Here is a 71,812-nt window from a genome sequence, read left to right as displayed (position 1 = left end):
CCCAACCAACTGAAGTGAGAATACCAGTGTCAATCTGCCTACTGACTTCCATTTGCTCATCTATCATTTAATCAGTTTCCAGACCCTGCAGACTTTGCTTTTGGAGGACATCTTTCCCTGTCCTCTTTTTCCATTCCCTCAGGAGTTCCCTAGTTCCGGTCCTTACTGCTCATGTCTGAATGAGCACAATGAACTCCTCATTTCCTGGGTCTTTTGCTATTCTAGTTCTACTCAAATAACACCCCCAGGTACATTTCTCTAAAATGTAGCTCTGCTCCAATCTAAAGAAAAATAAAATATTTTATTCACTCTCCCTTGAACACATCTTCCAGTGTCTTGGCTTTTGCATCATTCCTTCTCTCTCAAATGGCCTCTTCCAAGTCTCCTGCCTCTCCAAAGCCTACTTAGATCCCAGTGCTATCTTTCCTGATGAGTTCAGGCTAAGTGTTTTCTCCCCAAGAATACATTCTGCCTACATCCCTCAGAAGAGAAGTATCTGTGCATGTACGCTCTAGCTGTTTACAGCATAAAATCCAGAAGTGGGAAACCTAGACATTTCCTAATTGTATAATCTTAAATAAAGCTCTCAGTGGGTATAATGATTACAAACAATTGTTATTTGTTACACACCTACTGTATGTCAAGCACTTTATTATAACAGCCATCATGTATTGAGTACTTATTAGGCACTGGGTCCTAAATAGCATTACATAAATCAGTCTACATAAAAAGCTCTATAAGGTAGGTAGTATTATTAGCCCCATTTTTCAGATGAGGAAACTAACAGAGAAAATGTATAACTTGACAAAGAAAGTTGCTTCTACTAATGTGGGAGAGCAAGTATTTAAACCCATATAGTCCAGCTCCTGAATCTGTATTCTTAACCACAACTCTGCCTTACATTCTAACATGCCATTTATTGTGACAGTTACCCTACAAGACATATATTATTTTGCCCACTTTGAAAATGAGAGAAATTAAATTAAAAAAACTTAGGAAATACTTTTAAGATGTGGTGAGTAATAATGCGAGACTTTATACCCAAGTCTGTGAGACTCCATTAGATGTTATTTTTTATTATGCTTGTGTTCTTGAGATTAACATGACTACTTCAAAGGTTATTGTGGGAATTAAATAGGATCATGCAGGTGCTTTATAAATACTAATAAACTACATTAAATGTAGGATTGAGTTCCCTGTGAGCACATTCTTATGCTGCTACCATACATATTAGTTTTAGACAAATAGTCTCTGAATTTTAATCCATACTTCTGTTGGTCTTTTTATTGGTTTGGAGATGCAGTAATTTATGTATAAATTAAATATATGCATTACTGCACTAATAAATCTTGATTCTGTCTTTTATTAACTAATTGGTCTTATGCTGGTTTCTTATCTGTGCTTTAACTTCCTGATCCTTTAAACAGGGACACTAGGATATATATTGGGTGTTGTGAGAGTTAAAATAATTGATATATGTGAAGTATTTAAAAACAGTACCTAGCACACAGTAAAATGTATAAAATGCCAGGTATAATTACTATGATTGTATCTATTATAAAGCACACAAAAATGAAATTTAAAGAAAATGGAAAAGATTAAATATATTTTATTTCATAAACTTTTGTGCCTTACCTAAAAATATTACTAATATTAATTTTAGCAAATGTGATTAAATATGCTCTGTTGCTTTTGAAAGTCTGGACACAACATTTTTTGGTACAGTGATTTCATGGCCTGGTTCAAAATCTATTTCCTTTCTTGATTTTACTATTTGCCTAGTTGAAAAAACATGCTTCACAAAGAAACATAGGTCCTTATGGAAAAAGCATATTCGTATACAAGTAACCATATTAGCTCAAATTATGACATCCTGGTCCCCACTTTTGGTCCCATTCACTAATAATTCTAAGTTTAATGTTGATATTTGATCAATAAACTTCCATCTTATATAATGTCAGTCTCTTTTTTTGAAAATGGAAAGTACTTAATATTTACATTTTTTACAAATGGTCTTAAAAACTACTGAAAGTCTTCATTTGGAAAATTTTTGTACAGACAAGAAAATTCAGCTTGAAATCCTTATTAATATTAAAACATGAGAGTTTTAGAGATAAAAAACATCCATCTTTGTCTCAGGAACAAAAATCACATAATGATGGAAATATTTTTAAACAAATATTTCCAAAATTCTTTCTGCAAAGCATGAATTTCTTTCAAAAAGCTGTTATTTTCTCATTTATTATAAAAAACATTACTTTAACCTCAAAGAGATTGATTAAGTGGGTATATTTTGTCATAAAATCACTGTTGGGTTATCTATCACCAATAGCCATAGTTTTTAATTCCGTGCTATGTCTGGAAAATAGACCAAACAAGGCTTGCTGTTCTTCCATTTTTTTGTTGTTGTTGTTATCCTAGACTTGAATTATTAGAATCATTGTTTTTAGGTAGGCTCTAGACCCAGTACGGGGCTGAACTCACAACCCTGAGATTAAGAGTCACATGCTCTGCAGACTGAGCCAGGCCCTTTGTTAGTGTAATTTGGACCCGCAGTTTCTTTGCAGGAAATGTTTTAAGTCACTTATATGTTTTAAGAGGGTTAGTATATGAAAATCAGTAATAGTATATAAATACATTCCATCAAGAATAGGTGAATTGCAATATGGCATTACACATTCATGCAAATGACTGAAAGAGGTGGCCACCACCAACTTCTGAGTTATAGAGTCCCCATCCTTGCAGTGTCTTTGCAGACCATGTGACACAGAATCACCTAACTTACTGATTCAGTGGTAGAGCCAGTATCAGTCCATATGTTAAATACTAATAAAGCTTAATATATTTCTATTTTCTTAAGATAAAATCTAAACAGAAATTTAAGCTCTAGGATGGCTCAGTGATTGAGCATCTACCTGCCTTTGGCTCAGGTCATGATCCTGGAGTCCTGGGATCAAGTCGCACATCAGGCTTCCCCCAGGGAGTGTGCTTCTCCCTCTGCCTATGTCTCTGCCTCTATCTCTCTCTCATGAATAAATAAATAAAACCTTTAAAAAAATAAATTCTAATATTTTCTTCAGGGGTATTCTTGCACATTCCTAGAATGTATCCACCCTTGTTTGGGGAGGACAGCACTGAGCTGTATCGTGCCAACAGTGTCACCACGTGGTCACCAAAGAATACCATGATGCCTGCTTTTTCTGAGACTCTTCCTCCTGTTAAAATGGGAACTGAGTACCAACAGCCCTCCTCATTCTTCTGACCTTTGTTTTCCTTATTATCAAACTCAAACCAATTAGGACAAACATACCATTTTAAACTACATCTCTCTTGCTAACTTATATTCCCCATGAATGTTCCTCTTCCTACTCCTATTCTCCTATAGCTGAAAATTCATCATTGTGTATAAACATAAGGATGGTATTAGTTATATGTCAGCATTCAAGAAAATATAAACTATCCATTTTTATCTAAAATTAAACAGCAAGTACCAGTATTCTCAGTTTTAAAAGCCTTCACAGATTTTTAGACATCTGCTTCAGGATCCCTATTTTCCCCTTAAACTTCTACACATATCCTCATCTTCACCTAGTCTCATCTCTTCACCTTAAGCATTATAGCCTTCAAAAAGACATATGTCCATCTTTTTCTTACTCAATTTTAATATTGTTGTTTCAGGAGTCTCTAGTTCCTGGTAAGACGGAGCAAGCACAATCCATTGCATCTCTTTAACTGAACACAGCTACAAAACAGGAACAGAATACCTGAAAAAGCCACCCAGAAGCTCTGAGAAGTGAATAGTAGCAGGATGATTGGGAAACAAGTTCAGAATTTAAACTACTACCTGTCAGTGGTGATTTTTTCACTTTTTTCTTTCCTTATTATCTCCCACCTGAGTACAATGTAGCCTGAAACCAGGAAGTGAGTATCAATACAGAGAGCTCCAGAAGCAGCCCTTAATTTGGCCTCAAGAAATGAAAAGAGGGCACCCAGGTGGCTCACAGGTTAAGTGTCTGCCTTCAATTCAGGTCATGATCCTAGGATCCTGGGATTGAGTCCCGCATTGGGCCCCCTGCTCAATGGGGAGTCAGCTTCTCCCTCTCCCTCTGCCTGCCACTCCCCCTGCTTGTGCTCTCTCTCTCTGTCAAATAAATTAATAAAATCTTTTTAAAAAATGAAAAGAAAATATGTATATTTCCTTCATCTTTTTTCCCTTCTGTTTCATACCCTTGTCCCCAAGCAACACCATGGTAGTAGCGCCAGAGGTCCCCCATGGGAGCCCACTGAATGGGAAGGGTATGGAGGGGGTCTTCCCCTCCATGGAACTGCTATTCCAAGAGGGTGGAATAATCCACCTTGATTCTTTCTCTTTGTCCTCCTAGAAGTTGGTCCCAGACATGGACATAGTTACAGAAATGTGTGGCAGGGAGGATTAACTAAAGCCCCAGCTTTCTTTTTTTAAAGCCCCAGTTTTCTAGTTAAAGGCGCAAAAGGAGACACCCAGGGAACAAATGTCAGTAACCTACAAGGTGGAAGGAGATCAAGAAAATGACCTCATGAAGTTACTTATAAACCAGGTGTTCCCCCAACCGGTATGAATGTGATCCTAATCAGCATATCAAAGAATTCCAAAACTGAGCACCCAAGCCACTGCCCACATCTCCATAGCCTGATTCCTGCATGCCACCCACATGTGACAAATCTAACAGCAAAGGCTTTAAAAACTGAACTGACATGGGAATGATAGCCACAAAAGAAAGGCTAGAACTTGTAGCCTGAACCAAACCAGGACAATTGCCTGATAAAGCAGAAACTCCCAATCCACATAGCAAAGACGATCAACAGACAACCTCTTCAAAGTGACACAGTGTTATGGGCTGAATTATGTTCCCCGCCCCCCACCAATTCATACTCTGAAGCCTTAACCCCTAGTACCTCAGAATGTGACTGCATTTGGAGACAGGGTCTTTCAAAAAGTGATTACATTAAAATGAGACCATTTGAGTGGGCTCTAATCCGGAAGACACAGTGAGAATGCAACCACAAGCAAGCCAGGGAGAGAGGCATTGGAACACACCATGCTGGCGCCATGATCTTGGACTCCCAGCCTCCAAACCATGAGGGGGTAAATGCCTGCCATCTAACTGTCTGTGGTAACTATTATGGAAGCCCTGGTAGACTAATACAGACAAATAGCATAACTTTCTGACAAAGACTTTAAAGCTGCTATTTTTAAAATGCCATGAACAATAGCCAGCATTCTTGAGACAACTGGAAAAAATAGAAAATCTCAGCAAAGAGATAAAAAATCAAAAGAATCAAATGGAAATTTTAGAAACAAAAGATACAATAACCAAACACTCTATCAATAAGCTCACTGGAGGGGCTCTGACATACAGAGATAATCATCAGTGAACCCAACGATACATCAATAGAAGTCATCCAATCTGAACAACAAAGAGAAGGAGGATTGAACAAGACTTAACACAGTCTCAGGAACCCATGGGGCCAGAAGAAACAGGTCACTGGAGTCCCAAAAAGACAGGATAAAGAGGATGGTTCTGAAAAAATATTTGAGGAAACAATGACTAAAAATCTCCTAAGTCTGGCTAGAGAATTAAACCTACAGATAGAAGAAAACTAAACAAAACCTATATAGGATAAGCCCTGAAAAATCCAGGCACATCCTAATCAAACTTTGAGAAACTCACAAAGAAAAAAAAATATTTAGAGCAGCCAGAGAGAAATGATGCCTTACCTATGGGGGAACACTTCAAATGACACATTTCAGAAACCAAAGAACTGGAGCTCTCACAAATGACACCCAAAGCGCGACTCATAAAAAAAATTATAAACTGAACTTCATTAAAATTAAAAACTTCTGCTCCGCAAAAGACACTATTAAGTGATTGAAGAGACAAGCTACAGACTAGAAGAAACTAATTAGATATCTGACAAGGGACGTGCATATGTATTATATAGATAGAACTCTCTCAACACAACAGAAAGAAAACAAAAACCCAATTTTAAAAACCGGCAAAAGAACAGAGGATATCGGTATGGCAGATATGCATATAAAAAGATGTTCGACATAATTAGCCATTAGAGAAATGCAAATTAAAAGCATAAGATGCCACTACGTATCGATTAGAATGGCTAAAAAAGGAAGAAGAAAAAGATACTGGTAATACTAAATGCTAGGGAGGATTTAGCCCACCTGAAATTCTTTGTCTATTGCTGGTGGAAACGTCACTTTGGAAAAGAGTTTGGCAGTTTCTCACAAACATACGTGTGTCATGAGAGTCAACAGCAATTCCACTCTTGGGCTTTTCCCCTTAAAAAGTAAAAACTTGTATTCATGCAAAAACCCTGGACCTGAATATTTACAGCAGCTTTATTTCCAATTGTCAAAACCTGGAAACAACCCAAATGTCCTTCAAGGGTCGGGCAAATAAATAGGCTGTTGTATTCTTATATAATGGAATATGACATAAGATTAAAAAGGAATAAACTATTGATATATATTTTTTAAAGATTTTATTTATTTATTCATGAGAGACACACACAGAGAGAGAGAGAGAGAGAGAGAGAGGCAGAGACACAGACAGAGGGAGAAGCAGGCTCCATGCAGGGAGCCCGATGTGGGACTCGATCCCAGGACCTGGGATCACACCCTGAGCCAAAGGCAGATGCTCAATCGCTGAGCCACCCAGGCGTCTCCATTGATATATTTAATAACGTGGATAGATCTCAACAGAATCATAGAAAAAAAAAATCTCAAAAAAATTCCATTTACATAATATTCTTGAAGTGACAAAATGATAGTAATGGAGTGAACGGTGGTTTGCCAGGGTTAGGGGTGGGGGATGCTATTTGAAAGGAGGGCACAAGGTAGTTTGGTGGACACCGTAACTGGTAACCTGACTGTAGAAGCGGCTCCATGAATCATACATGTATTCAAATTGGAAAGACTAGGGGCACCTGGGTGGCTCAGTTGGTCAAGCGTCTGCCTTCAGCTGAGGTCATGATCTCAGGGCCCTGAGATCGGGCCCCACATGGATCCCTGCTTGGCGATCCTGGGCTTCCTACTCAGGGGAAAAGTCTGCCTCTCTGGCTCCCTCTGCCTGTCCCCCTCCACTCGTGCTTTCTCCCTCTCTTACTGGCTCTCTCTCAAATAAATGGATAAAATCTTTTTTAAAAAATGGGAAAACTATGTACCCCCAAACAGTCAATCTTCCTCTGTGATAATTTAAGAAATAAAATTAATAAACAAAAGAATATATTTTTCTGTTGGTTTAGTTATTCATTGGGTAACATTATTACTTTTCCAAAAATGCCCAATGTCAGATATTACTTATATTATTGGGGGAACAAGCCTTTGGCAACTAGCCTAGAAATCTAAATACAACACATCGTAATAATTTTCAGCAAAAAAAAAAATCATATTTTGAGTTTATTTGACAAAGAAGGATGACTTCGATTCAAAAGGCAAAGAAGCAAGATGGGGCCTTGGAAGACTAACATTGGGGAGTGGGGGTCAGAAAGAGAGCTGTGTGCAGAAAACCGGTCCAGGGAGCGCATGTGGGTGTGGGTCTTCTGGGAGAGAGGAAAGGAGGAATGTCCCAAGAAGGAAAACATCAGGCCTGCAGGAGTCTGAGCTTTTAATCAGCAGCTTATTTACCTTAAAGAGGCTGAAGAAACTATTTCAAAAAGAAAGAGATCAATCTTTTCAGCTACCAAATGTTAGTTCGGCGACTCTAGGCCACCCGTCCTCCTCTGTTGGGGCTGTTATAAGAGAACACCACACACTGGGGCCTGTGAACTGCAGAAATGTTATTTCTCACAGTTCTGGAGGCCGGGAGATCCAAGATCAAGGCTCCAGCCATCCGGTGTCCGGGGAGGACCACTTTCTGATTCACAGACAGCATTTTCTCACTGGAATCTCACATGGCAGGCAGGGCAAGGGGACTCTCTGCGGTCTCTTTTATAAGGGCACCAATCCATTCCTGATGGCTCCATCACCTAATCACCTCCCCAAGGTCCCACCTCCTCAGACCATCACACCGAGGGTTAGGATATGAACATATGAATTTAGGAGGGAGGTCATAAGTACTCAGTCCCTCATACCACCCCTCAGCAGTTAAGGGGATACCAGAGCAAGATGCAGTAAATTCTAGAAACAGTATATATATATATATTTTTTTTTTCCATTTTGCCACAAATACACACATAGAATGTGTGCCCGGCAGATGAGGACGACAAGGAGGTGGCACCCAAGGGGCTGGTCTCACTGAGGCTCGGGTATGAGCAGAATGTGTCAAGTACAGGGAAGGCCTACCTGTTGTGATCCCAGCAGGACGTGCCTTCTGCAGAGACTGTTCAGATGCTTTTCATCCACAACTTCCGAGCCATGCTTGGGAAAAGCCAGCTGATCTTTCCAGCCAGGAAGTTTCTCCGGGCTTGGGAGCAGGGTTGGAGGTGGGAGGCCGTTTATCTAGCTCCATGGTCTGGCAGGTCCTGGAGCTCCTGAGTGCAGATTCTGCCCAAAGACCGCACTTTGTGCCAGGAGTTGTCTGTGTCCACGAGAGAGCAGCCTGGAGCCAGAGCTGGAGGTCAGAGCCAAAGCCCTGAGGAGACGAAGCTGATCCTGCAGGCTTCCTGCTTCCAAAGCACGCCGTGCAAGTGGGTCATCGAGAGGACCCTGGAGCAACGGGAGGCTTCCTGCCCCCTCCCTTGGCCTTAGAATGCACATTTGGCCCAGCATTGCCAGGGCAGGGGTGGCTCAAGGGTGCAGCCAGAGGGAGGGAGGCACTCCCTGGTCCCCTATTATAGGGCCTCCATGCAAGCTGCCAAGATCCTGGCTGGCCTGTGTGGAGAGGTACTGGTCTTGTGGGGCCCAGCACAATCCTCGTGGGCAAATGCCCCTGCTTATTAAACCTGCCACCTACCTATCTCGAGGGGCCCGCCTCTTTCTTCCTCTGCCCTCCCTGTGCAGAGGCTAGTTTCCAATTTTATCTGGAGATCTCCCGAGGTTTGAAACCAACACACATTGCCCACTGTCTGTCGCCTTAAAAGAAGTGTTTAGCCTGCTGCAGTGCCCTGTCACTTTGCCCAGGAGCAGGTGGGGACTGAGAGGCCCAACAGGGCGCGGCGCCGGTGAACAGCATCCTCTAGCAGCAGCAGCATGTGCTGAAGGCCGACGGGCCAGAGGTAGCTCCAGCCCAGATTGAGGAGCTGCTGAGCCTGGCTGGGCCCCCCACAGCTGCCCAGACAGGGGCTGCATCCGGACTGTGACACAGTGAAGACACCCAGGGGCCAGGGGGAGCTTCTGCAGACCCTGTGGACACACCTGATTCTGCAAGTGGCCTGGACACGCTTCCATTCAAATAATGGAGTTTAAATCTCTTTGTCTGGAATGTTGGGAACTTAGTGACTTCATTTTCAACAAATAGATATGGTGTAGGTGATGGTATGTGACTTCAGATGTGAGGTCATAAAAAATATGCACACCCTGTGCCTCTCTTCCTCTCTCTCTCTCTCTCTCTCTCTCTCTCTCTCTTGTCTCTCTTCCCCCCTCACTTTGTTGTGAGGGAAGACAGCTACCATGCCATGAGGGGTTTTAAGAACCCTCTGGAGAGGCTTACACAGAGAGGCACTAACACTTCCCATCAACAGCCAGCAGCAGTGTGAGTGGACCACATGGGAACACCAGCCTCCAAGTGGATTCTCCAGCTACAGCCAAGCCTTTAGATGACCACAGGTTCAGCTACCATCTAATTATCTAATTACACCCTCATGAGAAACCCAAAGCTAAAACAGCCCAGCCAAGATGCTCCTGAGCCTCAGAAGTGGTGAGGAATGAAAAATGAGTACTGCTGCTCGAAGCCTCTAAGTGACACAGCATTAGTAACTCATGTGAAGCCTATATGTATCGGCCTTCATATGTGTTACCTTATTTTATTCTCTTAAAGTATGACATCTCATATTACAGATCGGCAACCTGCTGCCTGGAATTATGCAAGAATTTATCACAGGGTCATGGAGCTAATGTATAGCCAAGCTGGAATTTTACACTCACGGCAGGTCATATGACTAAGTACCAAGCATCGGAAACACAGAAACAGAAACAAGTGGGGTGTAGATCAAAGGGAGAGGGTATCTAACAGGAGAAGGATCATCAACCTCAGCTGGAAGAAATGAAAGAGCTAAATTAGCCTACCTGGTAGGTAAGGAGTCAAATCTTAGGCAAATAGAAAAGCAAAACAAGATGAGAAAAAAAGCAGAACTATGCAATGGTTTGTATTCTTTTAAAGGCATTTGGGTGGGTAGCAGCGAACACAGCAGGAGTGTGCTGACGTGGAGAAAGAGTTTCTGGCAAAGCTACTCTGCTCATTTTCTGTTACTCTTCACCCTGGGGAGAGGACCTCTGCCTTATGGTAATGGTATTTAAGTGAGAAAAGTGCATGCAAATGAAGTAACTTGTGATATTATTGATACTGGTGTTCACATTCATCTAGTTAGCTCCACCTTATCAGGAGATCTGAGTACAAATCTGGGAGGAGTTTTATCCCAGAAAAGAATGAAATCATAAAAGGAACATGGAGAATATGGCAAGAGCTTGGGCTTGGCGTCCCAGAAAGATCTTCCATAGACCACTGAGCTGTTTCTTTCCCCCATAGCCCTGATAGGAATCAGGGTTAAGTAATAACTCTTGCAATTGTTCATGCCTAATCCATTCTGGCTTTAATGCTGAGGGAAATCCTGTAAGTCAAGGCCCCCAGCCTGGCTAGCCAGTCACTGCCAGGGCCCTGTGTAAGGGATCAGGACTCTGTGGGTACCCTGCTGCTTAGACTGCTCTGCCCACTTTGGCGATTTCTGCAGGGAATTAGGCTGCCCAGAAGGAGTATAGTAGTTTCCTAGGGCTGCCTTGCTGAGTAGCACAAACAGGGTGGTTTAAAAGAAAAATTTATTTTCTCATAGTTTTGGAGCCTCAGAATCCCAAATCAGGGTGTCATCAGGGTCATGCTGTCTCTCTGAAGGCTCACGTGGAGGATCCTTCCTTGATTCTCTCTCTAGCTTTTGGTGGTTTGCTGTCAATCTTGGCTTGCAGTTACAACACTGCAACCTCTACTGTCACATGGCCATTTTTTTCTGCGTATGTCTATGTGTCATCTTCTAGGGATACCAGTGGTGTTAGCTTTGATAACATCCTAGTGACCTCATCCTAACTTGATTATATCTGCAAAGATCCTTCTGCATGTAAGGTGTCATTTTGAGGGATTGGGCATTAGGATTTCAGTATAAGAATTTGGTGGGGGGAAGCCTTCAACCCATGACAGAAAGGGAGCAGCACTCAGAGTCAACAAAAATAGATCAAAGGAGAAATGACCCCAAATGAAATCCAGGTTCATTCACACTTTCTACATACCCACCTGTACTCCTGTGACTGTCCTTCCTTTGTCTCTTCACGTCACTTACAGTCCCCACAATATCACAGTTAATCTAAGAGATAAGGTAGCAGACCTAGGAGAAGATTTGGCTCGGCAGGACCCTGCTGCTGGCTGAGTGTGTGACTTTCCCAAGTTGTCCACCGAGCACCTGATCAGTGACCTTCAAGTGAGTGTCCCTTAAACATACAGCAGCTCATGGGTCACTTGAGTTTTGGTGAGGCATTCACACTGGGCAGGAGTTTCATCCACACGGGAGACATCTACTCCCTAGACAGGTGCTGGGCCCAAGGTAAATCTCTGAGCTCCCATCATGACATCTGCAACTCCACCTTACAAAACAGTACAGGCAAAAGGAAGACTCCCACCATAAATACTTAGGGGGCAATCTGGAATGGCATACATCCCTCCTGGTCACATTCCATCGTCCAGAATTCAGCTGTATGGTCACACTCAGAAGCCAGGAAGGGTGAGAAGTGACGTTTCTAGCTGCGTGGCCATGTTTTCAAATAAAAATCAGGAGTTTATTATTAAAGGTAAAAGAGTAAAATGAGTATTAGTGGAAAACTGTCACATACATATTTATTTATATTGTGAACATTTTCCGTGCCACAATCTTTAAAAATTTTATTTTAATATTTGCATAGTTTTCGGCTATTATATAGTTGTACAATAATGTAACATCATTATTTCCCTCTTATTGGACATTTAACTTTTTCACAGTATAAATAATGTTGCAAAGAAGAAACTCACTAATCTTTGTGCAATTCTTTGATCCTGTCCTTATGGTAATCTTCTAAAAGAGTTCCTTGAGGCCAAGTATTTGTTACAGGGACCAAATTAGCCTAAAAAACTGCTGATCCAAGTCATCTTTGAGAAAAGTGAATTTTCCATGTTCTTAGCACACTCTGTCCCTCCCCACGCCACCTTGCTTTGGCCAGCTCTCCTCCCAGACCCAGAGCTGGTTATCAGCAGCAAGGCACATGGGGCATAATTTGTTTATGGTCAGATGTGCCATTGCTGGGTATTTTTGGGGAGTTTGATTTGAAGGGCTTACCTTGAAATTGTATGCCATGTGTCTCTAGGCCATTGGTATGTAATATTTTTAGTCATCAACTGGATTTGCATACTTCTTTACAATTTGCAAATACTTAATCACACATGATCTCATTGACTGGAGCCAACAGTGATTTTTCTGAGACACAAATCTGACACTTCTACTTCCATGGCTTAAACCCTTTGAAGCATCCATGGCACTCTCAGATTCAAGCCCAAATTCCTTTACATGATTTATAAATCTGTATGGCTGCCATGTCAATTAGCTTTTACTGACAAAGGAGAAGAAAAAAATACTCAAAATTCAGTTGATTAAAATAATAGCCATCTATTTAGCTCATGAACTTATGAGTCAGCAATTTGGGCTGGGCTCTGCTGGGCAGTTCTTCTAATGAGCCTTGCTGGGCTCACTCATGCATCTGTGGTCAACTGCAGGTCAGCCAGGCAGCTCTGCATCTGAAGATAGTTGACTAAGAAGACACTGGGAATAATGCCTCTCATTATCCAGCAGGTTATCATGAACTTATAAAACTGTCAGTGTCAGGCTCCAAGAGTAGCAAGAAGCTTTCATGTGCAAGCATTTTTCAAGCCTCTTCTTGCATTTTATTTGCTAATTTCTCGTTGGCTGAAGCAAGTCCCATAGGCGATTCAGATTCAATAGTTGAGATGGAAAAATAGATGTCCCCTGTTGATGAAAGGAAAAGAACATTGTGGCCATTTTGAACATCTACCACAACTTCCTTTTCTAGACTCATCTCTTTGTGTCCCTGTTTTCACCTCCACAGACTCTGTTCTAGCCAAAGAGAACTGCTTACAGCTCCCCATCCTGCCTTATACTTTTAGGCTTCCAGCCTATGGTTCAGGCTAATGCCTTGACTGCTATGCTTCTCCATTGTTCACCTTGCTCAGTCCAACTGGATCCCATCCTAGATGTTCTTTCCTTCAGGACACCTTCTCTCAACTCCAGACAGGGGTAGGTATTCTTTTTTGGCATTCTCTGTGCTTCCTCTTCCAACACTTACCATGTTCTGTTACAAATGTCTGTCTTCTTGTCCATTTCTCCCATAAGACCACAAGGTACTTGAGAGCAACATTTGTTTACTGTTGTGTGCTTGGTATGTTGTGTCAGATAGTGGGAGAACAATAGCCATTCATTGGCCTGCAGATTAACTGCACATGAATGAGTGAAAGAAAACAGGTGAAGGAAAGCCTTTTGCACACCTGTAAGCACCCGACATATCATGCGAGTGGAATCTTTGAGTTGGAGGGGACCTTAGTTACTTCTCATCTATGTATAAACTCTTGGAACAACATGGTTAAAAATTGCTCCTCAGCCCATCAGACACAGCCATAGAGATGAAAAAGTCTCTTCTTCAGCAGAGCTCATTCTATTGCTGAACCGTTTTCAGGCTTGAGACTTTCTCTTTCCAGTTGAATCCAAAACTGTTTTCTACCTGTTGTGCAAGACCTTCCGTCTGAAGCCTCAAAGGCAAAGATTACCATGTTTGCCACACATCAGGCCTCCTCACCTGAGATGTAGCAACCATTGCTCTTAGCATGTTCTTACAGCCCTCACCAACCTGCTGGCCCTCCTCTGGACATGCCCAATGTGTCTCTGCTTCTCTCAGAAAATGACATCTAGCTCTGGACAAGATCTTCCCCTGGGATGGAGAGATGCAATCTCTCTGTAAACGAGTCATCAAGACCGTGGTGGCAGCAGCGAAGTTTAGGAGTGCTGGCAATTGCAGCTCCCATAGAAACAGAACTCAGGCGCAAATCAAAATATTAGGATGACTTTTCTAAAAAGCAAGTTTCATCTGGGACTGGCATGAGGATGACTTGCATCCTTTTTTTTTTTTTTTTTTAACCTCTTCTTACCATTTGTATCCAGGTCAAGGACCCCAAAAGCTCAAATTTGCCAGATTTTGAACACATTTCAAAACTGCATTCCAGGATTTCTACTCCTGGTAGAAAGTGGCAAGAGATACTGAGGTGGGTTTCATTATGAACAGATTGTAAGCTTTGGAGTAAAGCAAACAGGGATCAGACAACTTGGCCCAAAATGCAGTAGGTGTGTTCATTAAGGAGGTTTAGACCTCCCCAGGCTATGCTTTGTCTCATCACATCCAGGTTACTGTTAGGATCACATGCATATTTAGAGTTTGTCGTGTGTCAAGCAGAGTGCATACATGCATTTTATACATTTTAATATGTACCTACCTCTGTGAAGATGGTTCTAGCATTATGCTCGTTTTATAGAAGACAAAATGGAGACCGAGAGCATTTGTAGAAAGGATACAGAAAGTCATTTGCTAGACACCACTGAGCTACTAAGGGGAAGCGCTGAGCCATAAACCCAAGCTTCTCTAGCTCCAGATCTAGCATCCAGTGAACACTCTAGCAGTCTTGGCACCTGCATTCCCACCTTGAAAGTCAGAGCAGTGGGTGATTCCTGTCACTAATGGTGCCAGGTAGGAACAGCCCCAGCTCCGTGGTGGTTGTGGGCAGCCCTCCACAGTAAAGGCTTGGCAAAGACTCCACTCAGTACAATACTCCATCAGTCTCTTTGGGGTTTGGCAGCAGTGACCAGTTTTGTTGCTATATTGGCACACTTTCCCAGAAATAGATTAGAAAGCAGGAAAAATTTTTAAAGACGGGGGTGGGCGGGGGAGAAAACCCACTCTGATGTGTTATTTCGCTAACGGCCTTAACTTTGTAATAAATAAAGACCGCAAATGGGAAGCAAATGCATAAACTGAAAATAAGCTGAGTGAATCATGGCATGCAGTATGTACAGTATATAAATATTCATGTTAAATTACCTTTTACTCCTACTCACGGTTCTCCTGTGTGCACTTCGGGCTGAGTGGTTTCCGTGGGCCTTAGTTACCGACACAAATGCGTGTGACTTTTGTGAGAGCTCGAGGAGTACCCAAGGACTATTAGCGCAGGCCTGAATAATGTCGGATCCCAGTATAAACCCAGAAGCTCAAGCACCCTCTCTGCTTTTGGCAAGAGAACAGTTATCCATCGCCTGGTCTTTCCTAGTCAATGGAAACTGAGCTGAGGGAGAAAATCCTTAATCTTAGCAACAGCAGGATCTGGTATTTTAGCTGCAGAGCTTAAAGGAAAAAAAAAAAAAAAAAAAGCCTTGTTGGAAAGTTCAAATCTAGGTAACCAGTTTATGAAAGAGTCTTTTGTGCGAACTGGAGACGGACTGCATGGGCAGAAAAGGGAGTGCAGGCCACGCAGGGAGGTGCCCGAGCTTTCAGAGCTTTCTGAGCTGCAGGGTTGGTTTCCTTCCTGCGGGGAGAAGCATGGCTTGGGGCAGGGAGGGGCTGGTACAGACCTTCACAGCACTCCACGGAAAGGCCAACAGGGGGCGTGAGCACACCCCGAAGCTCAGCTGGCTCAGAGGCCAACATTCTTTCCCCTCTTCTGCTCTGGCCTCCCAGTGACCTGGGGGTTAAACTTCAGTCAAGTCCAATGGACACGATAACACTTATCTTGCTCCTCTGTGCAGTGAGCTGCTTCCCACCAAAGGCAAGATCCTAAGTGTGAGCTATTGGAATTTCCTTACAAGGACACAGAGAGAGGTGCTGCAATCTCACTCCCCAAGCTAACCCAGCTGGTCCCTGCCTAGGAAAGGGAAGTGTGTGGAATGTGCGGTTGTGTGTGTTCATATTATACTAGGTAAGTGTCTTTACAGAAAAAGGTCCCTACACAAATTGTGTTACACGTAATAGCAGGATGACTTTAAAGTGTTAAACCTGGGGCACCTGAGTGGCTCAATCAGTTAAACAACTGACTCTCAATTTCGGCTCAGGTCAGGATCTCAGGGTCATGGGATCGAGCCCTCTGTTGGGCTCCACACTCAGTGCAGAGTCTGCTTGTCCCTCTCCCTCTACTCCTCCCCCCACACCCCTGTTCATGCACATGCACTCTCTCTCTCTCAAATAAATTAAATAAAAAAATAAATAAAATCTTGAAAAAAAAAAAAGTTTAAACCTAGCTTTCTCCTATGCCTCATGGGCACAGATTCATTACATCAGCATTTCCTTCCCATAAGGGTATATAGCCCATGAAGTTGAAACTTTCCAAGTATAGCTTTAGGTGTTTGTTCTGGTTAATTCAACAAGCACTTCTGGAACACCTAGGATGAGGCAGAGAGTCTACCCAGAGCTAGTAACACCAACACAGCTAGTGCAGAGAAAAACGGAGACCCCTGAGTCAGACCAGGATCAGATTCTGGCTCTGCTACTTGGACCTTTGAGATCTTCGGTAAAAACGCTGACATATTTAATGGCTCAATTTCTTCATCCATAAAGTGTTGGTAACAGTGCCCCGGAGGGCGGATGTGATGATTCAATGAGAGAGCATGTCTGGAACTAAAAGCATGTTTGCTGGTCTTACATCTCAGGTGCTACCTGCATGGAGGGCATAGCCCAACAGGGAGCCTGTGGGCAGAACAGAGAATCTCGGTGTGTGAGGCCTTGAATGGTATGTGAACATGATTCTAGGGAAAGGTAAACACAGAAACTAGAGACACAAGTTGATGGTGTGGGGTGTGAGAAGGGCAGCCTTCCAGATGGAGGATCAGCAGGAGCTAGTGGAAGGAGGTTGAAACCTGCAAAGCTGTGTCAATCCATGGCACTTGAATGTAGCAAGAGTGGGAAATATTTCCATTTTCAGTTGGTGTTAGAGAATCTTTGTGAAGTATCTCTGGATCCTTATTATTGGGGCACTTATTGGTGTTTAAAATAAAATATTTTAAAAATTTAAAAAATTAAAAGTTGAATAAATACTATAATTAATTAATATATATTAATATAACAATATAATTAATATAACTTTTTTATATAAAATAGATTTCGAGAGAGAGAGCCATGTATTGAGTGCCCACAGCTCTTTTGCACTCGTGATTTCCTTTCATGTACTCCAAATAACTTCACAGGAAAAATATTGTTATCCCACCTTAACAAATGGGGAAACTGAGGCTCAGAGAGGTGACACGGCTGATCCAAGTTCACACCATCGGTAAGAGGGGTTAGCACCCCACCTTGACTAATGAACTTCGGTTATAGGCAGTCGGAGAGCAGGCTCCCTTCCCCATGCAAAAGACTCATGTGTTTACTGTATGTTTGTTCATCTGTGAAATACTCCTGTGAGGCAAGACACAGAATTCAGAGCAATCTAGGCACCAGACTGGTTCATCATGCTGATACTGAAAGTTAAGGAAGAAGGCCCATGCAGCAGGTCTGTTAATACTGAGATTGGGGATGGAACCTATCTCTAGGAGTCAGACTCCTTGATGATGAGAACTCATGTCATCATCATACATCCTGCACATACTGAACTTTGGGAAGCTGAATCCCCCCTTTCCTGCATCTCCATAACCCAAACAGCCCTTATTCTTTTGAGAACCATTACTTTAGTGATCAGTAGCTTAAGTCACATTTTCTTTATAATAGCACATTCCCATGCAACCTGAAATGGCAAAGAGGAGATGACAGGAGTGCAGGAAGTGGGATGGGTTCGAAGAAGTATTTGAGCATTCCTCAGGACAAGAGAAACAACACTCAATTTTCTTTTTATACCAACGGAAGCACAAACTCATCATTACCAGGGCATGGGCAAGGACCATATGTATAACCTCTGGTATTCCAATTAGGCCCTGTTTCATGTGCTTAGCCCTAAAGCATTGCCAATTCTTTTACATGTGAGCTAGAAAACAGAAATACTAATCGTCATGGTTAAATTTCCTTAAATACTCAGTGCCAGGAACTGTGCCCCTAGGGTCAACAAGCCCCTAAGGTCATTGCATTATGTAATCAGCTCTGCTGCACTATGAAATTTGTGCTGGATATTTTCCACTTGCTTTCCACCGCCATCCACACCCTCTTCCCCTTTGCCTCTTGGTACAGCTTGTACCACCCGCTCTCTTGCCTCTAGCTTCTCCTTGGGTTACACCAACAGGCAGCCTCAAGAGAGTAGGGTTCTGGAGAAAGGAAGGAAAGGAGGTCAGGCTCTCTCTCAGTGAGGCCATTTCTGGTAGACTAAGATCTTAGCTTTTCTCAGAGGCTGTTTCTAAGCACCTCTTCCCTCTTTGGGTTCCTGTCACTTGTCTCTTCCCTCTTTCTTATTGGCTGTGTGTAGCCACAGCTCTGTGCTATGAACTGGAGTTACCTCACTACGTGGTGTGGCTTCCTAAACCACTTCCACACATTTACAGTTTCTCTTTTTATAAAGAAGACCTGTTTAGCTGCGCCGGGGTGGCTCAGCTGGTTAAGCATCTGCCTACGGCTCAGGCTACGATCTCAGGGTCCTGAGATCAAGGCCCACATGGGACTCCCTGCTCAGTGGGGAGTCTTCTTCTCCCTCTCCGTCCGCCTCTGCTCCTCTGTGCCCCTGCCCCTACTTGTGTTTTCTCTCTCTCAAATAATAAATAAAATCTTTAAATACAAAAACAACAACAAAAAAAACAACCCTGTGTGAATGACCCTAACCTGAGTACAGCCTCTATTTCCTGTCAGAATTTTGATAGATAGATACTATTATCACATCCATTTTATAGATAGTTTTTAGAAAACTAAAGCATAAGACCAACTGGAAATCCTAGAGATGCAGCCTTGTGTACCACCTCATGGGAATGTGTGGTGGGCAAAATGAGACGGTGCAGATGGTTTGCACTGTGTCAACCTCTTTATCAGGCCAAGAGCTTACCCAAAAGAAAGCGGGCCAAAAAAAGACATCCTCACCGGGCTTGCTGCCCCTGCATACTGGACTCTCTCAATGATATCGGGGCAGAAGACACCTGATGGTGCAGAGAGGCTGGGAGGAGCCATCAGACACATTTAAATCCTGGTTGGGAATCATATTCCAGACCCACCATCAGCCTTTCTCTAATGGCCCTGGTGAGCCAAGAGAAGTTCCCATTGGGGCCAATCGACTAGGACAGGCTATGGTTGATTCTTTATTCCAAAAGAAAAATCAGGGCTACATTTGACCCCCAACATCTAATTCATTCACTAGACCCTAAGAGAATTCATAGCCAGAACTAAAGACGCCACTTGCATCCGAGCAGGACTGACCTCAGCATGCTAGTTTCTGCCTTCCACCTCAGGAAGCTGCATAATCTTTATTTAATTCTGCAACACTGAACCTCTCTCTGCAGAGTGAGGAATTTATCATCTCAGGCCTCAGATTAAGTGAAAAGAATTTTTTAGCTAAAATAGTTACGTAGATGCATTTCCATAAGTCATTTTACCATAAATTAGGAAGACATCTACTTCCTCTGCCTAAAGAAGAAAGATTTTAAGCGAGGATTCTCACCAATGCCTTCTTCTAAGTAGTTCTGTTATCTCTTGTGCCTATCTTGGGACTCACTGTACTGAATTATGTTGACATGTCATCTCCTGCACTGGAAAGTGAGGTCCTTATAGGTAGATCCTATGCCTCCTTCATCTCTTCATCTCTGACCCAACACAATGCGCTGCATACAGCAGGCATTCAATACATATTACAGGAGGAACACACTTGGATGCCCTCAGAACAACCTGTGAGGGCTGCTGTCAGAGTGTGTTATGCAATTATATATTGACTCATCAGCCTCATCCACAACGAGAGACACCATCTTTTACTTAATTTTATACTTCCCATGTTTGGAATATCATGACTACTCAAAATATATTTTGTAGGAAAAAAAGAGATGGAGGACACAGCAAGCAAGAAATAAAGCTTCCTTGTCTTTGGCCCCTTTGTATTATGTGGAGATAGACAACAACTTGGGTTGGCTTCAGAGGATTACACCTACTGTTTACCCCTTATAGAGAGAATAATGGAACAGAAGGGTCTAAAAAGTAGGATGCTAGTGGGGCTGGTCACAAGGGTAACAGCCTCTTTCCTCACCCAAGTCAACTCCTAGTTATTCCTCAGACCTCAGGTCAAGTGCCCCTTCCTATAGGAAACCACCCTTAGCTCTCCTATCACAGTCATTCTGTTTTCCCCCAGGACACTTCATTCTGTATGTAACTGTATATTCATTAGTGTGACCTCTTTGGTGAGTGTGTGACCCTCTTGAAAGTTCCATCAGTTGCATCTGTTTTGTTCATTATTCTATTCCCAGTACCAAGTGTGACATCTTTTAATTAGGTGTTCAATATATCAGTGCTAAATGAATGAATGAGCAAATAAACAAAATGTCACTCTATGCTCAACTCATATTGGACCATATTTTCTCATTCCTGGTCTAATATTCTTTCTCTTAATACCAGCCATTTTAAACACTGTCTTTTATCTGTATGCAGGAATTTAGGCCTTCTGTGAACCCAAACATTCTGACCCACTCTCACATCTGTTTACCTGGGGGCTGTCCCTGCAGGTGGCCTACCCAACATCTTGGCCGTCTCATAGAAGAAAGCTGTAAACTCTAAACCAATGTGTGTTTGTTTCTAAACCAGTGGTTCTTAAACACTTTAAACACTGTAGAAGACTTCTTTTAAAATCTACATCCCACAAATTGTATTATATCCAAACAATGCAATATTATTCAGTGATAACAAGAATTTAGCTCTCAAGCCATGAAAAGAAATGGAAGGAACTTAAGAGCATATTGGTAAGTATAAGAAGCCAATCTGAAAAGCCTATATATTGTAGGATTGCAATGATACGACATAGGGAATACTATGGGGACAGTAAAAAGCTCAGTGGTTTCCAAGGAGTTCAGAGAGGGCTGAATAGATGGAGCTCAGGGCATTTTTCAGACAGTAAAGCTATTCTCTCTGATACTATAATGTACATACATGGCATTATGGGTTTGTCAAAACTCATAAAATGTACAAGGAGTGAACCCTAATTTAAACTATGGACTTTAATAATAATGTATCAGTATTAGCTCATCATTTGTAATAAATGTACCACACTAAGGCAAAATGTTAATAAAAGAGAAAACTGGGGGGTGGAGAGGAAAGGGGATATATGGGAACACTGTAATTTCTGCTCCATGTTCCTGTAAATCCAAAACTGCTCTAAAAAGTCTATTAATTTTTTTAAAAATCTGCATCCTAGCTGGTCACTCGATGTATAAAATATACAAATAGACAGATTCTAGCTGAAGTAGAAGTGCAAGCCTTCCCATTGCCTAGCCACAAACTCATCTCACACCTCACTTTCCTCCTTGTGGGTCCCTAAGATGCCACTATGGAAAAATCTCTATTGCACTTACATGAAACCTTCCCTTGCTTTGCCTACCACACGCCCCCCTCCCAGCTCCTATCCCCACCCCTAGCACCACAAGTATGCCCTAAGTAGTCTGAACTGACTCCTTGCTCTGTAGCTCAAGCTATTTCTCTGCAGCCCATTGTTATTTTAGAAAGGCAGGTGGTCTCCTTGTGGCTTCTCATGGACCTTAGCACAATTTGTCTGATTGAAATGATGCTCTTCTCATTTTGGTTTTCCCATCACATTGGCTGAGAAATCCCAGTTTGGATCCAGCCATCTCCCATATATGTCTATCCAGGACCCATGGGTATGAGAGACCATGGAAGAGTACAGACAGGGGGGAACATGGATTTTGAACTGGGTATATGTGAAATCAGACCACTTTCATATTCCAAAGTCACAGCCAAGACTCCTCAGCAGTCCTAGTTATAAACACACCCCAGTTGCTAACAAAGAATCCAAAGGAAAACTCAACAACCCCTTGAAGGCAAACCAGAACTTGTTAACTAAAAGTGGTGACACCACAATTACTGGCAAATGTTTTCTGGGCAGAAGGGGAGTCTGTGAAATGCCGCAGGGCACCGAGACAGTTAGGAGCCAGTTCCACCAATTAATAGAGTGCTTCTGAGTAGCAGTTGTGTCTCAGAGTTTCTGAAATAAGCCCTGGCTGTACCAGCTAAGGCCCCTGGAAATGGGGAGCAAACTCACTCTCCCCAGCAGCAGGGAAGCAAGAAGCATAGCATCGCCATGGCTACCCAGTAGAACTTGCCTCAAAGCCTTTCAGGAATCTCTGCTATTTGTGGAAACTGGATTGCATTCTCCAAGGACCAGCATTCCTACACTCCATGGTTGCTTCTCTTTACTTTCCCCTCACTCCAATTAAAAAGGCAAGAATGGGTCCATATACTCCACTCATGCTGGGGACCCTCAATGACATTCACCTGGAATGCCCCCATCCGAGGCCATGCATAGCAGAGGCAGCCCCAGCAATTTTCATCCCCATATATTCACAAGTCATAATGTGAAAAGTCATTAGCATAATCCTGAATTCCTAACGGGATTGAAGGGAAAAAAATAGATCCTTATTGATGTGACCAATGTGCCAATTAAGGACCGAGGTCTTTCTTCTTTTGCTTTTCTGTGTTGTCATCTCAACACAATCTCAGGGGTCAGTGAGTGACAAGGCAATGTAATTGCTATTGTATATTTGCCACAAAGAACACCGTTAGAAACCTTCCCACTGGGGCCAGCAGCAGTGGATATTAGTCTGTATTTTTTCAAATAAAATAGGGGAAATGTGTAGATTAGTTTAGAGTTTTTGGAAAACAATAGAAATTCAAGCCAAGCTTAAATTCTTATTAAAACCGACCCTCCCAATCAGCTAACAAAACAGACAGAAAACATCTACAAGAGAGTCAATGAGATTTTCTTTTCAAATTGACTCCAATGTCTGTGCCCATATATTTGTCTTTTCTAGCCAGTGTATCTCCATTATTCCAGAAGATATATCACTTTATTTTTAGCGTAGTGTCTCCAAAATTGCTCTTTCTTCAATCCCTGCCCAAATACGCACTTCTAGTGGGAACTGCTAATAGTGCCAATAGAGGCATCCTAATTACTTTGCTGCAGGATAGGCATCTCATGGAAAGCATCTCACAAAAAGCACACCAGAACTTAGCCCGTGAAGAAGCCTAGATTACCCTGCTGGAGACAAGTGGTGCAGCCAATAGCCAGCACCATTTGCTGGGCATAAAAGGAAGACAATCATGGATCATCTGGCCCCAGTTATGCCCCATGAGGGATACCAGAGATAAGCAGAAGAACCATCAAGTTGAGCCCAGCCCAAAACAATGGTGCAGAGTTATGAGCAAAAGGAAGGTGGTTGTTTATTTCACCAAGTCTTGGAGTGATTTGTTTGCTCTACAATAAATAACTTGTGGGTCCCTGGGACCTTCCTGCTACCATATAAAGAAGGTGACAGAACAAGAGACTGTGTAGAAAGAAGAACCCAGGTGTCTCAAAGATCCCAGCTGTCCCAGCCATCTGGCTAAGGTCATAGATGCAACACTAAGCCTAGCGAACGCCACATGGAACATAGGTGAGTCTCCCACAGGAGTTGCCAATCCACAGATTCATAAGCAAATAGATGTTTGTTTAAACTTAAGCTTTAAAAACCACTGAGCTTTGTAGTGGCTTGTTATTCAGCAAAAGCTAACTCTTCTTTCTTGAAGCCACTTATTTTTGTCTTTCTCCTAAAGCCACTGTCTTCTGGATTTTGCCTAATCTGCTGTGCAAGATTGTTCAGGATTGTTCAGTGCACTTCTAATGTCCAGTCACTCCTCCTCCCTTGACTGAAAAATCTTGATTTTGTGCAGGGGGGCAACGTTCCACCCCTAAATGCTCTGTCCATCTCCCTTGCAGCTAGATGTGGTCACGTGACACAGTGGAAGCCTTTAAGAAGAACATAACAATTGAGAAGGCAGACCATATCACTTTCCACCACTTTCCACCTTCCTTACTAGAATGCAGGTATGATGACTGGCACCATGGCAGCTCTTTTGAGACACTGGGTTCTCAAAAAAGAACATAACAATGAATCATAAAGGTACCAGACCTGATTTTGGTGAGCTGCTAAAGCAATACTGGTGACCTTCTAACTACAGAATTGTTGTACTGGAAAAACAGAAAATTGGTTACAATACACCTGTCTAAAGTGAGATGCTTTTTCACATAGCCCAATTCAATCTCAAGAGAAATGAGTTAGATTTCTGTCACTTGTGACTGGAAGAGTCCTGATCAGGGATTTGGTCTTTCTCCTGGGGAGTTTTGGGGTCACTTATGCATATCATACCTTAAGATGCACTGCTCCCCTTTCCCTCTGGCTCATGTGTAAACACAAAGGCATTTTCCTCTTTTACCTTAAAATAGATAAAAACAGGTAGATATTTTCAGAAAGCATTTCATTAAAACCCAAAGCAAATAATTACAAGAAATATAAGTAGCATGAAATTGCCCTGTTCCCAACACATTTGATCCTAAAATCACTGATGAAGCTTTATGTGCCCCTATTGTATGCTCTTTAGGACAGTGATTCTCTTGGGGAGTCACCAAACCAGAAGCATCAGTATTACCTGAGAACTTCTTAGAGATGCAAATTTTCAGGCCCCACTCCAAACCTACTGAATCCAAAGCTCTGAGGGTGAGGCTAGCAATAAGTGTTTGAATAACCCCTTCAGGTGATTCTGATGTAGTCAGTGTTTGAGAGCCTCTACCTTATCATAATATTTGTTATTATAATAAGACTATAAGTTTCAGCTTCCTTTAGATGGAATTGGGTAAAGCCTAGGGTTCAAATCAAAGAGACATGGTGTCATGTTGTGATTTGGCCATATTAGCTGTGACATCTAGGGCCACATCTGATTAACCCCTATTTTCCTGTGGTCTTCATTTCATTCACAGGTAAAAGGCAATAATACTTTTTAGGATCATTTAAGATTAAATGAGACCTGTAAAATGCCTACCCAACAATCTGGCCTATGGCAGTAATTAAATAAAGTCAGCTAACTCTCTTTACTCTCTCTCTCTCTCTCTCTTTTTTTAACTCTCTTTTTTAAAAAAGTCTGCATCTTAGTTCTGTGGCCACAGCTTAGTCCAGTAACAAATATTTGGTACATGCTGCTGAATTACTTTCAAAAAAATAAAAATAAAAATAAGTTCCCTAAGTCCAGTTCAAATCTCCCAATACTTCTAAATACAGCCCCTTCAGCCAGGTGTCAAGATAAAGAGTTCACTTTATTTCTTAACTGATTTGTTAGAATGACTGGCACTTGTCACGCCCCAGTGGTCTGGCCTTTACCCGCTGAGGCTGAGGAACTGCCACCCCCTTGGGCATTTCCATCCTCACTGCCAGGGGCCTTCGTTCAGTCTACTTCTTTCCCAGGAACCCCAAATGACCTTTAACCATATCATAAATACTTTAAGAGTTAATCACATTCAGAAATAATCGTCTGCTCAGAGGAACCTATTCAGAAACAGCCGAGTAAAAAAAAAAAAAAAAAAAAAAGAAACAGCCGAGTATAGGATAGACACTTGGCCATAGCTTTTTGTTTGTTTGTTTGAGTTTCCTGTTTTGAGGAAGGAATCTATACCCATGATTAAAAGATTCAAAGATCATAAAAGAGGATATTATGCAAAGTTATTCTCTTTTGTATCCCTGGCATTTAGATCTCTACCCAGAGGCAACTGTGCTTACCAGCTTTTTGGATAAAGTTTTAGAAACAGTCTATATATGGAAAAATCATGGAAAAAACAATATATATATATATATGTATATATATATATAGTGACATACATACATATACATACACATATACACACACATACACACACACACATAAAATCTTGTTTTCCACAAAATGTAATGTATAATATACACTGTGTGCCCCAAGAATATGGAAATCATGGGCAGAGGGAGACTGATTAATAAGAGACCTTTATAATCTTCAAAGTCCTATATGGGGAAGCTGGAGAGTTTGTATGGTATCATCTGCAACATAGAAGAATCTTATTCTTTGTCTCTTGTGTCTCTGGCTTCAGACAGACACTCTCTTTTTTTTTTTTTAATTTTTTTATTTATTTATGATAGAGAGAGAGAGAGAGAGAGAGAGGCAGAGACACAGGCAGAGGGAGAAGCAGGCTCCATGCACCGGGAGCCCGATGTGGGATTCGATCCCGGGTCTCCAGGATCGCGCCCCGGGCCAAAGGCAGGCGCCAAACCGCTGCGCCACCCAGGGATCCCCTCTCTTGATGGCTGTATCCATGTGTGCATAAGTGTGCACATATGTGTGCCTTACTCTGCAAACACACAAACAGGACCATGCACATCTTTTGGGATCACTGTTCTCTATTACACTAGCTTGGTCACTCACCAGTCCTAGATTGGACTTCCAGGCCCTGGGATGAACTGCCTCTAGAAGGCTCTGTGCCACTGACTGGCTCCCTGTTCACTTTTTTCACACTGGCGAAACAACATCCAGTTTACTGGGGACTCACACTTGACATCACCCAGTCTGCCTGACTGCACACCTCCTCCTCCTGCGCTCCGGACACCCACTGACAAGCAGCTGATGGGATCTTAATTGGTCTCTCCCCCTATTTTACAGATGAGAAAAATGGGACCCAGGCCCAGGCCCAGGGAAATCCCTAAAGGAACATGGATAGTGATATACCCTGGAATCAAGACTCTGAGATCAGCTTGGGCAAAGAAAGGTTGGTTGCCTAATAGTAGTGAGTTCTAATCCTGGCTTCACTACATGAGACCTGTGTTTTCTTGCTTCTAGAGCCTCCAGTGGAAGATTTGTAAGTGAGATAATAATAATTAGATATAGAATCATTAGGATTATAAAACAAATATATGGAAAACACTAAACACTATATACTACAGAATCATAATTTTCCAAATTTTAGGCTTCGACATTTCTTAGGGGTTCACCCTCCGAGCTCTAGCTTGCTTTCTTATTTCTGTAAGCATTATTCAAATATATAGAGTAACTCCTGCATGTGGGATACAAAGATGATCAAGACAGTAAGTACCTTTGTCCTCGAGAAGTAGAAGGGGTGGCAGAGACAGCCAGCTAGTTCCTGCAGCTTAGTGAAGGCTTCTTTCCATGGAGGTGTGATGAGGAAAGCTAGGAACACAGGACACTTATCTACCTGCCATTGACAGCATAAAGGGCAGAGCCAGTGCTTTTGTGTGTCTGCTGGACCAAGACCAAGTGTGGTGTGAAATGGGAACATCTATTTCCAGCCATATTTCCTCAACCATGCCCACGGATCCCACAGAGCTATTCAATGCCACCCCAGCATCTCTCAGGGATTTTCCAAATACTATAGCCAGCATTGTGGACACTTTCATTTCTGGGCTTCCAGATGCACAGAAATAGAAGAGTCTCCTTTCTCTGCAACCAGCATGTCCTTCCACCTTCCACACTTAGGCCCCAGCATGACCTCTAGATGAAGTCTCTAGAGAAATAAACCTCTCAGGATAATTTGTCAAGGACGCAGTTCGGCAGCAGGGCAGGGAATCTTTCCTGACTTCTGCAGATAGGAGCTTACATCACAGCATGAAATTTGTTTGCCCTTATCTTAGCACACAAGAACAAATTATCCCACCCTTGTTATAAATCCAGCAGCCCTGCATCTGTGAGCAGGTTTCCACGTAAATCTCCAGCAAACGCTACTCAGCTGACTGTTCATTTTGTTTGCTGCCTTTTCCTGGCCCCGGTTCATGGAACAGTTCGTCTCACCAGTGGACACGCTGGTTTTCATCTGTAGAGATAACAGGAGAAAGAAAGAGAGCATCCAAGAGTCACAGCTGCCCCAGAAACCCCACCACCCGCAGCAGAGCGTGTATCCCCTCTCCTGGCTGAACTGTGGTGGCTCCATGGGCCAGAAAGATCCACCAAGCCACAGTGAGATCTGCTCTCAACAACTTGGGAGGCCAAAACTTACCAGCCTGTAGGGCCCCCTTGCAAACTCGCTCTGTTTGGGATGGTTAGTAAGAACAGGTGGTCCTCAGTGGGGTGAGGAAGCTGTCCCAATGGGCTTTAAAAGGCCTCAGCAGCCATTTAAATCATGTGAGTCCAGCAGGGAAAGGGGAGCCCTCCATGTAGCTAACAGATCACATGACCATCAAAGGAACCATCCTTGGCCTGAATGCCTAGACCTCAAAGACAATAGGATGGCTTAGGACCCCCCCCCCCAAATTTTTTTTAATCATTAACAATCACAATAGCTATAGTGCAGGACTCCATGGGGTTCGGGGCTGGGTGCCCTTGAGTGTAATCCTCTGGCCTTAGCCCCCTGGATAGATCACCTGGCAGTGCTCACAGTAGCCCAGAGGTGGGGGTGGGGGTGGGGGTGGCCTCGTTGTGAAAACTAGAGACTGGAAGCATAGAAAGGTTGAGATGGGTCACACAGAAGTAAGAGATAAGAGCTTGATTAAAACAGGCGGTCAGACTTCAGAGCCTATGTTCTAAGACAGTGCTTCCTATGCACTAAGATGCCCCAGAATCACCTGGTGACCTTGCTCCCATGCAGATTCTGATGCAGCAGGTGGAAGCAGGGGCCAAGATCCTGCATAGCCAACAAGCTCAGCTCCCAGGTGAGGCCAATGCTGCCCAGTCAGACCACACCTGGAGGAGGGGCCATCTGAGGCAGCGCTATGTAGTGGAATGGGAGCACCTCTGTCCATCCATCTACTCTTCATTACCTGTCCATAGAGAAAGCAGAACAAAAACTAGGAGCAAGCCGGTAGAAATTTTATGACTATTTGACAGGTTATCATATCTGCTAAGTCTAGTACCGAAGGTATGGCTTGTATGTCACTTTATTTTTGACTTCATCCTCTAGTAATTTCTATCTATGTTATTTGACAAAGGTGCACAAAAAGTTAGAAATTAGAAACCAAACCAGGAAACCAAACCAACAGACTTGTCCTTTCCCATGGATACTTTGGAAATCACTTCTTGAAATTACTACCCTGTACTGATTCCCTAATAGACGGAGGAGTCTAGGGCCATGGGGTGTATGTGTGTCTGTCCATTTCTACAGGGAATTCCACTTCCTATTAGGCTCCATTTTCTTGTGGTTTGGGGGCAGTCCTGGTATATGTAGCCCCCATATGCAGAGGAAAACTGCCATTCATAAAAGCCTCAAGTAATGTGAATTCTGTTCTGTCCCTTCCTGGTTTTGGAACCTATGCCAAGTCACTCAGCCTCTCTGAGGGTCCTTTGCTTCCTCTGTAGCATAAAGCCCACCCTCTGGGTGGCAACAAGGGATAAAATGCTGTAATGCATGCACAACATCTGGAACCGATCACTAGCAATCAATAAAGAGCAGGAACAATCATTATTAGGGGGAGAAAAAAGCTGCAAGAAATAAATTCATATCAGGCATCCTTTGACTCCATCAGCATTTTTGAGAAAATGCTCCTGACACTTTGCTAGGCACTGGGAAGGCAAGATGCTACATTTCTCTCAGCAAAATTAATTTATTTTCAACTTAGAACATTTGGTACCCAATTTCTCACAAAAGTCTCCAATGACAGTGAAATTTTAATCCTAACCGCTAGGCAAGAACAGCGCCCCAAGGCACTGCAAGATGTCTGATCATCAAGCAAAAATGTAATTATTTCCATTCTGCTGCAGAAACTTAGGCAGGTAGGTGAAACTAACACAGTTTCGAAAGATTTTCAATAACAAGGAAGGAAACAAGGCAGGTTTTATTTAACCTTCAGTTAAGCAGAAATCCAGCTAACTAGAAGATGGTCAAGGTGGAGTGTTCCTAGTTAATGGTTGTTAGAGTCTGCTGGTAACTCATTTACATAACGACCTAGGAGGCCAGAAACCCCAAGGTTTGTGGACAATGGAAGGAAAGGAGCTGAGTACAGTCTTGGTAAATGTTGATCTAGTCCCTGACAGTTTGGGGCAGGAATTTGTAAATCCCTAGGTGAGGGAAATTTGCCAGGTGGGAGCTGGAATCTTTCTGACCTTGCCAAAATGGCAGCCTTCTTCATGCTCAGGTTTGGTGTCGTGTTTAAGTGCCTGCCGGGACGTAGTGATTCGGTACAGCACACTGAAATCCAATTTATTTATCATCGTTGGCATGTCCCCAGAGCTCTAATGACTCAGACCCTCCCACAGTAATATATTCATTTATCAAATTAGTCAGGGTCCTCAGGTTGTTTCTTTTTCCCTCTCCCTGGGCTCTGCTGATATAGAAAGTTCAGGTTCCTTTTCCCAATGGGGCCATCTTCTATCAGTCTGTTATTGCAGTCAGTGTGGCTGTGCTAAAGTCTAAGACACCGATCTGAAACCCTTGAGCTAGCTGCTCTGGTTGAAGCACACCCCACTTAGAGGAGGAGAAGGAGATAAAAACAGTCAATGGCTACATTTTGGCTTACCAAGAAGCTCCTTCCTGTTGTTGTTGGTCACATTGGTGTGGAAAAATAGTTGCTGGGGCACCGGGGTCCCCTGTCCAGTAGGGCCTGCATTCAGACCTGGCTGGGTCCATATCCTGTTGGTTGGCTGGTTTGCCACTTTAGATGGTTCACCTTCCCCAGCTATAAAATGGGTATTAGAATCATAAGAGAACTTGTTCTGGGAGGTTATGAGAAGGGTTAACCAGGTAATGATTACAAATAGCACAGAACCTGGCACAGAATGAAGTCTCCTGCTATCTCAGAGACAAGACCTCATCTTTCCGCTGGTTCACTGTGAAGAGCAGCATAATATGTTACCCCAAAAGGAGTCACTTTAGCACAAGGTGGAAGGCAACTGAAAAGAAGCAGATATAAGCAATGCTTTGCCCTCCCCCTCTGTCTTCAGGCAAATTCCCCTTGTTAAGGTGTCGCTCTTTCTCCACTTCCTGTACCATTGGAGACAAGATGGCACAGAGAAAATTTCCATTAGTTTACTATTAGTTTCCCCATATATTTGCCTTCCCACAATTTGCTTTACCTAGAAGTTCAAAGTCCTTTGTCTTGTCACTTCTCTACAAAATTACTATACTTTGCTAAGATACTATATAAGCCCAAGTTCCAAACACCCTTTTGATCTACGCCTCACAGAGTGCTCCCATGTATATGTGTGATGCACACGTTAATAAGCTTTTATTTGTTTTTCTCTTGTTAATCTGTCATTTGCTAGTCTAATTTAAGGACCCCAGCCAATGAACCTAAGACAGAGCAAAATTATTTGCTTCCTCCCCTACAATAGCTATGGACAGAGTGATTATAGCTTCTCCAATTTGCAAAAGCTCGGTAAACATAGCTTATATACTTATCCTTTTGGCTCAGACTCTAAATATCCTTTGTCTGGCATCCCCAACTGCTTTTAGGACTCTTAAGACAAAGGCTTAATTCTATGCATTCATTAACCCATTACTTAAAAAAGTGCTAACTGAATATTTCCTAAGCTGTTTTGTAGATGCTAGTTAGTTGATGTGATGGAGCCATGAGCATCCAGAGGGTGAGGGGCAGGTTTTGGTTCCTTTGCATAGCAAGTGGAGGATGGATGGATGGCATAAAGTAGGCCAGGATTCCTGGAATGGGACTGGCAGGCACAGCAGCCGACCCTCATGCACAGTGGTACACATTCAGCCCTGGCCACAGAGTCCAGGGCAGGGCTAGCTCACAGGTAAGTCCTCCCCACGTAGAGGGAGAACCCCATCCCATCCTTCGCTCCTGCAGTCTCATCAGTTAACTCATCAACTCCTGATGCCATGAGCTTTAGCAAAGTCCTTTCTTGACATCTGTTCCCCTTAATAGGCCCTTATTGTCATCCTTTTTCTTTTTCTTTTCTATTTCTCTCCCTTGACCCACTTTACTCCTTCAGCTTTTTCAGGGTTCCACTTCACACGTTCGCTTTGCAAACCGAACACATTCTTGCAACTCAAAATCATTTTTTGAAGAAATGCTTCTCCTGAGCTATGAAAAATGAGAATATAAAGCTAATCGAAAGAGGGGTTTATTTACTCAATGCATAATTGTTAAGCATCAACCGTGTGTCGGACACTTTACTGGATAATAAGAGTGCAATGGTGACACATCAGTCTGGGCTCCTTGAGACACAGGCAATGATAAAAGAAGCAAATACAATCATTATTGTAGTAAGTGTTACTAGGAAACAAATGGGCTGAGGAAGGGTGAGGTGGGTAATAAGGTAGTTGGCAAAACCCTCTCTAAGGACTTGACCTAATTGGAGACATTAAGAATACAAAGGATTAGGGCACTGGGTGGCTTAGTCAGTTAAGGGGCTGCCTTTGGCTGGGGTCATGACCACAGGTGCTGGGATCAAGCCCTACATCCGGCTCTCTGCTCAGCGGGGGAGCCTGCTTCTCCCTACCCCCCTGCCTGCCACTCTGCCTGCTTGTGCTCTCTCTAATACATAAATAAAATCTTTTTTTTTTTTTTTTAAGAAGCATACAAAGGATTTAGCTTTATGAAGAGTGGAAGTCCAGGACATTCCAGGCCCAGGGATTGGACATGTCAAGGTCTGAGGTAATCACAAGCGTGATGTGGACAGGAAACCAAGGACTGATGTGGCTGGGCCATACAGAGGGGGCAAATGGGGAGACATGAGGCCAGAAGGATGGTGAGGAGTCAGATTCATGAGTGAATGCAAAGACAGAAGGGATGTGAAGTATGAAGACAAAGGAACTCAGCCATATTGGTTACCGTCTGCGGCAGTTGGGTGGCCGGAGGTTACCCCTACTGTGTGACACTCTCTTGTGACACATCACTCTTATGACTCTTGACTCCAAAAATCACTAGCTATGTTGTCATAGGTAAGATGCTTGAGGATATTGATAACAGTGCCTAGCTCGTTAGGTGAGGCTTAGATGAGTAAATACACATAAAGCTCTTAGGATGGTGTTATTTATAGTAAGCACTTCACAGATGTTAGCTGCTAGTATCTTATTTATTACCACTTCCGTGAATTCTTCATCATCTGAAGTATAATCCTTAAGCTCAAATGCTCAGAAACCCAACTCAGCCAACCCATAGAAAGTATATAGACTTAGCCTACACAGTCTGAGGCATGAAGCCAGTCCCCCACCTCTCTTACTGATTGACAAAAAGAAATATAATTATTAGGTCAATCTGTACTGTTTCTAAGCATGTCTCCCCAAACGCCTGTCAGAAAGTTGCTTAGTTGGTAGGGAATAGAACATGCTCGATAATGTTAATGGTGGGTGTCCCAACTCTGTAAAATCATCTTTTAACCCAAGAGATCTAAGATATTACAATTTCAATGTGTAATCACTTGGAAAAAAATTAGTAAGATATTTTACTCTTTTGTACCATATTATAAAATCGGTGTGCATTTTACATTTACAACACATTTCACTTCAGACCAGTTACATTTCAGGTACTCAACAGCCACATATGACTAGTGGCTACCATGTTGAACAGGGCAGAGCTATAATTTCCTGGTGAAACTTAGCTGTATTAACCTGGCTTCAACTTCTTAACCGCTCTAAAGATTCAACTGTCTAGGATAGTACCTGGAACACTACAGGCACTTAGGGAATTTTCAAAGTAATCTTTAAATTAAGAATAACCCGAATATGTGTCAAACACTGTTCTAGCAACTAGGGATACCTCAGTGAACAAAACAAGAATCTCTGACTTCATAGAGCTTATACCGAATTAGGAAAGGTAATAAACAAAATCATATAGAAATTAAAATAGAATCCTAAAAGGTGATAAGTGAGTTAAATAAGTGATAGAGAAACTGAGCAGGAAAGAAGAGTAAGGAATATGTATGGGAGGACATTTGGAATTTTAAATAGGGTTGCCCAGGGAAGGCTCACCAGAAAGCTGTCATCTGAGTCAAGACTTAGCACACCATGAAGTTGTCTGGTGGAAAAGTGTTCCAGGCAGAAGGAACAGCAAATGTTAAGGCTGTGAGAGAAAGGCATGGCCACCATGGCGGGGAGGAACAGCCAGGGGCCGGTGTGTCTGGAAGTGTGAGCGAGGGGGTGTCAGAGAGGTAAGGTGGAAGACAGGCCAGGGCTTTAGGGCCTATTTTAGGGATTCTGGCCCTTCCCCATGAAAGAGGGGGAGTCACAGGAAGTTTCTGACCAAAAGGGCGACCTGGTTTGACTCACGGTCTCATGGGATTGCTAGGAGCCCATGGGTTGTGAACAGACTATAGTGGGTTAAGAGCCCCATGGGCTTCCTTTGGCCCTAGGCCTGGAAGTGGCTTGGGCAAAGAGACATAAATTGACCAACCAGATTTGTTGAGCCCTACGCCCCAAATCCTCAGTAGGTGGCTCTTCTAATCTGTCCTGCAGAAAGCCATGCTGAACAAATGCTGTCTTCCTCTCTCATGTCAGCTCTTCTTCCCTGGAAGCATGAAGAATGCCCAAGGAAAGAAAAGGAGGTTGGATTTGCTGTGTTGAAGCTTTTCTCATTATTGACAGCCTTGTCTCCTCTCTAAATATCTCATCCTCCCCTTTTTTGCACAAGAAGTGCAAAATAAGATTCTTAGAATTTAGACTTTTTTTGAAATCTCTACATTTGGATTTGCAGATATGCCAATATTTGGATTTATAGAGCTGTAATTTAAGCCGGTCTCTCCCCTGGAACCGACTGGTGAAATGCATCTTTCATGAGGCTTCTGCAGGAGCCCAGCTACAAGCTCAGACTCCGGAGCACAAATCAAACTCTCCGGTTCAACATCAACAGTATGTTGTCAGGGGCCTCCCCAAACAGCAAGGATCTGGAAGGGACAGGCCTCGGTGTTTTCCCACTAGTGAGTCCTCTTCTAGAAAAGGATTAAAAGCTTCCTCACAGTTTAGCCAAAGGATGAATGCATGGAAAACTAATGGATTTGTGTGGGCGGCATAGCCCCAGACCCCTTCTCAGGGCATCTCCTCTTCATGCCTACCCGCAGGGCAGCCTAGCTCTGGCCCAGCCTGCTTGAGAGAGCCTGCTCTGGTTATCTGAGGCCCAAAGCAAGCAGAATGCAGAAGCTGAGGAAAAGGATGCCACTCTTCATCCTCGGTGATTCCTTCCTTAATCTGAAGGTCAAGGAATAATTCAATTAAAGTATAAAACTCTGTATGCAGGTTTTAAAGCCTAAGATAGCCAGGCTGAGAGGGTGTGAAGAACAGCTGGCAGGGCACAGCTCTCAGAGGGGACAGAGGCCCAGCCCTCACCTCCTGTGGAAGCATCCTATTAAAAACGGAGAAAGAAAAAAGAATAAATGCCAAAAGCAGGCTATTGTTGTCTTTTTTTATTGGATGGTCCTGCTTATGCAGTAGCTGCTGTGTCTATAACCTCATTTGGAAACGGGGGCCCTTTGTGAGAGTAGGTCTTGATGAAAACACGTGACTCGCCTTGCTCCCTTCTCCTATCCCTGCTCCACCCACCACACAACTCCATGAAAGCCCTTGGTTCAGGGAAGGCAATATCACGATGGGGAAGCACCCACATAGGGCAGCCAACTGTCCCAGTTTGCCTAGGACATGCTAAAATCAGGATAGTCCCAGACAAACCAGGTCAAGTTGGTCACTCTACATCTAGAAGACACAACCAGCTGCCTGGTCCTCGGACTGGCCAATGTCTACATGAACATATATGCTGGTGTTCCCGAGGCAGCTTGGTGCAGAGAGAAAAGCAGGCTTGGAACCAGCCAGATTTGGATTTGAATCCAGCTTCTCTCACTTACAGTCAGCAAGATTCATATCCCTGGGGCTTTGGGTGCTTATCTGGGAAATGTTAAAAACAGGATTGGCATGGAAATTTAGCGAGACCATGCCCACAGCAAATGGTTATCCTTTTCCTTCCCATATTAAAATCATCATCTGGCTCTTCCACGGTGTGTGAATAATGCCTGGCATCTCCACAGTCTTTAGGGTTTACAAGATGCCTCCACAGAAACTGTCTCATCAGAGGATTCACAAGCGAGACCAGGAGTACCATCAGCCCTATTTTAGAGACCAGGAGAGGAGGCCAAACGGAGAAGAGAGGCTCCAAGGTCATGCATGTGGCAAACACAACACCGACCCATGTCATCTGTTTCCATTCTGCTACCGCTCACCTCCTATGGTTTCAACAAAACCCTGGTAGCAGGTAGCAGGCACAGGTAAGTCTGGGAGTTTCCTAATAGATGGAGGTGTGAGGAATCTGTTTTCCAGCAAATTCACTCAGCTATCTGCTGCCACGGGGAGGCCGGGGCCTAGCCCGGGGAACAGGCAAAGTTCCAGATTGCCTAATCAGATAATTCCGCCCTCGTGCTCCTGTTTTGTACATTCTTGGAGCAAGCCATTCAAACTACTACACCTGCAGAGTCAGGGCCTGTGCCTTGTCAGGTAGAAATGTCAATTCTCGATTATTCCCCACTGCTTTGGACAGGAATCCTGTGAGAGTGACTAACTGGCATTCAACACAGCTTGTTTCTATTGAGCGCCTCCTCCAAGGATGTGTGTGGGATGTGACACGTGGGTCACACCGGGCTGGGGGGGATGAAGCTACAGTGTGGCTGAGAATCCAAATCCAATGAACTGTGTCTTCAGTGAGCCATTGTTCTTGGGGACGGTGCGGTGCCTGCATGGCCTTCCTCCTTTGTTTGCAGGTTCCATTTGCATGGAATGCCTTCCGTCCTGCAACCTGGCATTGGACCTGACCTGCTTCCTCTCCTGGCCCTGAAGAGTCGTTTTCCAAGGGCCAGCCAGCTTGAAGACCTTCAAACCTCAAAGCTTCCTACCTTTCTGACTGTATGTCCTACACCAGCCCCAGCTCACTGTCTCCTTTCCTTTTCCTGAACATCCTAATCCCTTCCCACCTTAGTTGGGAATGTGGAGGCAATGCCAAGGCCAGCTCATTGGAGTGCCAACTCAAGTTTCCCTCCCTCAGGAGTCCATCTCTGGCCATCTTATCCAAAGTAGGCCACCCATCCCACCCCCATCCTCTCTGCAGCCAGCCGATCCCATTACCCTATTTTGGTCTCATCATGGCCCTTATCTCTCTCAGAAATTCTTATCCATTGACTTATTTGTCACTTGCCTTCCTCCTATCGACATATAAATGCCATAAGAGAAAGGACTTTGTCTACTGTGTTCTTGGCGTTCTCTCTGGATCCCAGTAAAACCAGCAAAACTCAAGTATTTGTCAAATCTTAAAGAATATGTTTATCTCTATTTAAAACAAAGTGGTTGTGAGCACAAGGCTTGAAGTCAAGGGGACCTGTGGGATCATCCCACTTGCCAGCTGGGAGAAGTCACCCAGCCTCTTTAAACTTAATAAAACAGAAAAATAGAATCAAGAGCTCACTAGTAGTTGCCATTATTAATCTACAGTTATGTCACCCTCACTAGTTCAACACACACCTCTGATGGCAGGCATTTTGACATTCACTTGTGCCCACATGCCTTGAAACTTCCCCTAGGCACTCCTACTTCCCCTTCCTTCAGAACATGCCATACTGTCCTAAGATGTCTACTTATTTCTCCGTCTCCTCCATGGGGACATGAATACCTCTAAGGCCCAGCATGCTGCCTGTTGAACTTATAGCATAAATGTGTGGTGTATAAGACAAGTAGGTACCTAGCAGTTCTTCCAGAAACATGTTTTGAATCAAGCTCTCTCTAGAAAAGACATTTTAAATACACGAATTAAAAAATAATACCAGATGGCAAATGATCACGTGCTGAATTATATATAATCAAGTGAAATGGCAGAGATGGCCAACACAGAGATTCCCCAGGCCAGCCAAGGAACTAAGGTAGTTGAGGTGGGTGGGATGGGATGGGGGCCAACTGGAGACTACATCTCATCTCCAAGGCAATGATCGCTTAGTTTTAGCTCTTTGTTGCCATTGTGGTAGAATGTGGGCCTGGTGGGCTCACACAGTTACCTTTTTCCAGCAAATCTGGAAATTTGAACATGAGATTTCCCAAGTCTCCAGATTGTTGACAGCTAATTTAAATTTACTAAACGATTATTTGAGATGAGCAAAGCACGTTTGGGAGCCCTTATATAACCTCTGACCAAGAGCCCCAGGTGGCTAGATGAAGGCTGGGCCCTAAACAGGAATTAGTGGAATAAGCTACACAGGAGGGAGACCATTAATGTGGCCAGGAATTCTGCTAAAGCATCCATCAAGCACTTACAGAGCACTTAACTAACTACGAAGCACTGGGTTATAAAAATGACTCAGAACCTGTTTCCCCTGAGACTTTCCAGTTGGTTTCAATTCAAGAAATATTGTTGAGCCATGATCACATACCTGGACACAGCTGCTCGAGACAGGGGGACAGGCACCTAGATGACTAGGTATTGTTTCCTACTTGTTAGATCTTTGTCCCAGAGTGCTGGCAGCACACTGTCATACTTCTGTGTCCTATGGATTCTCCTATTCCCAGCCAACCTACCCAGGACCAGCTGCGGCCAAGTGGTCTACCCTAGCAGAGGTTTCTCAGACTAACAGACACGGAATGACTGTCATTGACTCTGTGAGCTTAACTCCTCCCGGTAAAATGAGTACCTCCAGGAGCTCACATGGTGGTGACACCAAGTGTTCAGGTAACAGCAGCACCTCAGAACATGTGCCCGAGGCTGTTTAGAAAATATTGTAATTTTAATCTGCACAGCAGGCACACAGAAGTCTCTTTTTGGCGGAACTTGTACTGTGATCTTAGACTTGCTGAAGGACTAACTTCCATCACGGCCCTGCCAATATCGATTGTTCGGGCTCAAAAGGGCCTAAGTAGATTGATTTTTTTTTCCCCTCTCTCTCACACTAAAAAGGATCGTAGTAGTGTTAGTATATTCCTGTTTCCACTGGTTGGTATGCATACTGAATTAATAATAGTGTTACCTGGAAAAATTTAGTTAAAACAAACAGTGATGGAAAACAGGGTAGAAGAGGTCTTAAATTGCATTCTTAATTCCACCACGAATGAGTCTGGTGTTCCAGTGAATGCCTAAGCCTATTTTTTTTTTTTTTTAAGACAAAGAACCCTTTGGTAACCTGCATCTCAGACAAGGGACAAAAATGAAAGGAAAAACAAAACACATACAAGCAAATACAAAAGACAAAAAGCAAAATCAGCATGGAGGGAACAAGTGTCCCCTTGTGGTGGAGGTTAAGAGGCAATCCTCTTCGGTCACTTCCTTCCGTAAATCAGCAAGAAGGAAATAGATCCACCAGGGGCCTCTGCTAATTTGTTCTTAATTTAAGGACAATTAGACAATTCCTAGATCCCCCATCCCCAGGGAAAACGACAAGCGCAAATGGTTTTTCTGAGCAAATGCTTTTCGTAACCCACCGGATGACTCGGTCACTCTGCAAACAACAAGAGGTTATGAAATCTACTTTGTGCCACCTTCCAGGGACAGCTTACAAACAGAGGGCAGGGCTTGGGAGCAAAGCCAGCCACTCCCTCTTCGTTCAGTTTTATGGGGCTTCCTTTCTGTGAACTTTTTTTTTTTTTTTTGCCTTCCTGAAAGTTTCACAGCACGCGTTCTAGAAACACCTCTAAACTGAAACGCTTCCCCAGCTGTCCCAGTAAAAAAAAAAAAAAAAAAAAAAAAAAAAATCCTTTTCTCAATGACCTTGGGCAAGAAATACATTCCAGGAAAGGAAATCCAGAAGCCAACGCCTGTTTACTAGCCCATGACTATTGCTCCCGTCTCCAGGTCTCTGGGAACGAGGCGGAGAGGGAACAGGACAGACACCCAAACTCTCAGTCCCTCAGTCCTCTCTGCGCTGGCAGGTGGCGCAGGTCCTTCCAATCGCTTTCGAAAGCCGCCAGCTCGGAAGAGCGCGAGCTGAGCAAGCAGCGCAGCCCCGCCCGGCGAGCCCCTGCTCTAGGAAGCAGCCGGGATCCCCCGTGGCCAGTGTAGACCCCGCGATCCGAGGTGTCAGCCCGCCAAGCGAGTACCTGCCAGCTGGGTTTGAACGGGCTCGGGCGCGGGGGCGGGGCGGGGGCGGGGCCTGGGCGGAGCCCCGCGGCCGGGGGCGGGGCGGGGCGGGGGCGGGGCGGGGGCGGGGCCCCCGGAGGCTCCGCGCCGTGTGGGAGAGACCCGGGCTCCGGGAGCAGGCGTCTGTCTCTTTAAGCGCCAGGGGCTGCTGCGCTCCCGCCCGGGGAGCCCGGAGCCGGATCTACAATCCCGTCCCTCCCGCTCCGGCGCTTGTTGCTCGCCGGGTCCGGGCTGGGGCTGCCGCCGCCGGGCAGCGAGGCTCCTTCCTTCGCCGGCTGCTCGCGCGCCGCCTCCCCCGGGCGCAGGCTGGGGGGCAGCAGCAGCCCCAGCAGGAGGGAGGGGTGCGGCGCACGCGGCCGTCGCTTCCCATCCTCAGGGCTCGGGGCGCCCCGTAGCCGCGGGGGCCAGACATGCGTCGCTCCCCCCTGCCCAGCGTCGCCGCCGCCCGCGCCCGGAGAGGACGGATTGCGGATCCCACACCTGCAAACTCACCCTAGAAGTCTCAAGGTGCGGCTGGGAGGAGGGGTGGGGGGGTCGGTTCCCCAAGGCCGCCTCCTCTCCGCGGGTGAGTTTTCGCAGGTAACCCGAGCCTGCGGGCGGGCGGGCGCGCGGGGGAGGGGCGGGCGAGACGGGAGGCGAAAGCGCCGCAGGTGAGCCAGGTAGGGTGGCTCACCTGCCCCGGCCGAGCTGCGGGATCCTCGCCGGTTTCCCCGGAGATGGAGGCGTGAGGGGGCTGGGGGGGGGGGGGCGCCTTAGGGGCTAAGTTAGGGCCCTGGGGTGGAAGGAGGGTTAAGGAAAGGGGGACTGGAGCAAAGTTTCTCTTCTTCACCCCTCCTGCCTGGGCTTGGCAGGTAGGGCGCCGGCGGAAGCCGTACGAGCTGCTGATGCAATGGGCTTTGCCTGACCGAGGTGAAGTGCTGGGGGCGGGGGAGGGCCCCAGTTGCCCGGCGTCCTGGGACCGTGACCCTAGAGGTGGAGAATCGAGGCAAGGCTCGGCGCATCCGAGCCTCCCCGTAAAATGGCTCCAGGTGCTCAGCCCCGAGCCCTTCTCCCTTGTGTCAACGAGTTCGTCCTTTCCGTGGAGGGGCTTCTACATGCCTTGCCTTCCTCTCCCAACAGGTGGTCTCGGCCCCTGTCCGGGGGACCCGTGCCGATGACCCAGGTGGTGCTTTCGCTTTCTGCCCCCTCGGCCGTGTGAGCGCGTATCCGCAGCGTGATGGGTAACCAGGTGGAGAAACTGACCCACCTAAGTTACAAGGAAGTTCCCACGGCCGACCCGACCGGCGTGGACCGGGACGACGGGCCGCGCATCGGGGTCTCCTACATCTTCTCCAACGACGACGAGGACGTGGAGCCGCAGCCGCCGCCCCAGGGGCCGGATGGTGGCGGCGGCGGCGGCGGCGGCGGCGACGGCTTGCCCGATGGTGGCGACGGGCCGCCGCCGCCGCCGCCGCAGCCCTACGACCCGCGGCTGCACGAGGTGGAGTGTTCCGTGTTCTACCGCGACGAGTGCATCTACCAGAAGAGCTTCGCGCCCGGCTCGGCGGCGCTCAGCACCTACACGCCCGAGAACCTGCTCAACAAGTGCAAGCCTGGCGACCTGGTGGAGTTCGTGTCGCAGGCGCAGTACCCGCACTGGGCCGTGTACGTGGGCAACTTCCAGGTGGTGCACCTGCACCGGCTGGAGGTGAGCAACAGCTTCCTGACGGACGCGAGCCAGGGCCGGCGCGGCCGCGTGGTGAACGACCTGTACCGCTACAAGCCGCTGAGCCCCGGCGCCGTGGTGCGCAACGCGCTGGCTCACGTGGGCGCCAAGGAGCGCGAGCTGAGCTGGCGCAACTCGGAGAGCTTCGCCGCCTGGTGCCGCTACGGCAAGCGCGAGTTCAAGATCGGCGGCGAGCTGCGCATCGGCAAGCAGCCCTACCGGCTGCAGATCCAGCTCTCGGCGCAGCGCAGCCACACGCTCGAGTTCCAGAGCCTGGAGGACCTGATCATGGAGAAGCGGCGCAACGACCAGATCGGGCGCGCGGCCGTGCTGCAGGAGCTGGCCATGCACCTGCACCCGGCGGAGCCGGACGAGGGCGACAGCGACGCGGCGCGGACTACGCCGCCTCCCGGGCGCCCCCCTGCGCCCGGCGGGGAGGACGAGGCCCGGGAGGCGGCGGTGCACTGAGCGGCCGAGCTGGGTGCCGAGCCCCTGGGCGGGAGCCCTTTGCAGCCGCAGCAGCAGCAGCAGCAGCAGCAGCAGCAGCAGCAGCTGCCGCCGCCCCCCCTCCCTCCTCTCGCTCCCTCCTCCAGCACCTTCCGGGCCCCATCTGGGCTCCTGGGCCATTTGGAGAAAAGGAGAGTTGGCGAAATGCGCAGCCAGCTGTGGCTTGAGCTCGTTCTCTTGGATGGAGGAGCAGCAGGAGGGAGCACGTAGGCGCCCTTTAGCCGGGGCACTTCCTGCCCGCCCGCTGGATCTGGCTCCCTTCAGGAGCTGGGCCGAAAGGTGGACTTGCCCGACGCTTCATCCTTGCCGGACCTGGGTCCAGACTCGACCCTTCTGAAGCACTCGGGGGAGGAGGAAAATTCAGAGGACTGGTGCCTGCCGTTGCCTCCTCCTCCCCCCGGGCTTGGAGGGGGCCCTGTACTGAAGCCTGAGCAGGTTTGTGGCGGCGCCCAGCTGGCAGAGAGCCAAGCTGCAGATAGGCCACCCCCACCTCCACCCCGGGGTGTGTGTGTGGAGGGGGGGTGTGGGAGGCTGGGGTGATTTACTTTTGGGGGATTGCTGGGGTTGAAGGCTGGAGAGTCCAGGCCCAGGTCTGGGAGCAGCAGGCCACAACCAGAGCAGCCCCCCTGTGAAGTGTGATGAATAGTTTCGTGAACTTGGGCTACAAGACAAAGACTTTGCTACCTCCCCCCCCCCCCCCCCCCAAGTAATTCATCTTCTGGAGCTGGCTTCTACTGGAGTCTCCTGCTCCCTCCAAGTAAATCATTGTCACGGGCCAGCTTGGGGAAGGATTCAATTATGGTTCTGTTTTGCCGCCTTTGTTTCTCGCCTGCTGTTGTAGGCACTTAGAGCCACGTTGTCATCAAAGGAGGGAATAGCCTTTGTGTCTCTAATCTAATTAAACCTGCATGGTTGTGTTCATCCGCAGGTCACACAGAGGGTTGGCCGATGCCACCCCATAAAGTATCCACTACAGAAGTAGTCAAATGGGGTTGCCCTGGCAGGAATCCCATCTCCCACTCATCATCTGATCCCCTTCCTGAACAGTGAAGATAACCCTTTTTTAAACTCTTAAGGCTTTGGTGGTGGGCCGTGATTTGATTTGATTTGGGTTTTTTTGTTTTGTTTTTTATTTTTGCCTCTTGGCTGTCCCATCCCCCTCACTCACTTTTGTTCTGCAGGTGATAAAATCTTAGGCTTGAGGTCTATTCAGTGATGAGGTGTTTGTTTTGCTAGCCACACCTGATGCAATTTAATCAAGATGTAAAGTCTTATTGTGTTGCAGCAGTCTCTTTGTTCCTTGGAGAACCCCCCCCCCTTTCAGAGCGCTCCTGCAATTGAGAGGGGTGACAGCCATCACAAATTAAATGCCACCTGGTGTAGTCAGCACTGAATCTGGTGACAGTCCTAAGGCACAGGTTGGTGGCTGTGAGATCTGTCGGCACCAGTCTGGCCTGTACTCTGAATCTGCCACTGATCCTGTTTGCTATACTGTGGGGCCTCTAGAAATTTTTACAACCCATCTCTTGTATTCATGAGAGCTCTGGCATGATGTGTGCCCTTGATTTAACGGTGCTGCTGTGCCGCAGATTGGCATTGCTAATGCAGTCTCAAAAGTTGAGTGAAGTTTTCCTTTCCCTTGGGAGTCATTTGAGATGACACCGAACAAGTCATTTTCTGAACAAATTCTTACAGTAGGAGTGGAATCCTATTTGAGCGTCCTAAAAAGCTGTGGCCATGTTCGGGCCTTCTCCCTGGGGATTTCTAAGTCACAGCAACAAGACTTGAAGGATTTCTTTGTATACTTTTTTTTCAAACCTGGAAGTTGATGCCATAATCTTTAAAAAGCCTAGACCGTCGTCGCACCTCAATATGAAATAATTGTGGGGGCATTAGCTATGTTCCCTGTTCTCACAAGGATCACCAAACAGGTCCTGTCACATTGCTAAAGATGAACCACACTCAGAGCCCTAGTCTGGGACCTTGGAGAAATGTCAGTCGCCTGGGGGAAATGTAGCTCTAGTTTCCATGTGAAATAATCTCCCAGCTTCATGTTTATATTCTCTTGTTCGTGGCAAAGCCAAGCAAGGTAAAAGACATTTAGGAGAACCTCCCACATCTAACAGATTTGGGTTTTCTTTTACACTTAACGTGGTGGTTGAAAGACCAGCGTGCAGACACCAAGAGGGGAGAAGAACAGAACAGCAGAGTCTAGTAGCTCTGGGCTGGCTAGCCAGCCAGCTTTTCCACTTCCCTATCTGTGTGTCTGCCTCCTTGGCCCTCAATTGGAAAGTGAATGTCATTAGTCACACGGAGGTACAGCAGTGTCTGTCGTTACAAAGGAACTGCTTTTTGTGGGAAGTCTCCACTTGAAGAACTCTTGTAAAATCCGCACCCATAAACAGTAGCATTCTGCTTCTAGAGAAGAGGTGGGGGGGTTTTTGTTTTGTTTTTTTGAAAATGAGCTAGAAGAGGAAAGCCATCTCCTTTCCAATGTAATGCAAGCGTTTTTTTTTACTGGCTACCAGAGATGTGAAGTCTGGAACATGAAGAATGATTCCGTTGGAAGTTTCCTTAGGGTTCTCTAGAGCTCTAAAGTAAAGCAACAATCAACCAATGAAGGCTCCAAGAAAGGGGACTTCGTCAACTTCCCCTCTTTCCTCAAGGTGGCAGTGTTGTGGATAAGTGAGTTTTTAAATGTCCAGGCTATGGCTACATCTGGCACTTTAAAAAAGTGAATATATTTAATAATTTTTGTTTCTCCTTGGGAATAAGACTTTAAAACTCTTTTGTACTGTGAATTACGTATGTTCTTTGAAAGAAAGAAATATCGATTCTAATGTTCTTCAGAAGTTGTGGCAGGGATAAGCAGGACCCCGGACTGGAACATATCCTAAAAGTAATGAAACAAATTCTATTTTCTTATCTGAGCAAATATTTTATTGAGACTGCTCATGTATGTCAAAGGAGCCCACAACGTCAGCGACACCATTTTTTGTATTGAAAGAACTCCTACTTTTTGTAGCTTTTATTCCACATGTGATTGAAAATGACTTTATAGCACTAAAATGCCTAGCAGAAGACTTGACACCAGACCTTTAAGGAAATCTTTAGTTTTTATGAAAAATGACACTTCAGTGGTTAAACTTCTCGTGTCTTCGGTGTTTCTGGCCCTAAGAGCACCACTAGACAGCACCACAACCACATGGAAACATATTTTTGGAAGCAAAACTTTAATTTTGTACCACATATGCTATGGAGAGTTAAGAAAAATTAATGACTACTTGTTTTCTATTTTTTTTCCTAACAAAATCGAATCCACTGTGTTGAAGACTCTTGATATTATGTGATCGTCTAACCATTTTTTAAAATAAATTAGAATAAAATCTGTGATCATGGTCATCGAATGGTTTTGTTTGGAAAGTTACATTTGTGAGATTTTTTTTTTTTTTTAAGTCATGGTAACTACAAACTTGACTGGTTATTCACATTTTCACTATGTTTTGTTCTTAGCTGTAATTCTTGTGCCCCATGGAGAATTACATTTACTAACATGGTAAATTCTATGTGTATTTTATTTCCTAGTGAATTGTGTAAACTATTTTTGTTGAAGATTGTATGTTAAATCAATGTTATGTTCTCATACCACTTCTTGAGAAGGAGGTTCCGATTTGAAATTGTATCATTTCCTTCAAAATGAAGGGCAGTGTTTAGTTAAAATAAAAGATCGATGACATCTTTTGAACCACTTCCTCTTCACTGTCTTATTAAAATGAAATCTATCAAGTCCTTTTGAAAAACGCTATAAAGGTTTCCAATAAACCATTCATTAGTGTTAACTGAATTTATAATTTTTTCCCCACTTGTATACCTCTTTCTGCTATGTGTGGTTCAAATATCAAGCTGTAGTTTTTCTGAGGATATTCATCTTTACATTGCTCAGTAAACATTTCGATGAATTCATTTAGTGACAAAGCCCTCCCTGCATTTGCTCTGTGAGAATTAATCACCCATTGCTTCTAGGCTATCAGTGTTCGTGAAAAATGTCTCATAAACATAAATTTTCAGTGCACATTGATTTTCAGAATCAATGCAAACATTGCTGATCACCACACTCCCATATTGGAATGTATACTGGGGCGTTTTGGTATTAAGATCAGTTGCATCTTGGGTGGTTTCAGTTTCAGACAAAGGGAATCTGTTCACTGGGTAATTGAATTACAGAAAACGGACAAATGTGACCACATGGCACCGTTGGCATCATAAGGGATGCAGATGCCAGCAGTTGATAGGCAGATGTGGCATCTGGGACTGGTGTGTGGGAGGCCACGAGCACTGCTTAGGCCAGCACCTGAAGCTACTGCCACAGTCCCATGAGGTTCAAAAGCCTGGGCTTTGTCAACAGGCTCTTAGGAGAATTTTAAATAGAAAGAACCAGAAATGCAAAAAGTAATAGGGAGCTCGGCAGCAGGAGGGCCATTTATCCCTAGAGTGGGAGTCCTTAATTTATCATGGTTCTCCTTGTACAAGAAAATAGAGGGAAGGGAGCTTGATACAGAAAGTTCATTTATTCTTGGGAGATCTTGGTGTAGGCTGCTGTTTCCATTCCCTTTAAGTGGACTGAGCTTGCTTAATGTAGGAAAATGACATGTTTGGAAGCGTTTAAAAGGACCTCCAAAATGAACAGACCCAGAATACGTGAGAAGGGCTTTTATTTCCTTTTACTGAATTAACTGGGAAATTGGCTTATTGAACAAATAGAGCCATTTTATCTGCAGAGTAGATGCAAGAATGATTGGTGTGTATTTGCAATCACAAGATACTAGGAATTTATGAAGGAGTAGAGGATGCTGAGCTCTAGTCTAGATACTGGAATGTGCAGAGATGACAAGCAAACACACTGAGAGAGTCTTGGTTTCTCAGGGGAAATTCATTTCACTCTTTTGTTGTATGGGACATGATAATAAAAGGCGGCCCTGTACAGAGCTGATGGTAGGTCTTCAGGTAAAGCAAATGGGTGTAGGTTGAATTAGACCAAAATTCTGAAAGTACAGATGATGGCAAAAAGGATGTAACTAATATACCTAATATTCACAAAGTACTTAACTGGGAGGCTCCTGAATTCCCAGTGCCTAACGTAAAAAGATAGACCAGATCCATAGTTTCTGTCCTCAGTGTCACATTCTAACAGGTAAGACAGGTGACTTCTTACCAAAAAGGAATTCACAGTAAATAATTTAATTTCAGTCGATGGAAACGTACAGGGTGTATGGGATCTCTCCGTCAATGAGTTGGTGAAGGCTTCCCTGAGGAAGCATTTATGCTCAACCCTTCCAGAGGAGACGAGAGAAGGGTAAAGGAGAGAGCCAGGTGCTTTAGAGTGGGCACGACTTACACTGATTCAGGGAGGAAGGCTGGGGAGGGAACGAAAGAATGTTGAGTGGCCTCAAAATGCCTTTGCTTCTTACTCCAGTAGGACCTGGCAGGGAGAGACCTTCACTCTACATTTGAGGGAGTGAGTGAACCTGGAGGTTGAGTTTGCCAGAGTAGAAAGCCCTCCTATCTCCTCAAGGTGCTGTCATCTCTATGATGTGAGGAGGGTGAGGTAGCAGTGATTGTAGGATGAATCAAACGGGGAGCAAGGGAGTGACACTGTCTCCTCTCCCAGAACTCCACTGCCAGCTGGGCTATAAATAGTGTGAATTCGGGCCTTTGCCTGATGAGACTGAGAGAAGTGGCACAGGTCAGGCTGGATGGAAGCAGAGGTAAAACAGCACAAGTTTGACAGCCTTCATGCCCTGGTCTTGGAGTCATGATCGCAGAAGACATTATTTCATTCAATTGGCCAACACAGGCCACCATCAGAATATAGACTTTGGTGCCTCGTCATCAATGGCCATTAATGACTCAAAAGATGAGCTTTGCTACTTTGGTGGGAGAAACTTGTACAACAATGTGCTTAACTTCCAAGGTTTGGTTACCTTAATAAGCATTCACCTTAACCTCATAACTGAGGATTCTCAGTGGCTAAGCTAAACTGGAAGTAGAGGGTCTGACCTAGGCAAGAAAAACTGAATAGTGGTTAAGTCTTGACAGTCAACCTACCTGGGTTTCTCTACTCTGGGCTCTACTCACTGTCAAGCTGGTAACTTTGGCGGAAGTTAAATATATGCTTGGAAGCCTTATTTTATCTTCTGTAGGATGTGACCTATGACATAGGTCATATTCACTTAACTCTGAATTTCAGCTGTACTTGCAAAATAATATAATATAATGTATATAATCATATGATTGGACTAAAATAATAGTATCTACTTTAAGTGGTCGTTGTGAGCACAAAATGAAACAATGCACCTAAAGTGCAGATCAATAGCAATTGTGATTGATAAAGAGAAAATCTAGGATATTCTAGGTGTTCAAAAGCCTTATTCAAAATGAATTTTTATCTGGTCGAGAGAGGTCTCCCCTTTAGTTCTAGAGTATTTCTTAGCTAAGCTACAAGAAACTGGTAAGATAAAGAGAGAACTCTAGTTAGTACTGCAGTTGTTTAGCTTCTGCTAGAGGATTTGATCTTTAGTAGATGAACCATTTAATTTGTTTATACATTTTATTATGTTTACTCATCAATGCAACCAATATTTCTTAAGAACTTTTAAGGTATAAGGTGCCAGAGAGATGAGGGTGAATTTGAAGTGATAGTGTGGTGATAATATTAACAGCGATGAGGTCACGGTGTCGCCCACCCACCTCCGCCTCCAGCGTTAATCATCACAACAGCCTTTCTGGACAGCTGCCGATAGCTTCATTTTATAGTTGAGGGCATAGCTTTAGAAAAGTGAAGCCATTTGTCCCTGGTCACATAGCTAATAAGCGACAGCTTCTGGACTAGAACTGGAATGCTGGTCTCCAAAGCCCCAGGCCAGGATTCCTCCACTGAGAGGTCATCGCCACTCCCACCCTTTGGCTGCCTCTCCCTTCTCTGTACCCAAGGAGGATACAGAGAACCTTATTCTGCTCCTACTTTTGGCAGCATTATCTGAGAGGCAGGTAGATTTTCACTCCTGTTGCAGCAGCTCTGAAGGTAGTGACCCCAGAGGTAGGAAGAGGCAGGAAGAGGAGAAGCAACTCTTCCAAGAGAGATTTTACACCCTTATCATGAGTAACAATAACAAACCCTGGGTGAATGTTGACCATCCCCTAATTACCTCCACCCTCCTGTGGCGGAGCATTGTGACAATCCCTACTCAAACTGCCCCTCTCCTGTCAGTGCTTTTGTGACTCACTTTCCTCCTTCAGACCAAAATAAGGTCACACGGGCCTGTTTCAGATCTTTGCTCCAGCCCCTGACCTGCTGTGTGATGTTGGGCAAGTTAGTAATTTCTTTAAGCCATTTTAACTTATCTAAAAATTGGAGTTACTAGGACTGTCCAGTCCATAGGACTGTTCATTGGCTTACGTGAGATAATGTATATCAAGTGCATCATGGAGCACTTAGGTGTGGAGTGGGGGTCATATTGGCTCTGCCACAAATGGCATGGCTACAAATATAATATATGACCTTGAGCAAGTCCCTTTACCACACTGGGACCCTGAATTTACATTTCTGTGTATGTAGTACCCAACTCCAGCAGGAGTCCATGACAAGGTTCCAAGAGCAGCTATATCCTTTGAGATGGTTCTAGAAGTTGCTATACATAATTATAACCAATTAATACTAACTAATACTTATTCCTTGGCTATAGCCCTAAACCTCATTCATGTAAAAAATTAATATGTAGAAAAAATAATATGGAAATGTAAAAAAGAAAGTGATAATAAGATGATTGAATTTCAGGGAATGCTTTTATTGTGAAAGATAGGGACTACACACACAAAACATTGTTTTGAATTAGCAAATTTTGTTACGATCTTTAATATTAGAAACCAAATCTGGGTCGTGGGTGAGGGAAAAGGTGATAATAAGAGTAAATTAATCTGTATTTCCTTTGGGAATAGAATTTCCTCTGGAAGAAAAAGTATTTCATTGTTTTTTGTTGTTGTTGTTGTTGCTGTTGTTCTGTTTTAATTTTGCTTTTCAAACACTAATTTTCTTTTTCTTTTTCTTTCTTTCTCTCTCCTTTTTTTTTTTTTTTTTTTTTTCATACTAGGGTACATTTCTCTTTGCTACCTGGCTATACTGTTGGCCAATACATCAAAGCCCATAGAGAGAATTTTCTTGTATCTCAATGGCTGTGCATGATTTATTCTACTTTATTCTAATGGAGTCTATTTCTTTTTATATTTCAGTAAGAGCAAGGTTGTTCATAAAGCCATAAAGCATCAAACAGTGGCAGTTCTTTGTGCTGACATCTATTTTAGTACTTTAAAAATATTAATAGACTTTATTTTTTAGAGCAGTTTAAGGTTCACAGCAAAACTGAGTGGAAAGCAGAGTTCCCACCTACCCCCTCTCCCAACCACACAGCCTCCCCCAGGGTCAGCATGAGAGTCAGTGTGGCACATTGTTACACTGGATGAACCAACATTGACACATCATTGTCAACCAGAGTTACATTAGGTTTCACTCTTTGTGTTGTGCATTCTATCATTTTGAAAAATGTATCCACCATTATAGGATCACAGAATAGCTTTACACAAGACATGTCTCCTTTAATTCTTTCTCTCCCAAACTAGGAATTGGACTATTTTCAGCTCCTCTTATCAAAACTTAAGAGCTATTTCTCTGCAGGGCCCTTCTGTTTTCTTGACCATTCCGTATGATGTGTCTGGCTAGAATTGTGTTCATTCATTCTTTAAGTATGAATTGAGGCCAACCCCAGGCAATGTGCTACCTACTGGGGCTAGAAAGAGGAGTACCATGTGGTCCCTGTGCCCCAGGGGCCTACCCATATTCTACTGAGCAAGATGGGCAACACAGGAAGTGCAATACCTGGGATGAAGTTGTGATGATGGAGAAGTGGCAGGCTCCAAGCATTAGAGTAGCACTAGTGAGGGGTGGAGATGTTGGCAGCTAACCCCACATGGTGGGAATGGGAAAGGGTCTAGAATAGCTTTCCTGGGCAAAGTTAAGCAGATAGGAGGATATCTTATCAGAGGAAGATTCTAACATAATCCTGCTTCCAACTCATCAACCCTTTATTTAGGGAGCAAAATACACATCTGTCTCTATAAGTGGCTGGGGGGAGCGGAGCATGAGAAAAATACTATCAATTGCTTAATAAATCCTCTTTTTCATAGTGCTGATACAGATTTCAGTCAACGAGGGCACATTATTAAAAACTCTGAAAGGATAATTTCACTGCATTAAAAGTGTTCTGTTCTCTTTTAACACCATCATCCTCCTGCCTTTAGGCATAGCCAAGCAGTTCCAATACAGTTGGGACTGAGGCTGCTTTCCCTGTGTTTGAGGGAGCCAAGAGGCACTGTGGAAAGCATTGCCTGGCATTTGAGTCAGGCCTGGGTGTCAGCCCAGGACCTTTCTTTCTGCGCCACTGGGGCACATGCCCTTCCTGGCTTGGGTGGCCAGAGTGTATTTATTTGTAAAGTGGGAATGACATGTCTCCCATCATGCAGGGTTATGGAGTTGATAATATACAGAAATCACTCAGAAGTTGGGGATCCCTGAGTGGCTCAGTCGTTTAGCACCTGCCTTCAGGGCCAGGGCATGATCCTGGAGTCCCAGGATCGAATCCCACATCAGGCTCCCTGTGTGGAGCCTGCTTCTCTCTCTCTCTCTCTCTCAAATAAATAAATAAAATCTTTAAAACAAAAATCAAAAACAAGTATTCCTGGCAGGAAGTTTTATGCTTAGGGATCGGTTGCTATGATTATCCATTTCCCCTTTTTCACTTTTGCACTGTATCCACGCCTCACCAAAATCTCACAGGTGCATTTCAGATCTGAGCAGGTTGAGCCAAAGAAACTTTACCAGAGTTAAGAGATGATGTGACATTTTGGTTTTGTAATGGTTAAAACTCTCTGCCTCCAGGTGTTTGGAGAAAAATCATAAATATATGCACACACAAACCTATGTACACATGCACATAAACAAGCCAAGTGCATCATTTCATTTGAATCTTCAGTTTCTCCCCAACCTGACAACCAAGGAGGTGCAGCTCAAGCATTGAAATCATCATATCATCTTAAAGCTGTAACTGTTTTATTACTTCCTGGTTAGTGCCTCTCTCTGCCTGCCCTTTCAGCCTATGAATATTTTTTATTAATATAATTTTATTACTTTTTTTCTTACAGTTCAAAAATAATATGTACTTAAAAGAAGTTCAAATACCAAAGTGTATAAAGTAAAAGAAAGGACATCTTCCATTGCCTTCTTTCACCTTATTCCACCTGTAACCAAGGCTTATTAATATCAGGTGTGCTGCGAATTCCTTCTAGATTTTTTTATATGAACATTCAGACATGCTTAGCTGCATGTATTTTTCCTGTTTTTTTTTTTAATATTTTATTTATTTATTCATGAGAGACACACAGAGAGAGAGAAGCAGAGACATAGGCAGAGGGAGAAGCAGGCTCCATGCAGGGAGCCCAATGTGGGACTTGATCCTGGGACTCCAGGATCATGCCCTGGGCGGAAGGCAGGCTCTAAACCGCTGAGCCACCTAGGCATCCCAAATTTTCATAGTAAAAAGCTTCTGTTTCTTATTTATGCATGTTTTTATTGATGCTCATTTCAACTATATCCAATTTTTCCTGATTATAAATGATACCACATACATTTTTTGTTACACCTGTTCTTGGCATGCATGAGAATATTTCTAAAGGATATAATCATTGAAGTGAAATTTCTGGATTAAAGGTTATGCAAAGATGTAGATTTTTTTATTTTTAATTTTTTTGAGAGTGAGGGGAGGGATGAGGAGGGACAGAGGGAGAGAATCTCAGGCAGGCTTCACACCCAGTGCAAAGTCCCATGTGAGGCTGGATCTCACAATCCTAAGATCATGACCTAAGCCAAGATCAAGAGTCAGATGCTTAACCAGCCGAGCCACCCAAGCACCCCTGAAAAATTTAGATTTTGATAGGAATGACTATGTGACCATCTATAAAAGATAGTGCCAACTACGGTAAAGCTTTTTGAAAATATTTGCTAACTTGGAGGTGAAAAACAGGACATAATTGTTTGAGTTTCAATGGGAGTTTTATTTTTTTACCACCTGAGCTAGTCTCATTGGTATCTCTAAGAATTCAAATCAACGGTTTACTAGTTTTATTCTATTATAAGTATTCTAATTCTCTTCAAAGCACTTGGTGATAGGGTCAGCCTGGGGAATTCTAGAGTTCAATCTGTGAACTTGAGCAAACAGTAGAAAGGTAACAGTGAAAGGTATCCAAAATGATCCTTTTAAAAATGTCAGAGTGTGCAACATGCTGGCGGCTTCCCATGGTGCTTTGGATAAAATCTAAGTTTTTTACTATGGCCTGTTGACCTGCATGATCTGGCCTCTGTTTATGCTGCCAACTTCACTTCTTATCACTCCTTCTTACAGCTATATCCCAGCATCACAGGCCTATTTTTTTTTCCTCTAAATGCACCAGAGTTTTTCCTTCTTGCTCTAGAGCAGCATTTTCATACATTTTGACTACTGACCTGCAACAGGAAATGAACCATGTATCACAACTAAATGCCTACATATATGTATGTGTGTGCATGTGTGTGTGTATATATGTGGGTATATGCTTATATCTGAATCTAAATTTTACCAAACAACTCCTAACTGTACTGTGATACCATGTGGCAAGATGATGCAGAATCATGGCCCCCCAAAGTTGTCTGCACCCTAATGTTTTCTGACCAGTCGAAATCCTAAAATTGAAGATTCACTGGTAAGGGGAGAAACTATCCAGAGCCTCATAGTTTCACCACTTTACAGTTCTCTTTGGACAAACCTTTCATTTTAATGAAATTTTCACAATACCTGTGACCTCCTTGGCCTTTTCTTTGGAAATGCACATGTTCACCACATTTTTTGGAGCTTCCACAGCCCTAGGCTAGATGTGAATTGTGTTCAGAGTCATAGATAATGCTTCAATAGTCTTGTTGAAGAATCAGAGATACTTTAAAGTAATAAAGAGAATGAGACTTTCATTCCCTCACATGTGAGGGGTAGTTAGGGACTAGAGGACATTTGAGCCACCTTCATCAACTCCTTCCATCGCTGACAACGCTAACTTAACGTCTTGGTAACATTACTCATTGTCAAAGTGTGTTTCCTAGGTATTGAATTAAATCTCTGCACCCTCTTCTTAAGATAGTACTACCATCCTCCTTGAATAGGTATAGAAATTGAGCCTCTGAGAAAAGGAAATAAAATGTTTGCTGAGCACATACTATATTCCAGACCCCATGACTGGAATCTTACAAATGGTATTTCATTTAATCTTCAGTGTAATCTGGGAGGTTGCCACTATGATTCTCATTTTAATATGAAGTCATGATTTGCCCAAAATTGAGCTATGAAATGGGCCCAACAAGATCAACCTACAGTTATCTGACTCCTGGGCCAATGTTGTTCTTCCTGCTACATGGCAGGTTCTTCCAGTGGTTACACTCACTCTCATTTTGCAAGTGTTTCCAAGTCCCACAATCACAAAAGCTTCTCTTCAGATTTCCTCAGTGCTGTTGAAAGTTGATGAAGTGGAACATTCCACTTACATCTTCTTCACTGGCCCCTGGTACTCTGAAAACTGAGTAGATGAAGGCAAGAAACTGGGCAATCCAACTGAGAGATGACAAAGAGCTGAGGGAAGATGACACCCCATGTGCAAAGGGCTGTGATTTTTCCTTTTATTTGAACTTATTATTTGGGCATAATTTCAAAGTTGCTTGAATGGGCATAGTGCAGAGTGGGCATAGTCTACCCTTGATGCAGATTCATCTTTGTCAACATTTTATTCCATCTGCAAAGGGCAGGTGGGATACAGGTACTTAATGTCATTCTTGCCCACAGACTCTGCGTGTCTAGCAGATTTGTTAATTCTCATTTGAAGTGTCCTCCAGCCCAGCTCTCTTACTCGTCCTTCTCCCCATGTTCTCAATTCAGTTTTGCACTATTGCCCAGGATTTCTCACTCTCTCCCATTGCAGGTGTGAGGCTGGCTCTGCCATAGGTCAGTGTGAATTCAGATCACTGGTCTACCAGTTACCGGCCATTGTAACTTTCGGAGAGGCATTTAACCTCATTGAAAGTATGAACCTGATATAGCACCTTCCAGAGTGTTTGTGAAGATTATATGGAACCATATGAGAGAAAGAAGTTAGGCAGAGTGCCAAGCACAGAGTAAATTCCCCTAGAAATGCAAACTCGTATTGCAAAAGACCCCTGTCCATCCTGTAGCCATTCGAACACCTAAGCAGATACTAAAATCTTGAAATACTTCCATAGCAGTGGGTAAATAGCTGCTTCCATAAAACCCATCCCTCACCACCACAGCACCCCCCTTCCTGACCACCTGGTTACTGCCCTGGGACACCCATAATATCTCTACAGACTGACAGGTATATGCACGCAGAGCTGGGGCCTCCAGCATTCAGCTGCTGCTCTATGTGAGGCGTTTTGATTGGTTGATGACTGCTGAAAAATGTTAATATCTCTGCAGAATATTAGCTTAAGTGCCTATAAATACTATCACCCCCATTTACAAATGACAAAGGAAGTCAGGGGATGGAGGGAGTAATTTTGTCCAAAGTCATACAACCGATTATGACTTAAACTTGAGACTGTTTAATTTCCAAAACCTTGCCCAGTCCCTGAGGAATGGAGTCCCAGACCCCAAGCACCTGTGACCTTGGGCAGGAGACTTCATCTCCTAGAGGAGGAACAGAGTGCAAATGATCCTTCTGGCTTCCCTACCTCTCCAGGCATAAAAAAAGTGCTGACATACAGAAGTTTTCCTTGTCTTTTTGTTCACAGCAAATAATTAAGTTCAGTGGTCAGTCTTAGGCCAGAGATCAAACTCAACTTGTTAATTATTCACAGAGTTGATAATTCTGCTTTTCTCTTGAAACTGTTGAACCAGTTGGGACAAGCCAGGACTACAAAGCTGGTAAAACGGACTTTTTGAAAATAACTCGTTGAGTCAGACCATTGGAATATTTTTAGAGAGGGAATGTGAGCCAATGAAAGTAGGAGAGCTAATAATTTGGGGTTGGTTTGTTTCCAATGGTACCCAAAGGGTAAAGGGAAAGTTCAAACCCTTCTTCCTCAAACTCCCCAGAAGTAACAGTTAATAGCAGATTCTTATATCTTTTTCCAGAAATTAACCAGTTAGCCTTTCTTCCTTCCTTCCTTCCTTCCTTCCATGCAAATGGAATCATAATATATTAATGGCTAATATTTATCATGTGCTCGCTATGTGCCCGGGAAGATTTTCAGTATCTTGTCTGGACTGTATGTCATGTAACCCTCTATGAAATAGGTACTGCTTTTATTTTCACAGTTTAGATGGGAAAACAGGCCCAGAGGGGTTAGATCACTTGCTTAAAGTCACACAACAGATGGGTACAAGGAAAGAACTTAGTAAGTCAACATAAATCTGTCTTATTCTAGCTATCTTATTCTGTCTTATGCCTCAATGTATCTCTTCATGGGAATGGATTGTAGTTTCTTTAACTTATAGTTGAATTTTGAAGTTGTCTAAATCTGTTCGAATTATCACAGCTACATCAACCAGCTTTGTATATTTATCTTTGAAATTTGAACTTTTATTTGATGTTTGTTGTGTGCCAGGCACTCTGGGACACTCTTGACACGTATTTGTCATTGAGTGCTCAGACTTACTCCATGACTTTAGGAATTGTCCCTGATGCAAGGAAGGATATTGAGACTCTGAACAGTTAAGTAACTTTCCCAAAGTCCCAGAGTTCATGAATGGCAGAAGGTGGAATTGAACTCAGGCTCTCTGAGTCCAGGGGCTGTAATACTACTGTTGCTATGGTATGTACATGGCTGTGTATGAAAATACCCATGAGGAAGTCACACGTCTACAAGAATCTTCCCCTTTAATACCATTATCCTTTATTCTTTTTCTTGTGTGTTATAATTTCACACCCATTAAACAGAGTTAATAATACTTACTACTATGGACTGAATTGTGTTCCCCAAAATTCATATATTGAAGATCTAACCCACAATGTAATGGTGTCTGGAGGTTGGAACTTTAAGAGGCAATTAGGCTTAGATGAGTTCATGAGGATAAAGCCTCCATAATCGGAGTAGTTTCCTTATAAGAAGAGACACCAGGGGAGCACCTGGGTAACTCAAGTCACTTAAGTATCTGCCTTTGACTCAGGTCAGGAGCTTGTGGTCCTGGGATTGAGCCTACTCTTGGGCTCCCTGCTCAGTGGGGAGTCTGCTTCTTCCTCTGCCTCTCCTCCTGGCTTATGCTTTTTCTCTCTCTTTCTCTCTCTCTCTAGCTTGCTTTCTCTTAAAAGAAAGAAAGAAAGAAAGAAAGAAAGAAAGAAAGAAAGAAAGAAAGAAAGAAAGAAAGAAAGAAAGAAAAAGAAAAGAAAGAGAGAGATACCAGAGAGCTTGCTTCCTCTCCTCTCTCCACCATGTGAGCACACAACAAGAAGGTGAATGTCTGGAAGCCAGGAGGAAGATCCTTGCCAGAACCTGACCATACTGGAACCCTGATGTATTTCTAGCCTCCAGAACTGTGAGAAATAAGGTTCTGTTGCTAAAGCCACCCAGTCTGTGGTATTTTGATATGATAGCTCAAGCAGACTAATTACTTAACTTATAAAATTATTTTAAAATTAACAGAAACAACAAGGAAAAACATCTAGAATATTTATAATGGAGTTATCATACGCCAGGTGTTGTTCTAGAGCTTTACATGTACACTAGTTTCTTAGGGCTGCCATAACAAAATACCACAAACTAGGTGGCTTAGAACTATAGAAATTTATTCTTTCACAGTTTTGAAGTCTAGAAAATCCAAAGTCAATATCTTCATAGGGCCAAACTCTCTTAAAAGTCTCTGAGGAATGTTTTTCCTTGCCTTTTCCTAGCTTCTGGTAGCCCCAGGAATTCCTTGGCTTGTGGTAGCATAACTCTGATCTCCACCTCTATCATGACAAGGCATTCTCCCCCTGTGTCTGTGTCACCACTTAGTTATCCTCTTATAAGGACACCAGTCATATTGGAGGAAGGGCCTCTCTTACTCTAGTTGGACCTCATCTTAAGTAATTACATCTACAATGACTCTATTTCTAAATAAAGTCCCATTCTGAGATCCTGAGGGTTAGGACTTCAACATATCTTTTATGGAGAGAAAAAGTCAAGCTATCATAATACACATATTTTCTCATCTAATCTCTGCAGCAACACAATGAAGCAGATATTAATATTCCCATTTTATGGATGAGGACATCAAGGCTCAGAGAATTCACATCACTTGTCCAAGGTGACATAGTGGTTAAACAAATGTATGCTCTTGCCTTGCTTCTTGGCTAATAGAGATTGGAGGCAGAGTAGACACTCAGAAGAAAATGTGGGTTTGTTTTATGTTGAAATGCCTGACAAATAGCAAAAAACTTTAGACTAATTAATACCCCTTATGAACATAAATGTAGAAATCCTTAACAAAATATAAGCAAATCAAATCCAGGCATATGTAAGAAAGGATAATACACCATGATCAAGTGGAATTGAATGTATTCAATGATAACTGATTTAACTGATTTGTGATAACTGATTTACCTAGTGAGTCCAGTGTTTAGGCTTTCTCAGGAATAACTTCTATAAACTTTTTTTTTGTATGACCCACACTTTCCTATTTCATTGCATGTCTTGTATTGTTTGCTATTGTTAATGAAAATTGGACATTTTAAATAGTATGATGTGTCAAGTCTGAAAATCAGATTCTCTTCTCCAGGCTTTTTGATATTGCTGCAGTTTGCTAGTTGAGCGACTTTCTTGGACTATTTCTATAAAATCTGCATTCTGTGTCATGCGTGGCTATTGAAGTGATAAACTAATGACTAAACAAGAGATTTCCATAAAACTACATGAACTAATAACCTTCCTTTTTAAGGACTGTGTGTGTGTGTGTGTGTGTGTGTGTGTAGTTATGTTTTCAGTGCTCTGGCAAGCAGTTTATGATTCTAGCTTATACTTAACTCCTTGCTTATGCAAAGCATGACAGCATAACCAGAGGTGAGAGAGTAGGACATATTTAGCGCTTTCTGGGGCATATACACAGTCCTAAAAATGTACACGGGCTTCTAGATTCTCAGTAATATGCTGGAGCTTTTCAAAGATGCCTATGGATATCTCATTATCCAGCTTTTCTTTTTAATATATTTGATTTGCACTTGTTAGCTCTAACTGTTAACACATCTCTGGGCAGCTGTGATATTAAACAATTGCCACTGATTGTATTTGACAAATACTCTGTGGGTGGGGCTCCTCACAAAGAACATGCTCTGATTAGATCAAATAAAGACATCCTTAAAAGTGGAGCTTTTTTCACAAACTGCCAGATAGATCACATGGTGACAATTTCTAGGAATGGGACTTCCTGGAAGCTCCAAACCCATTTTGCTTTCTTCAGTAGCTGCTAAGCTGCTGTTTTCACAGCTACTGTAGCTGTGAGGCTTTTGGCTTCCAGTGCTCCTGAATTGCTGGGGAGAGGCTGATGGGCCTAAGTCCAGTTAAAATGCCACAAAGCTCACTATTCTTGCCCAAATTCAGCCATTTTTCTTGAATAAATACTGTTTGGATTACTGGAAGCCACTGGTGATTTTTCAGAGTTATGAAACAGGTATTTTGACACTTTTCACTCATGTTCTCATTGCTTTTATAGAGAAATGGGTTTCAGAGGTCCTTAATCAACCATTTCAGAACAACCAATTGTATATCCATTTTCTGTAGGTATGTAACAAATCAGCACAAACTTGTAGGCTAAACTCACACCCATTTATTATGTCATATTTTTGTAGGTCAGATGTCCTGGCCCAGAGTAACTGGATTTTTTGTTCAAGGTCTAACAAGCCTTAGAATGAATTCTCTCTTTGAGCCAGGCTCTTCTTTCACCCTCATTTGGGTGGTTGGTAGAATTTACATTTTGACTGTAGGACTGAAGTCCCTGTTTTTATGCTGGCAGGCAGTCCATCTCATCTTCTCAAGGCTACCCCTAGGTCCTAACCATGACCTGGAAACTTACTTTCTTCAAAGCCAGCAGGAAAAATCTCTCTCCGGTTTGTTAAGTTATGTAACTGAAGTTACATAGTCTAATCATGGGAGTGCCTGGCCTATCATATTCACAGGACATGTTCACATTCGGGGAGCAAGGATTATATAAGGTATGTTTACCAAGGTGTGGTGTTCTTGAGGGGATTCTTGTCTTAGAATTTTGAACTCTATAAGTTTAATTGTAGGTTTTTGTATAGCACTTTTGTATAAAGTGACCTAATGTAATTGTCACGACAGCAATTTGAGATAGACAAGGAAGGTGTCCCAAATCTTATTTCAGAGATGTGAACTAAAAGGCTCAGAGCGATTATATTACTTTCTTTCTTTCTTTCTTTTTTTTAAGGTTGTATTTATTTATTCATGAGAGACACAAGAGAGAAAGGCAGAGACACAGGCAGAGGGAGAAGCAGGCTCCTCTAAGGGAGCCTGATGCAGGACTCCATCCCTGGACCCCGGCCTCACACCCTGAGCAGAAGGCAGACACTCAACCGCTGAGCCACCCAGGCATCCCACAATTACATGACCTTCTCACCAGCACACAGGTAGAATTAAATCCTCTGATTTCAGTAGCGTCCTCTGTCCCAGCACACCTGTCTGTCATGTTAAAGGTCAGTCCTTTCTGAATTTTGTTTGTTACATGGCTGTGAAGATGTTAGTACCTGAGGCCTCTTTAAGGAACTCTATCTCTGGAATAGTCTCCCCTGGGCTCCAGCGTCTCCTGCATGTGTATTTGGGGAGAATACCTGAGCACGGAAAATAGTATTAACCTGAAGTTTTGATAAAATGAAGTTTTCAGGGGTGAATTGCAATTTAAATAGCTGAAAAATTCCATTTACTTCCAGCAATGTATTCTGAATGCTCCCTCCGGCCCAGCTCAAAAGGAGCAGACAGTCATCTCCCTCAGAAAGTAATGGAATTTTTATTTTTGTCTTAAAAGTGCCTTGAAATCAGCAATCTCAAGGCTGGCAATGGGGCTTCCGTGAAGACATCATCAGAAAGAATAGCAGAAGGCTCTGGAGGTAGTCAGCCATGGACCAAACTCATTCTCCCTGCAATTGAATGGTTTTGCAGATGGTAGAGGAAATTCACCATTTAAGACCAGCATTTCCACCACCACCCCCCTCATACTTAATCTCCTTATCCAGTGTGTCCAATCATCTAAAAGGTAGCAGGTTTTCTTTAGTTCCAAGTCAAACCTTCTAATCATTCTGTGCCTTTCTATCATAATACAAAAGGCTACTTGTGGTCCTCGTCAATCTTTCAAATGTTTGAGGACAGTGGAGCTGGGATGTTGGTTCCTTCTTGGGATTCCTTTTACTCGGTCCCCACACAAATTCCCCAGCTGCTGCGAGAAGATAATTCTCACCTTTCCACAAAGGCCATCCCTATGCCTCAAAGTGGCAATGACTAACTGGCATATTTCATGCTCCAGAACTCCCTATGAGCTCAGGCTAAAGCTAGATCTTGCTGAGACCACATCCTGGCTTAGCCTCCTCCCCTGCCCATGCTGCTTCCTGCATTTCCTCTCTCTTGAGGGCCCTCCCCAGTCCTTGAACCTGCCTTCACCCAAATCACTTGTCCCAGGGGCTGCTTTGATGGCACAGACCTAAGACAGAGAGTAGTGAAGTTCTGCTATACCCTTCGTCTAAGTTCAAAATAATGTCATATCCAGGAATTGAAGGCTTAGCTACAAATAAATATTGGAGAGCCCCACTTGTCCCCGCTAACGTGGAGGTAATTTACCTCTCAACCTCAGTTTTCTGGAATGAGGCCACAGATAGAGAAAAGGCCTATTAGAGTAACCGATCTAGATATTGTGAAATAAAAGACAATCTGTACTTTTGTCATTAAAAAGAGAGTGCAAGTTTGGGTGCCTGATAGATACACAAGGCTCCATAAGCCTTGGCCTTTCCAGTTCTGTTTCCTGTCTGGAAGGCAGGGCTGGCCCCACACACCCCTCAGTGTTGCTAGAAAGGCAAATGGAACAATACATTAAATGAGTTAGTATATATCAGGGCTTCCAAAATCAGCGGTTTTATCATTAAGATCTTTGTGTGACAGGAAGCATCTATTTTAGTCTGGTACAGGCCGATTTCTGCTTCAAAGCTGAGGCTGAAAGCAGATCCTTTTTCTTACACATGAAAACAAAAACTCACCAGCTCCAAGCGAAACAAAAATGAACTCGCCACACTGAGTCCCATTTAGAGAGGAAGGGGATGGGTTGCTAAACCAGAGAGGAGAATACAAGGTACAGTTGTGCAGGTATGGTGAGGCTGCCATGAGCAGTAAGATGGGTGGGCATTGTCCGGGGCTCCTGCAAGTCTGCCGAACCTAAGGAGCTGGGTCAGCCCCATTGAAACAGAGGAGGGGCGGCCAGCGTGGGAGGGGGCATATATTGGCATGGGTTAAATCTGGGGAGTGAGAGCTCTGTGGATGTATGTCTTACTCTCTGTAATTATATGGAAGTTGGAAATATTTAAAAATAGAATGTGTAAAAGTAAAGGTAACAATGGAGTAAATGAGAATGATTAAACCCACTCTGTGAAGTGAACTAAGTATGGTATAATTTACGCCACCCTTAATTCAAATTAATACATACCCACCGTTTGTTAGTGTGAGTCAACTTGTATACATATATGCATATAGGTCTGTGTATTTTTCACATAACACTATACTCACACATGATTTTAACTGAATCTTCTTACCTGGCGTCTGCCCCAGGTTAATAAAGGAGCAAATGCTTGAATCATGTGCCTCCTTCGTAGATGCCTACTTCTCCCAGACTCCAGCATAGTCCTGTGGCCTCCATTCTCTGACAGGTGCAAGAGAAGCTGTTACCTTGTAGTTCGTCCAGCTGTTTTTGTTATTGTTGTGAGGGTGAGAGCCATGTTCTTTCCAGTGCTCTACATCTCTGAGCTGAAACCAGAAGTCTTTGTGTTAAAAATTGTCAATCTAAAAATGTGCCCTGGTTTAGAAAGCGCTCCTCGTTTGTTTAAAACCATTAAACGTTGTTTCATTTCCTTTTCTCGGTTACTAGTGAAGTTGAACATCTGTTCTGCTCTTCATCAGTCAGTCCTATCCCCTCCTCGCCCCAGAGTTAGTGTGGGCTTAGATCTGCTCTCAGGAGTCCTGGGGAGGAGGGTGCTGGAGGTGCTGGACAGGAAGGAAGATGCTGTGGGGTGATCTCCAGAGATAAAAGAATTGAGATAGGTGGTTCCTCATTCCAATTACAAGCTCTTTCCATAAGAGCTTTATTCTTTATTCCTTCTTTATTCCTCCATGACCTGTCCTCCCCAGGGTTATTTACTTTAACTAGTACTTCTTTCTCAATCCTCCCAACAACACAGACTCAAGCCAGAAGACAAGAACTTCAAAACTGGATTCTTGCCCTCTTTTGGAGCAAGCAGCATCTCAGGCAAAGTGAAGGGGGTGGTTTCGGTCAGGGTCCTGGGAGAAGACATCACCTTCAGGTTATTCACACTCAAGGACACTTTAATCAAGAGACTACTGACGTCCTATGTGGGAATAGAGAAACCCTGAGGGAAGAAGCAGTACGTGATAAGAACAGGTCCAAGAAAAAGAAGGACAGAGTGGCATATGGAACAGAAACAGGGAGGGCCTGACCAGTATGGAGAAAGCTGTCTGACACAAACAAGACCCAAAGAGAAAGGAGATAGCCTGCTCCAGGTGTGACTGAGAATAAACAGCCCACTTCACAATCCTCCCTCTTCTGCTGGTATTTCTAATTGGCCAAAGCCTAGGATAAACCAAATTGCAAGGGAGCCCAATAATGGAGTCATCCAGGTCAGCCTCCTGGTGCACAGGGAAGGATGGAGAATCTGGGGCTGATCAGTTGAACATGTCCGGCACATGGGGACCACATCTCATTGAGTGTTCATACGGCCATCTAACACTCCTTGAATTAAATGCCAAATGCTGTATAATGATAATTATTTTGCTCGGATAACTCAGTCACTACTTTGAGTCACACTGTAAGGAGTTTAGTAAGTCTCCAGAAACCAAGGCAGAGAATGATTAATTATTTCCTCCAAGTCACATAGCTAGAAAGACTGATGAGAAAAAGTCTATAAGACTCCAAAGTCCTTGCTTATAACACCGACACTCAATAAATTTAATCTACCCTCTCCTGGGGCACTCCCTCAGAATCAGACTCTTCTCCTTCGGCATCCTACAGAGCCTTTCAGACCTGGTTCCTTGCCTTCCCCCCCCCCTCCCTAAATTGACTGAGCCACTGATCACAGCATTAAGAAATTGATTGAGTCCAGGCACTAACAGCAGGACCAGGCCAGGGGGAGGGCCGGAAGGGGAGCAGGGTGTGTGGCAGACAGAAAGAGAGCCAGGGAACTGTGACCTGGGAACCGACAGAGAGGGACACAGAGAGCAGATGCAGACTTTGACCTGTAGCCTGGAAGTCAGCCCCGGAGGAAAGGAGATAAGGAGTGCAAAGGTGTAAGTGAGGTTGGCAGGGCTCCTGAAGAAATGGGTGAAAGATGAGAGTGACACTGCTTTAGTCCAATCGGAGCAGCCAGTATTTGTACAGTGCTTTCTTTTTTTTTTGTTTTTTTTTTTGTTTTTTTTTTGTACAGTGCTTTCGTAGTGAAGGCAAATTTCCAAATATTCCAGTGGATAGTAGTTTATTTTACTAGACTGTGGACTTCCTGAGGATAGCGTCTCCTCATTTTGGTATCCCTACAGCCTAGCACGGTGTCCAGCACATCATAGCCAAGGTCTGCAAATCCATTTGCTAAATGACTAATTGGAAATAAAGTAAATAATGGAACCCAAGGGGTTTGGGAGCTAATAACATTTGGAACATAATTCTGGTGCTGTTGATTTTTGAGTGAAGTGAGAGCCCTTGGGGAGGACATCTAGTCTTTGGGAGCTTTAGTGTGCTCATCTATGAAATGACAACTCGAAATCTACATTTGCAGGGCTGCTGGGAAGATGTATGTGCGCGCGCACACACACACACACACATTCGACACCACTCTTGCATCTAGCCAGGTAATCATGATGATATGATGACAGTGACCATGATAATGAGGAAGCAGCTTCCCTCGAGGGTTCCTATATCATTTTGCTACCTCCATTATTTAAACAAATTTGTTTCTAGACAGTCCCATCTAAACAACCAAGGGGTTGTCTTAAGTTTGTTGTCTCAGGTCTTAAGCTTCCCACCAGAGAAAAAAGCAGACAAGAAAGCTGTGCAGATAGCAAGGTGACCTCTGTTACTAAATCAACCCAATAGTTGCAGCCTCCTCACCCTGCTTATGACTATTATGAGGGAAGATTTAAAAACCACCCCTCCTCGTCCTCCCTGAGGTAAAAGCTCTTGCTACAGGGCCTTGCTGAGCCTTCTTAAGCCAGGGTGACACCGGGCCATGAGATGGGTGCTTAAGTAGTTCATCTCTGGGTTTGCTGTGATTTTTTTTCTTCTTTATCTTTTTTTTTCCCTTTTCTTTTTCCAGTCCACTTTCTTTAGTCTGTAAAATTTAGAATCTTTTTGCCTTCATGATTCTCATCATGAGAATTTCATACCTTTGCTCTCATTTCCATACCTCCCACCCTTCATTCCACCAAAGGCAATGTGTTTAATGGTAAAATCAGTTAAGATGGCATTTAAGGGCAGGCTGCCCCCCCTCCCCCGGGCACTCTGGATCAGCTCCTTCATGGACACCCACCTGTGTTCTGACAGGCACCCTTATGTTCCCTAAATTATGTTCACTATATTTCTAACGTGTGCTCATCAGTCTCCTCTGCAGCCTGGGTAATAGAGGAGGAGAAACGATGTTGGAATCAGGGGACATGAAATATAAGGCATATAGCAGATTTCCAACAAGGAGTTTGCTAAATATTAAAAAAAGATGTTTTCATAAAATTCATCAGCTGAGAAGGTACTTGGCCCATGAACATTATGATGATCCATATAACACGAATCGCAGTCACGAATCCAAGCTGGACTTGAACCAAAGTTACTGGAAATGCATAGCGGCACTTATAAGCATTGCTTTCTGCTGCAAGAACGTGCAAGGAGTGAGGTACCTGGGTTGCTCAGTGATTGAGTGTCTGCCTTCGGCTCAGACTCAGGGTGTGATCCTGGTCTGGGGATCCAGTCCTGCGTCAGGCTCCCTGTAGGGAGACTGCTTCCCCCTCTGCCTGTGTCTCTACCTCACTCTCTGTGTCTCTTATGAATAAATAAATAAAATCTTAAATTAAAAGTGCAAGGGGAAGCTCAGTCAAGGACTTCTCACAGAGCGGCTTTCAGTAGCATTCACCCAACTGACCTTGTCCCCTTTCCCCCTACACTCCTTGGAAGAGGAACCACTTTGGATTCATTGATCCTCTGGTTCTTACTGATACTCAGAGGGTGCCTGACAAGGAGGTACTTTTTTACTTCCATGAGGACAGGAATCTGAACCTGGAATTCACTGATCTGCAAAGGTCTATAGATAGTGTTCATGAACCTTCTGATACTTCTACAGATTGTATATCTATATCTTCTGTGGCCTTCTTTTTCTGAGAAAATTTCCAAATCTTTCAGAAGAGTCCCATGGCTATTACGCACATCCTCCAAAACATGAAGAACTACTAAACTGGAGGGTTAGTTGAAACATTCTGTAAACTTTGTGAAGTATATTTTAGGCAAAACTCATAGGAGAAGAAAAACTCCCTTTCTCCTTAGCTTCTAGGAAGGAGTCTCACCCCTTCCTCAGAGGTCATTGAGAGACCTATGTGCAGAGGCAGTGGAGCACAGTGAAGGAGTAGTGATAGTTGAAGCTGCATTGTGGCCAAGACTCTGATACCAGCTGGCTTCTTGAATCTGTGTAGTCTGCATAATGCTAACCATGAAGTGGTTAAAGAAGGATACTCCTCCTTCATCCCTTGTCACATGGATACAGTCAGGAAGGGACATGCTGATTACACAGAAGCTTTGATCGCTTTTGGGTATTCACACAAATGTGCTGTCACAAGCACATCCACTCCACATTCACTGAGCGCACAAAAACAAGGAGTGAATCTTCTTCTTCGTCATCTTTTTTTGGGGTGGGGTGGGGAGAAGAGGTGGGAAGAGGGGCAGAGGAAGAGGGAGAGAGAGAATCTCAAGCAGGCTCCATGCCCAATGTGAAACTTGACATGGGGCTCCATATCACATCCCTGAGATCATGACCTAAACTGAAATCAAGAGTCAGACACTTAACCGATGGAGCCATCCAGCTGCCCCAGGGAGTGAATCTCCTTAAAGCCTCAAGGCCTGTGTCCTGCAGGTGAATTTTGACAATTTTCTTAATGCCTCGGGCTCATTTTTGTCACTCATTCAATTCAGGCTCACCTAACCCGCCTTTAAAGGATGTAAGAGTTAATGATAGAGTTGGTGAATCACTGAAGAGAGGAGAAAAAAGAAGCCTAGAAGAACATAGAAACCTAGGTATTTTAGTCTTAATGGAAAGAATTTGATTGTCCTGCAAGGGCAACAACCATGACCAAAAAGCAGGGCAGACGGCTTCCAGGGAGAAGAAACTAACAGGTAATGTAGGATTTGTGGAAAGTGGGTTTGGAAACCAGAGTCCAAATATTCTGTGTGCTGCTCTAAGAATTTGAAGACTATTATGTGGGTGTTATATACAAAGGATCCAATTAGTGTTGTGGATTTGGACTGGATGTCAGTTCAGTGGTCATTGTTAAAGAATGTGTAGACCTTTTGCATTGGCTTTTAGCTTTCTGGATACCAGCCTGGCCACTCAGGAGCCAGGGGTTCCCTCAAAACATATCCCTGGGCTGAAGCACACTGGGGCAACCACTCTTCCACATTAACCTTGTTGGAATGTGACTACTGCGTGTGTTAACTTGCACGTGTAACATATACATTAGAATCTTTAATAATACCACTGCTATTCACAAGGATATAGCATGATGGGTTATTTCAGTTATTTTTCACAAATACTCTGCAAAATGAATATAATAGGTTTGTTGGAAATAGGTTGGACCTGGTCGATACAATCGGGAAATAGTTTTACTTTTCTCCCTATCGCCTTCAAACTCATTTGCCTCTTCCTTCCCCTGATGGCATATCAGGGATGGTCTATAACTTCTTGGTCACTTACAAGTATTAAAATGTCCAGTCCAATTTAAGTCAAAATTTAATCTCATATCCAGTTTAGAGCTTCTTCCCTCTGCCCAGCTCAGGCATGTCCAGATGCTCAGATACCAGTAAAGGCATGGGGCCTTCGATCCATTCTTCAATAATCCTCGTTCCGCTTCTTACCTGACTCACCTAATAGTTGATGGATTTTTCAAGGTTAGGGTAATGAGAAGGATGAGAGATCTGGTGGTGGACACTGTTCGTAGTGTTCTCTTAGCTAGCAAAGTCCCTACAAATGGTAGGATCCAAATGTTGTCTCATTCATGTGGCATCTTTCATGAGGGACACTGTGGCTTGGCAATGCACTACACTAACCTCTTGTGACTTCTCTCAGTTTCTGTACCTCATGGTACCCTAGTTTGCTTAAGCAGATAAGTTAAGCTGTCTACCTTCCATGGTATTCACCTGGCCCCGGTTAAATGTGTACATACTTGCTTTGCCATCCTGGGCTGCTTTGATGGGCCCCATCCTCCGTCTTCTCCAGGGAAGTGCTAGGCACTAGTCTCTAAACAACTAATGCCAATAGAACATATTTGAAGATGTCCCAAGAACTCCACTGTGCTCCAAGACTATACAGCTTGGGACCAGTCCCTGCATCTCCACATCTCACAAGCATCCAGTCTGCTTTCTAGCAACAAATGCTCTCTTCAAGACTGATTATTCTAGACATCATCATTTTGCTATGGGTGAGTGGAAATGACCTCACACCCAGTATTACTAGATTCTTGGGAAGAATTCTTCCTCTCTAAGGAAGCTTCTAGTCTTCTTGTAAGCAAGCTGTTGGGAATGTTGATTTGGATACAGACCAGACATTCTCCTGGAGAGGGGCCTAGCTCCTCTCTTTAGAACAATGGCTACTTAGCTTTGTCCCCCTTTAGGATCTCAGCCAAACTTAGTCCTATTGAACGTAGGCTATTGTCCTTTATCTATAAGGAACTGAGCTGCAAAGATATCTGTTGCCAAATGCCAAAGGTCACTCAACTTGTAAGAGCAGAAGTCAGATTTGAACCTTGATCTCTCCTTCTCCCTGTTTAGTCTTCCTTGTACCTCACAGCCTTCTCCTTAATCAAAGTTGCCTAGGGCCAGGTGGAAGGGATTACACTTAGTCCCACTTTACAGATGAGTAAACAAAGGCTCCAGAAGTTTAAGACTTACCTGAGATCACCCCGTGGACTAGTCAAGGTTCCATCAGGAAACAGGTGGCTCACACAAAGGAGACTGCTTCATAACAGTCTAGTAAAGGATTATTTTAAAAGGTGTGGGCAGCATTAGGAAGCGACAGGGATAGTGCAGTATTCCAGGACTAGTTAGCATCAGGGCTGTTACCCAAAGGACTAAAAAGAGGAGGGAAAGAGAGAACTGTCTTGAGGGCCATTGTGAGAGCAGCCCCTAGGGACCTCAGGTAGTATAATACAGCAGGTCCTAAGTCATGAGGAAGAAAATTGTCCTGCCTGCCTCTGCTCTCGGCCTCCAAGCTCCTCTGGAGGTCAACCCCAGTAGAAGCCAGAGGGCATCAGGCCTGTTGAAGTTGTCCCTACACATGGGTCTCTCAGAGCCAAAAACAAGGTGATTCAGGGTGCAGAGTGGACCTGACTCACTCAGCTGGGAATGGCAGAGCTGAGATTTGAAATCATGTCTCCTGCCCCAAACCCTTTGCCACATTTAGTAGCCTCTGCCTTTATTTCATCGTGTGGCTTCGACAATTTGACTGCATTGAAAATCCTCTTGGGGCAGGGACTTTGTCTTACTGTGCTTATAATTACTGCCATCCTGAGACTCATAGTAATTCAATATGAGTTTGTTGACTGCATTAATGGGTATAGTGGCAGGCTATAGATAAGCTTGAAACACTCAAGGGGACAGAATGAGCAAAGGGAGAGAAATGGTCGGCATTGCAGGAACTCTATGTATAGATATTTAAATGAGATGTCTACAAAAATATATATAGATACAATTTCATATTAGATATTTGGTAGACATGGTCTCATTTGAACCTTGCATCAACTCTTGGCTTTTCGCCCCTTGATGAATCATGAGTTTATTTGTGTAATGACAATAGCTGATCGGGATAAGAGCTCTAGCCACCTGGCTCATAAAACCAATACTCTTTCAAGTATCTCTCCGTTGAGTGTATATGCTAAGATAATATCATAACCATGGGTTGTTCTCAATCTCTATCTATATCTCTCTCTATCTTTCTTTTCCTTCTGCCATTGATTCATTGCAGAAATCAAGTCATCTGTCTTTTATTATGTCCCACTTTTTGGTTTGGTTGTGTATTTGTTTCCTTATGGTTTCATTTAACCTCTTCTTTCTCATGCCCTTTTCCTACAAATGAGCCCTTGAGGATTGATTTGATTCTGATTTTGATTGTGTGTGTGTGGCAAGAACACTTCATGAGTGGTACTTCATGTGTGTTTCATACTACAGCACATCAGGGCAGACACAAAGCCTGACTACCCAACATTCCTGAGGCAAAGATGAATTGGTGGATTTGGGTGATTTACACAATTTTAATTATCATTATTAATAACTGGTATTATAAAGTTAAATATCAGCAAAATAGTAGGCACTCTGCTTGGCATCACATGTATGTTATCTTGTTGAAGTCACACAAGAACTGCATAAAAAAGGTATTCTCATCTTCATTTTTTAACAGGAAAACTGAGGCTCAGAGGTGAAGTGGGTTACCTACAACTAGTGAGTGACAGAGGCAGGATATGGATTCAGGTCTGATGGACTCTGGAGCGTGTGTTCTGAACAACTAGGTGACCTTGTTTGTGATTTTATTTCTTTTCAGTGTATTCTCACAGACCCACTCCTAGAGATTTTGATTCTTGTTCCTTTAATAGATTGTCTGTGTCAGAGTAATTTAGACTTTTAACTTTAGAGCCAGTGTTGGGAAAAGAGACAAAGAGGGAAGCCACTTCAGTGCCAACTAGACCATGGAAGAAAGGAAGTAAAAGATTACAGGTATGGAGCAAGGTGTTTCGAACAGATCATGGTAGGC

The 71,812-nt window shown here is 43.8% G+C and overlaps 1 protein-coding gene and 3 long non-coding RNA genes across 8 annotated transcripts; 2 read left to right on the top strand and 2 right to left on the bottom strand.

Annotated features, from left to right (window-relative positions):
* Window positions 1–12,815: 12,815 nt before the first annotated feature.
* LOC144283312 (uncharacterized) lies at window positions 12,816–15,899 on the bottom strand. The gene is made up of 2 exons (XR_013351772.1): window positions 15,326–15,899; window positions 12,816–13,188 (listed from the first exon to the last, which is right to left on the bottom strand). It is a non-coding gene; the product is annotated as an uncharacterized LOC144283312 (long non-coding RNA).
* A 10,475-nt stretch (window positions 15,900–26,374) lies between these two features.
* LOC144282875 (uncharacterized) lies at window positions 26,375–30,956 on the bottom strand. The gene is made up of 3 exons (XR_013351284.1): window positions 30,685–30,956; window positions 28,798–28,992; window positions 26,375–28,049 (listed from the first exon to the last, which is right to left on the bottom strand). It is a non-coding gene; the product is annotated as an uncharacterized LOC144282875 (long non-coding RNA).
* A 9,361-nt stretch (window positions 30,957–40,317) lies between these two features.
* Window positions 40,318–46,172, top strand: LRATD2 (LRAT domain containing 2). Of its 5 annotated transcripts, none has more exons than XM_077847208.1 (2): window positions 40,318–40,780; window positions 41,335–46,172. In XM_077847208.1, exon 2 carries the CDS (start codon window positions 41,432–41,434, stop codon window positions 42,386–42,388), a length of 957 nt encoding a protein of 318 aa, XP_077703334.1. In that variant the 5' UTR covers window positions 40,318–40,780; window positions 41,335–41,431; the 3' UTR covers window positions 42,389–46,172. The 5 variants fall into 5 exon arrangements, with proteins under 5 accessions (XP_077703334.1, XP_077703335.1, XP_077703333.1 ...); XM_077847209.1 differs by having other exon boundaries at window positions 40,318–40,794; XM_077847207.1 differs by having other exon boundaries at window positions 40,319–40,722.
* Window positions 46,173–49,719: 3,547 nt separating this feature from the next.
* LOC144283309 (uncharacterized) lies at window positions 49,720–64,540 on the top strand. Its single transcript, XR_013351768.1, has 3 exons — window positions 49,720–49,796; window positions 60,985–61,183; window positions 63,989–64,540. It is a non-coding gene; the product is annotated as an uncharacterized LOC144283309 (long non-coding RNA).
* Window positions 64,541–71,812: the final 7,272 nt, after the last annotated feature.

This window comes from Canis aureus, chromosome 14, assembly GCF_053574225.1.
Source record: "Canis aureus isolate CA01 chromosome 14, VMU_Caureus_v.1.0, whole genome shotgun sequence".
In the NCBI taxonomy this organism is placed as follows: Eukaryota; Metazoa; Chordata; class Mammalia; order Carnivora; family Canidae; genus Canis; species Canis aureus.
The sequence above is the reverse complement of the archived record's forward strand: the minus strand, read 5'-3'. Positions and strand labels throughout refer to the sequence as shown.

Bases quoted from the DNA above. Each gene is read 5' to 3' on its own strand.
- LRATD2 (XM_077847208.1), top strand. From the start codon at position 41,432: ATGGGTAACCAGGTGGAGAAACTGACCCACCTAAGTTACAAGGAAGTT.